Source organism: Aegilops tauschii, chromosome 1, assembly GCF_002575655.3.
Source record: "Aegilops tauschii subsp. strangulata cultivar AL8/78 chromosome 1, Aet v6.0, whole genome shotgun sequence".
Taxonomy (NCBI): domain Eukaryota; kingdom Viridiplantae; phylum Streptophyta; class Magnoliopsida; order Poales; family Poaceae; genus Aegilops; species Aegilops tauschii.
In genome coordinates this window covers 394,857,982-394,930,070 of record NC_053035.3, presented here as the reverse complement: position 1 = coordinate 394,930,070, position 72,089 = coordinate 394,857,982, and the positions used below count along the sequence as shown (strand labels likewise).

Below are 72,089 nucleotides of genomic sequence, written 5' to 3'. Positions count from 1 at the left end.
GGGTTTATACTGGTTCGGCCCCTTACGGTGAAGGTAAAAGCCTACGTCCAGTTTGGGGTGATATTGATTAGGGTTACGATCGCCAGGAGTTAAACAGCTACCCCCGGCTCTCGATGAGATTGTTGTCGCCCTTAAACCGCTGCCGGGTCGTCCCTTTATATAGGGAGGCTAACGCCCAGCAGCCCTTAGAGTCCCGGCCGACTCATAAGAGTGTCCGGCTCGGACTCTAAACTATACATGCCTTACGCTACAAGTTTACTATAACAATGATTGTAACTACGGGCCTTAAGCCATATCCGGGTCTCAGCCCATCTTTGGCCCATCGTCTTGAAACTTGGCTCCGGGCTTCTGATAACAACCGTACGAGTAACCCGGCCCCTCCTGGCGGGTGACTCTAAGGTCTATATTCTCAACACTGACCATAAGCCAAAAAGGACCAGAAGATATGATGGCAAGCATGTAAACATAGCAAGTTTCGTTATCAGGTTTCAGACTTAGCAGAAAACAGAGCATGGCAGAAACAATAATATGTAGGCCTCTTTGTGAGGTTGATGCACTTACTACAGAGCAATGCATGACAAACCAAGCATACCTACAGCAAGATGGCATGTTTATGAAGCTAACAGTGGCAAGAACAATTGCATAGCATGTATGGATCAACTACAATAAGCTTGGCAAAAATGCATATCATGTTAAGAATCTGCCAGAAATATTTTATAGCAAAAGTAGAGCAAGATTGAGTCATGCTATGACACTCCATAATTGCAAACAATTGCAGGAATGGATCAATTACAACTATAGCTACAAAACATCCTTACTGAATATCTCCAAAATATGCATGGATCTCTCTGTAACATCAAGTTTACATGGCAACAAAATTACAGCAGACAAGGACTTAGAGAAATCACTAAGTCCCTGAAATCGGAAATATTACGGGACCTACTTTGCATGCTTGTGCTAGTCACCACAGGGATCACAAAAATACATGGACTACACCACTGGAAAGATGGCATGGCATACTTCTCATGCTCAAAAGATGCACAGATTAAATGATACAAAAATAACAAATCTTCAAGTTCTGATAAGAACCAGAGAATAACAGCAACTAGCCCTCTTCCAATGAAGATTTGGGCATCAAGATGACCTCTAATGAACATGGTGCAATTGAACAAAATGAAGAGCATCACGAGACGAACAATTTGACATATTACACGCGCGAATCGGAGCTACATGCAAGAAGTTATCGCATCGGGAACGGAGGCACATGCTGATAAAATCTTAAGACTTAGAGGAAAAAAAGGGGCGAGAAAGAGTCAACGCTCACGTACAGATCCGATCGGATCGAGGCTACAGGAGCTCGAGCTCAGCCTCGCCGATGGCTCCGCTGGGCTGCTCGCCGGCGGAAGGAAGGAGGGCGGCGTGAGGCCGGAGGAGGAGAGGACGCCGCGGGGGAGCGGCGGCGCCGGCGGGGCGCGGCGGCGGGGCCGGCCGGCGGCGGGCGGCGCGGGCCGGTGGCGGCGGCGGGCGAGGAAGCCGCGGGAGGCGAAAAGGCGGCGCGGGGCGCGGCGGCAGGGCCGGCCGGCGGCGGGCGGCGCGGGCCGGTGGTGGCGGCGGGCGAGGAAGCCGCGGGAGGCGAAAAGGCGGCGCGGGGCGGCGGACGGCGCGGGCCTGGAGGGCCGGCCTCGGGGCGAGAACGGCGACGTGGCGCGCTCCGGTTGGCCGGGCGGCGCGGCGGACGTTGTCCGGCCGGAGCGGACGCGTCCGGCGCGGCGCGGAGGGAGAGGGTTAGGGTTTCGTCTGCAGTTTCGTTTTTCGGGATGCCCACATATAAATAGGTAGAGGGAGCTAGGAGACTCCAAATGAGGTGCGGTTTTCGCCCACACGATCATGATCGAACGACCTAGAGCATGGAAGAGAGTTTGGTGGATTTTGGGCTGGTTTTAGAGGGGTTTTTGCTGGACACTCAAATGGACATTGCGGATGCCCGGTTAACCGTTGGAGTACCAAACGACCTCCGAATGGAACGAAACTTGACCGGTGGTTTCCGGGTGGTATAAGAAGACCACTTGACAAGCCTCGGTCCATTCCGAGAAAGTTTGACACACGCACACGAAAGAAAACAAGAGGGGTGCACCGGAGGAGATAGGAGCGCCGGATTGGAAAACGGACAACGGGGAAAATGCTCGGATGCATGAGACGAACACGTATGCAAATGCAATGCACATGATGACATGATATGAAAATGCATGACATGACAAATACAAAACGAAAGAAAAAACCCGACAACGGAGGGAAAATCATAACACATAGCCGGAAATGGCAAGAGTCGGAGTTACAATTATGGCAAGTTACATGCGGGGTGTTACAGAGAACCAAGCAACACAACGTAAACAGCACCTGCACACAAATAACAACACCTCACAACCCGACGTGTTAAAGGGGTGTCAATCCCTTCCGAGGTACGGCGCCTCAAGATAGGCAAGCGGAGTGAGATAAATTGTAATAGATTGATAGATCGAACGCCAAATAAAATAAATAGAAATAAAACGCAGCAAGGTATTTTTGGTTTAATAGATCTAAAAATAAATGCAAGAGAAAAATAGATCGCAAAGGCAAATATATGAGAAATAAGACCCGTGGGCCGTATGTTTCACTAGTGGCTTCTCTCGAGAAAAATAGCAAACGGTGGGTAAACAAATTACTATTGGGAAATTGATAGAACTTCAAATAATCATGATGATATCCAGGCAATGCCTATTACATAGGCATCACGTCCAAGATTAGTAGACCGACTCCTGCCTGCATCTACTACTATTACTCCACACATCGACCGCTATGTAGCATGCATCTAGTGTATTAAGTTCATGGAAAAACGGAGTAATGCAATAAGAACGATGACATGATGTAGACAAGATCTATCTATGTAGAGATAGACCCCATCATTTTATCCTTAGTAGCAACGATACATACGTGTCGTTTCCCTTTCTGTCACTGGGATCAAGCACCGTAAGATTGAACTTACTACCGGGCACCTCTTCCCATTGCAAGACAAATAGATCAAATTGGCCAAACAAAACCCAAATATCGAAGAAGAAATACGAGGCTATAAGCAATCATGCATATAAGAGATCAAAGAAACTCAAATAACTTTCATGGATATAAAAAGATATAACTGATCATAAACTCAAAGTTCATCAGATCCCAACAAACACACCGCAAAAAGAGTTACATCATATGGATCTCCAAGAGACCATTGTATTGAGAATAAAAAGAGAGAGAGAGAGGAAGCCATCTAGCTACTAACTACGGACCCGTAGGTCTACAAAGAACTACTCACGCATCATCGGAGAGGCACCAATGGAGGTGGTGAACCCCATCCGAGATGGTGTCTAGATTGGATCTTGTGGTTCTGGACTCTGCGGCGGCTGGATGAATATTTCGTCGACTCCCCTAGGGTTCTGGGTTTTTTGGGGTATTTATAGAGCAAAGAGGTGGTCCGGGGGGCACCTGAGGTGGGCACAACCCACTAGGGCGCGCCTGGGCCTCCTGGCGCGCCCTAGTGGGTTGTCCCCTCCTCGGGACTACCCCCAGGTGCAACCAGGGCCTAATATCTTCCTTCTGGTCCATAAAAAATCTCCGTGAAGTTTTGTTGCATTTGGACCCCGTCTGATATTGATTTCCTGCAATGTAAAAAACATGAACTGGCACTTGGCACTATGTCAATAGGTTAGTACCAAAAAATGATATAAAATGACTATAAAGTGATTATAAAACATCCAAGATTGATAATAAAACAGCATGGAACAATCAAAAATTAAAGATACGTTGGAGACGTATCAGCATCCCCAAGCTTAACTCCTGCTCGTCCTCGAGTAGGTGTGTGATACAAACAGATTTTTTGATGTGGAGTGTTGTTTATCATGTCATATCATATTCTTTTCTTTATAGCATGGACATCTGGACTTTCATGTGATTCAAAGCAATAGTCTAGTTTTGACATAATAATTTAGATACTCAAGCATATCAACAAGCAACCATGTCTTTCAAAATATCAACGCTAAAATAAGTTATCCCTAGCCCATCATGCTCAAACATTGACCCATTCATGAAACACACTCGCATACTAGCTACACCCAGTACTTAAGTACGATCATATTGCCTCTTAGTTGGTGCTTTTGTAAGAGAAGATGGAGACTCAAATTCAAAAATAAAAATTGCATAAAGTAAAAGAAAGGCCCTTCGCAGAGGGGAAGTAGGGATTTGTAGAGGTGCGAGAGCTCAAAGCGAAAAATTAGAGATAAAAACATTTTGGGAGGTGTATCCATCCCATCAACGAAACCGACTTAGAGTTCCGAACACTTTCCATGCTAGATATGCCATAGGTGGTTCCCAAACAGAAAATAAAGTTTATTCCTTTTTCCACCATTCTTTCACTTTCCATGGCTAGCCATATCCACGGTTGCCCTCCATACCAACACTTTCAAAAGAATTTGTTATTTGACAACATAAAGTAAATTCAATTTTGCATTTCGGGACTGGGCATCCCTAAAACCTTTGCCTTACTCTCGTGCAATGACAAGTGAATAAACACTCATCGTGAGAATAATACATCTAGCATGTAAAATATTAGCCACCCGTCACCGTTCCGCGATCGAAACGAACACACAAAAGAGAAGTTTATTTTGAAAATTAGAGATAGCACATGCAAAATAGCTTAGAACGGCAAAAGAATACCTCATATAGGTAGATATAGTGGACTCATGTGGCAAAATTGGTTTAAATGATTTTAGATGCACAAGTAGAGATCATACTTGGTGCAAAATGAAGGCTAGCAAAAGATTGAGAAGCGACCAACCAAGAAACGAATAATCTCATAAGCAAGCATTAAGCATAATTAACACCGAATAATGCACCACAAGTAGGATATAATTTCATTGCATGACTATTGACTTTCGTACTTGCATATGGAATCACAAACTTTAACACAATATTCTTACTAAAGCATAATTACTCATCAACACAACTCACATATCACATCATCATATCTCAAAACTATTACTAAGAATCAAGTTTATTTTGTCCAATGATCTTCATGAAATTTTTTACTTATCCTTCTTGGATATCTATCACTTTGGGACTAATTTTCATGTGTTGCTTTTCATAAGGTCAAACAAATATAAGTGAAGATCATGAGCATAAACAAATTATTTCTCTCAAAATAATTTAAGTGAAGCAAGAGAGAATTTCTTCAAAATTTTACTAACTCTCAAATAAATCTAAGTGAAGCAAGAGAGCATTTCTTCAAAAATACTAAGCACACCGTGCTCAAAAAGATATAAGTGAAGCGCTAGAGCAAGTCCTAGCCCATAAAAGATTTAAGTGAAGCACAGAGAGCAATTCTAACAAGTCATGACATAATTTTGGATCTCTCAAATAAGTGTGTCCAGCAAGGATTCATGACTTAAAACACAAAATAAAACAAGCAAAGACTCATATCATACAAGACGCTCCAAGCAAAACACATATCATGTGACGAATAAAAATATAGCTTCGAGTAAAATACCGATGGTCGTTAGAAGAAAGAGGGGATGCCACTCGGGGGCATCCCCAAGCTTAGTTGGTTGCTCATTCTTGGGTAATAGCTTGGGATGTCGGGGCATCCCCAAGCATAGGCTCTTCTATCCTTCTTTCATCCATCGTAAGATAACCCAAAACTTGAAAACTTCAATCACACAAAACTCAACAAAACCTTCGTGAGATCCGTTAGTATAAGAAAGCAAACCACTACTATAAGTACTGTATCAAACCAATTCATATTTTGTTTTTGTATTATATCTACTGTATTCCAACTTTTCTATGGCAAAGAATCATCAAAGAAAACCATAGAGCCATCAAAATAAGCACACAACACAAAGAAAACAGAATCTGTCAAAACAGAACAGTCTGTAGCAATCTGATACTTTCGAATACTTCTGTAACTCTAAAAATTCAGCCAAATTAGGAAGACCTGGGTAATTTGTATATTAATCTTCTGCAAAGCGAATCAGGGAAAAAGCACTTTTCTGTGATTTATGAAAATTATTTTCATGAGTGCATAAGTTTCTGTTTTTCAGCAAGATCAAACAACTATCACCCAAAGGAAATCCTAAAGGCTTTACTTGGCACAAACACTAATTAAAACACAAAAAACACAATCATACCAGTAGCATAATTGTGTAAACACACAAGAACAGAAAGCAAAAAGAAAAAGTAAATTTTATTCATTGGGTTGCCTCCCAACAAGCGCTATAGTTTTACGCCCTTAGCTAGGCATAAAGCAAAGATCTAAGTTTTGTCATCTTTCTTATTCTAAATTTTCTTAGAGGTGTTTCCATCATGGGGTTTTATAAACAAAACATAAAACATATTATCCATGGAAACTTTAGCAAGCCTTAGTTGGTTTTCATCATAACCCCTTCGATTTCCCGCAACAATCCAAGAGTAATGTTGATTAACATTATTGAAAACTTGTTGGATTATATCTAGAATGGGGACTTCCTTTTTAAGATTATCATCAAAAAAATTATTATCCCCGAGCAAAAGCCTTAAAGCATAGTCACTATTGTAAAGAATTTCATCTATCACAGGCTTTTCATGATTCATGCCATAAAAATCAAAGATTTCCCTAGCATCCCGTATTATGTAGTCAAACTCATTCGTAAGAACGAGAGTGGCCAACTTTTTAGCCCTAGAATTCTTTATTTTTGGAAGCTAAAAAAACAATCTTTGCAAAGTAGGATGAGTACGAATAAATTTACTTTCAAGTTTCAGAACTAGTGCTGAAATAGCATCTGCATAAGATCTAGTAGTTTTAAGTACAGGAGCACCATCAAGACTTAGATTTCCAACACAATTGAAGAATTCTTGGATACGTTCTTTTCCCATAATGTTCCCTTGCCCCAAGATAAAAGTTTTAGCATCCAGATTGCCCGTACGTCCTATCATAGGAGTTAGGCCATCATCTGTTGGTGCCATACCGAAATCACTCATGATTGCAAGCAAAGAATAGATCTGACGAGAAAACAGCGAACGGAAAAAGAGAGGCGAATAAAACGGTAAATTTTTGTGAAGTGGGGGGAGGAAAACAAGAGGCAAATGGCAAATAATTGAAATTGTGAGGAGATGAGATTTGTGATTAGGAACCTGGTATATGTTGAAGATCCTCCCCGGCAACGGCGCCAGAAATTCCTTTTGATGTCTCCCTAGCTATGGCGCGAGAAAGCTCCTGTCTGCTAGGACTACGTCGGTATTTCCCAAAGAGGAAGGGATGGTGCAGCACAGCGACGGTATGTATTTCCCTCAGTGATGAAACAAAGGTTATCGAACCAGTAGGAGAACCAAGCAACACAATGTAAACAACACATGCACACAAATAACAACACCTCGCAACCCGACGTGTTAAAGGGGTGTCAATCCCTTCCGGGGTACGGCGCCTCAAGATAGGCAAGCGGACGTGAGATAAAATTGTAGTAGATTGATAGATCGAACGCCAAATAAAATAAATAGAAATAAAACGCAGCAAGGTATTTTTGGTTTAATAGATCTAAAAATAAATGCAAGAGAAAAATAGATCGCAAAGGCAAATATATGAGAAATAAGACCCGGAGGCCATAGGTTTCACTAGTGGCTTCTCTCGAGAAAAATAGCAAACTTTGGGTAAACAAATTACTGTTGGGCAATTGATAGAACTTCAAATAATCATGACGATATCCAGGCAATGATTATTACATAGGCATCACGTCCAAGATTAGTAGACCGACTCCTGTCTGCATCTACTACTATTACTCCACACATCGACCGTTATCCAGCATGCATCTAGTGTATTAAGTTCATGGAAAAACAGAGTAATGCAATAAGAACGATGACATGAATCACATGATGTAGACAAGATCTATCTATGTAGACATAGACCCCATCGTTTTATCCTTAGTAGCAACGATACATACGTGTCGTTTCCCTTTCTGTCACTGGGATCAAGAACCATAAATCGAACCCACTACCGGGCACCTCTTCCCATTGCAAGACAAATAGATCAAGTTGGCCAAAAAAAACCCAAATATCGGAGAAGAAATACAAGGCTATAAGCAATCATGCATATAAGAGATCAAATAAACTCAAATAACTTTCATGGATATAAAAAGATATAACTGATCATAAACTCAAAGTTCATCAGATCCCAACAAACACACCGCAAAAAGAGTTACATCATATGGATCTCCAAGAGACCATTGTATTGAGAATCAAAAGAGAGAGAGGAAGCCATCTAGCTACTAACTACGGACCCGTAGGTCTACAAAGAACTACTCACGCATCATCGGAGAGGCACCAATGGAGGTGGTGAACCCCATCCGAGATGGTGTCTAGATTGGATCTGGTGGTTCTGGACTCTGCGGCGGCTGGATGAATATTTCGTTGACTCCCCTAGGGTTCTGGGGTTTTTGGGGGTATTTATAGAGCTAAGAGGCGGTCCGGGGAGCACCCGAGGTGGGCACAACCCACCAGGGCGCGTTTGGGCCTCCTGGCGCACCCTGGTGGGTTGTCCCCTCCTCGGGACTCCCCCCAGGTGCAACCAGGGCCCAATATCTTCCTTCCGGTGCATAAAAAATCTGCGTGAAGTTTCTTTGCATTTGAACTCCGTCTGATATTGATTTCGTGTGATGTAAAAAACATGCAAAAAACAGCAACTGGCACTTGGCACTATGTCAATAGGTTAGTACCAAAAAATGATATAAAACGATTATAAAATGATTATGAAACATCCAAGATTGATAATAAAACAGCATGGAACAATCAAAAATTAAAGATACATTGGAGACGTATCAACGGCCCACGGTTGTTTGTACGAAACCGGGCTCGGAAAGAGTCCATGTACGTCTGTGGAGTAGCTAGGTTTTAATGCACCTATGGTGTTGAAGAAGAAGGAGAAAAATGATCAAAGAAAAAGGGCAAGGTCATATAGGTTCAAACCGTACTATAGGCCTATCCATATTGTGCTTCCGTTGATGCCCAAGGTATTTTGAGTGCGTAATTATGCACACGCGGTACAAATGCCACGAATGTGTGTGGCAATCGACGGAGGCGGAACTGCTAGTCTAGCTCTGGAGTTGCCGAGCTGTCATCGTGCAGAGTGGACCAGACTCGTTTAACACTGTCCGGTGGCTTGATGGCCGATAAGGTGTGCGGCTCGATAAGGCCGCTTTGTATCTCGACTGCGAGGGCCGCGGTGTGTTCCTCTGTACGGAGGGAATGCTCCATGTTTCCATTAACTGTAATAACGCCGCGGGGTCCGGGCATTTTGAGCTTTAAGTAAGCATAATGCGGGACCGCATTGAAGCGGGCGAAGGCGGTTCGTCCGAGTAGTGCGTGATAACCATTGCGGAAGGGGACGATGTCGAAGATCAAGTCTTCGCTTCGGAAGTTGCCCGGCGAACCGAATACCACTTCCAATGTTATTGAGCCCGTGCAGCGGGCCTCTACACCAGGTATTACTCCTTTAAATGTGGTTTTAGTGGGCTTGATTCTTGACGGATCAATACCCATTTTGCGGACAGTGTCCTGATAAAGCAGGTTAAGACTGCTGCCGCCGTCCATAAGGACTCGCGTCAGATGGAATCCGTCGATGATTGGATCAAGGACCAAGGCTGCCGAACCTCCATGATGGATACTGGTCGAGTGATCCTTTCGATCGAAAGTGATCGAACAGGCCGACCAGGGGTTGAATTTTGGGCGACCGGCTCTATGGCGTAGACGTCCCTTAGCGCACGCTTGCGCTCCCTCTTGGGATATGTGTAACATATATCATATTCATTGTTTTCACCTTGGGGGGGTGGGGATTTCTTCTGTCCCCTGTGTTCGGTGGGCGAGGCTCTCATCGTCCTCTCTTGGCGGCCCGTTTCCCTTACGTTCGGTGTTTAACTTACCGTCCTGTTTAAAGACCCAACAGTTTCTGTTGGAATGATTGGCAGGCTTGTCAGGGGTGCCATGAATCTGGCAAGGCCGATCAAGTATTTTGTCCAAGCTAGATGGACCATCTTTGTTTCCTTTAAATGGCTTCTTCCACTGTCCGGATTTGGAGCCGCTGAATCCGGCGTTGACCGTCGTGTCTTCGGTATCGTTATTGTTGTTTCGGCGCTTATGTTTGTTGCGTCGTGGCCTACCGTTGCCGTCTCTGGCTTCGGAGGTGTCTGGGTCGCTGGTACTGTTGCTTCTACGAGCTAACCAGCTATCTTCCCCTGCGCAAAAGCGGGTCATGAGTGCGGAAAGGCTGCCATGGACTTCGGCTTTTCTTGGCCGAGGTGTCTAGCGAGCCACTCGTCCCGGACGCTGTGTTTAAAGGCCACGATGGCTTCGGCGTCCGGACAATCGACAATTTGGTTCTTTTCAATTAAGAACCTGGTCCAGAGTTTCCAGGCTGACTCTCCGGGTTGCTGGACTATGTGGCTGAGGTCATCGGCATCTGGGGGCCGAACATAGGTACCTTGGAAGTTGCCTCTAAAGGCATCTTCCAAATCTTCCCAGCTACCAATAGAGTTTTCTGGAAGGCTATTTAACCAGTGCCGTGCTGGTCCCTTGAGTTTTAGGGGGAGGTACTTGATAGCGTGGAGATCGTCACCGCGAGCCATCTGGATGTGGAGAAGAAAATCTTTGATCCACACTGTGGGATCTGTCGTTCCGTTGTATGATTCAGTGTTCATGGGTTTAAACCCTTCTGGGAACTAGTGCTCCATTACTTCATAGGTGAAGCATAAGGGGTGTGCGGCGCCTCTATGTCGGGTGACGTCACGACGGAGTTCGGATGACGTCCGTATACGGTTTTCGGCCCGGGTGAGGTTGTGCTTATCGCGCCAGGCCTGATGGCCGTCTTCTCGCATTGGGGCACGCCCCCTCGATCCATAAATTGATCTGGTCTGACCGGCTCTATTGTCCAGGTCCTGTCATAGGTCATAGGTGTATCCTGGAGCCGCTGTCTCTCTGCCTCTGCGGCGAGGTGGTGCGGGTTGGTGTTTGGCCTGAGTGGCCGCTCTGTCTCGTCCGCACGGTGGCTGATCTGGCTCATCAGCGCGGTCGTGTTTTGACGGTATTGGCTCAAGGGCCTCGTCGTCAAATTGTGGCAGTAGCCGACGCTTTGGATAACTCCTTGCTGGGCGTTAAAGGCCATACTCGGCAGCTAGGACCTGGGTCCATCTGTCGTTGAGTGTATCCTGTTCGACTTGGAGCTTTGCTACTTCTTTTTCAAGCTTCTCGCAGTGGCGATTAGCTGGCGCTTAAAGCACTCCTGCTCGAGTGGTTCCTCTGGCACGATGAAGTCTTCGTCGCCGAGGCTCACATCATCCTCGGAGAGTGGTAGATAGTTACTATCTTCCGAGTCATCGTTCCCGACCGGATCGTCAGGGTTAACTTGCCCCTCCTCCTGATCATCATGTTCAGATGTTGGCTCGACGGGGCTTCAGGGTCTTCGGCGTTCTCCGGAGTGTTATTGTCTCCGGTGTCGGTATTACTGTCTTTGTCGCGGCGCCGCTGACGCCCACGCTTCGGTGGTACATCAGTAGTACTGTCCTCAATCGGATCTTTCCTGCCTTCACCATCATCCTCTTTGGGTGTATCCACCATATACATGTCGTATGTGGAAGTGGCCGTCCAACATGCAGTAAACGGCGGGTCTTGGCCTTCTTTGTCTCCGGCATCATCGTCCACACCGTCGATGTCTTCGGAGGCGTAATCCAACATGTCGGTTAAGTCTTCGACAGTGGCTATGAAGTGGGTGATGGGTGGGACGTAAAATTCCCCGCTCTCAGCCCCTATTCCGGGCTGGGCGTAGTTCGGAAGTGATTCCTCTGTGATGGCGAGGGATCGCATTAAGTCCAGAGCCTCGCTTAGAGGTGAGGATTGGACGGAGAAACAAGGGTCTTTGGCGCCAGGCGGGGCAGAAGCCTCCTGGCCATGCTCACCTGTCGTAGACCTCGAGAGTTCGGGATTAGCGTTCGAGGACGAGTCCGGCTTTCCAACAATAAGGGGAATACGGTTTGACTCCGGGCTCGCTGATGACACAGTCTCCTCTGGGTCTCTGGTGGTGAGGTCTATAATTGCAGAGAGTCCGGTGGGCTCCAAGTTCCCTTCTTCGAACCCAGTGGTTTCCTCCGGATCTAAGGCCAGAGCGGTGGTCGAGGCTGCGAACCCTTCGAAGATCAAGTCTCCTCGGATATCAGCGACATAATTCAGGTTTCCAAAACTGATTTGATGACCAGGGGCGTAGCTGTCGATTTGTTCGAGGTGGCCAATCGAGTTGGCACACAGCATGAAGCCGCCGAACACAAAAACTTGGCCGGGGAGGAAGGTTTCCTCGGAAACAGCGTCGTTGGTGATGTTTAAACGAGCCATCGAACCTTCTGCTGACGACACAGCGGAACTCTCAATGAAAGCACCAATGTCGGTGTCAAAACCGGCGGATCTCGAGAGGGGGCCCCGAACTGTGCGTCTGAGGATCGAAGGTAACAGGAGACGGGGGACACGATGTTTACACAGGCTCGGGCCCTCTTAATGGAGGTAATACACTAATACCCTACTTCCTGCTTGATTGACTTTGATGAGTATAGGGGTTACAAGAGTTGTTGGGGATATAGACCTTAGAGTCACCCGCCAGGAGGGGCCGGGTTACTCGTATGGTCGTTGCCAGAAGCCCGGAGCCAAGCTCGAAGATGATGGGCCAGAGATGGGCTAAGACCCGGATATGGCTTAAAGCCCGTAGTTACAATCATTATTATGGAAGAACTTGTAGTGTAAGGCAAGTATAGTTGAGAGTCCGAGCCGGACACTCTTATGAGCCGGCCGGGACTCTAAGGGCTGCTGGGCGTCAGCCTCCCTATATAAAGGGACGACCCGGCAGCAGTTTGGGGACAACAACAATCTCGTCGAGAGCCGGGCATAGCAGTTTAGCTCCCTGGTGATCGTAACCCTAATCAATACCACCCCAACTGGACGTAGGCTTTTACCTTCACCGTAAGGGGCCGAACCAGTATAAACCCTCGTGTTCCTTGTCCCACATAACCCCTTCAAGCTTCCTAGTTGCGATGGCTCCACGACTAAGTCCTACCTCGAGGACATCTGCCGTGACAATTCCACGACAGATGGCGCCCACCGTGGGGCCAGCGCATGGTGGATTTGAGTTCTTGAAGGGCGGCTTCGAAGGGCTCAAGGGATACGCTGTGGGCCGGATGACCAAGAGTCGTCGCGGCAAGCTCTACATCGACGATGCAAACTGGGGCCCCGACGCCGGCTCAATTGAGTACGGGTACCGGGTCCCCTTCGGCGGAATCCATGTCTTCATTGGCAAGATTGGTGAACCGGGACCTGAGCCGGATCTCCGCGCCGATCTCATCAAAACGGCTCAGCGCGCACGACCCGCCCGAGCCCGTCCTGCCTTAAAGCACGCTTTTGTGGGATGCATCCATGGAGGGCCCTCTAATCCAGCTGGGTCCGGTGATGAGACGGCCGCCGGCTCTGACGGCGAGTCGGCCACCGATGAGTCAAACTCGTTGTACCAACTTCAAGATAGCAGGCTCATGGGTTGTTCCGATGGCGACAGCATTCCGGACCTTTTTGAGCCACCAAGTCAGGTTGGAGTTTTTATGGCTGGTGCGCAGCCTGTTCAGAACCCCGCTGCTGAAGCGGGAAACCCGGTGCCTTCTCTGGCTCAGGTGCTAATGGATCTCACGGACAAGATGACGGCCCTGTTAACCGCCACGGTTGACCCGGCGGATCAAGCTCGGCATGATGCGGAGGTGGCACAACTAAAATTGGATCTAGTTAAAGCTAAAGAGGATCTTGCAGCGGAAGGGATCAGGCTGGCTGCGGAGCGGGCGGCTCTCGATGCCTAGACTCAGCTGATTCAGGCGCAGTCCTTCCAACTCACGATGGATCAGAACGCGGCCAATGAGGTCATGAGAAGGAGGCATCAAAAGGCCCAGTCTCGACTCCCACCGGTTTACGATCCACGCAACCTCTTCAACACGCCAGGTGCAGGGTCTAGTAACCCGCCAGGGGTCATAGCGCCCGGGTCTGGACCCCTTATTCAGCCACGAGTGATGGGGCCTCCCCAGGTGCCCCCTGCCCCGCCTCAGTATGTGCCAATACCCCCGAGTCATTATAATAACCCGCTGGAGAACATGGTCGCTGCGGCAGCACGGCTGGTGGCTCTCCCAGTTGACGGCGACTCTCCGACGGCTATTGAAACCCGCCGGGTCAGGGAACTCCTTCAGACAGCACTGGCGCAGCAAGAGGCATACTCCTACAGCCGGGACAGGATCCACTCGACCCCTAGTCCAGGCCAGAGCCCGAGTTACAGCCGGCACATGGTCTTAGCAACCGGCTCAAGTAACGTCCGACGCCATGACCCGCCCCCTGGCCATGGCCCGGCTTATAACGGAGCCTTTTACGCAGCAGACCAGGACAAAGCGCGCCAGGAGGCGGAGCAAGTGCCTCAATTGCCGGCTTACCAGACCCCCCCCCGGCTTATCCGACGACTTTCGTTGATGTGGGTATCCCTACCAGGACCGGGGGTGTCCCTTGTTTGGTGCCAGCTATCCGTAATGAACGTCTACCTAAGGACTTCAAGGGCCCTAGGAAGGTGCCTAACTACACAGCTGACTTACAACCCGCAGCCTGGATCGAGAGTTATGAGATGGCTATGGAGCTGCTGGAGGTCACTGAGGCGGCCATGGCCAAGTATTTCACCATGATGTTAGATGGAACTGCCCGCACTTGGTTGAAAGGGCTACCACCGAATTCCATTGGGTCTTGGGCTGAGCTGAAAGCCCGGTTCATCCAAAACTTCAAAGATACCTGTAGGCAGTCTATGTCAATTGTGGATTTGACTAACTGTAAGCAGCAGGAGGGTGAGTCCACGACACATTGGGTTCGCCGGGTTAAGGAAATCATACATTCATCAGACAAAATGGATGCCGGCTCAGCAGTTTTAATGCTGGAGCAGAATTGTCGTTTTGTGCCCCTGAAGATGAAACTCGGGCGGCTTAAGCGCGACTGCACTGATATGGGTACGCTAATGGCAGCTCTTGTCAAGTACGCCGATTCTGATGGTACCAAGGATCCCCCTTCAGATGATGAAAGGACAGGGAAGGGAAAGAAGAACGGCAACGGCAAGGGTCCTCAGTTTAACCCGGGGAACCAAGGAGGAGGCAAGCGCAAGGCAGATGGCAGCCTAGAGTTTGTGGCCAATGCCAGCGCGCAAGGCAATAACCAGCGACGCAAGGGGAGACCCCCTCCCCGCGGCGGCGGGTCAGGTCCAACGCTGGAGCAGCTGTTGAATGAACCTTGTCCAAGGCATGGCTCTAGAGAGAAGCCAGCGACTCATCTATGGAAGGATTGTGCAATTATGAAGGCCTTTAAAAAGTACAATGACCCGGCCGGCGGCTCAGACGCCGGCGGCTTTCACGGCCCGGGGGGCGGCTCAAATTCTGGTCATCAGAGTGGTCAAGGGGGCTTTAATCAACAGTCTGGCCAGGGTCAGCAACAGCAGCAGGGGGGTTATCAGACCAATCCAAAGCAGCTTAGCGGTGGACAGTATCATGTGTTTACCACTAGTTTGTGCAAGCGAGATCAGAAGCTTCACAAGAGGGCTGTGAATGCGGTAGAGCCGGCGGTCCCACGCTACTTGCGGTGGTCTGAGCAGCCTATAGTGTGGAGTAGGGAGGATCACCCTCCCCGGGTGGATAACCCGGGCCACTTGGCCTTAGTGGTGGCTCCTCAAGTGGGAGGATATAAGTTCACAAAGGTGCTCATGGATGGAGGCAGCAGCATCAACATCCTCTATTATGAGACCTTTCGCCGTATGGGTCTGGTTGATAAGAACCTCAGCCAGTCAAACACCATCTTCCATGGTGTAGTACCTGGTAAGTCGGCTTATCCAGTTGGCAAGATCGAATTGGAAGTGGCCTTTGGTGATGAGAACAACTACAGGGTGGAGAAATTGACCTTTGAGGTGGTCAAGATAAGAAGTCCATACCATGCTATATTTGGACGGCCGGCTTACGCCAAGTTCATGGCGCGGCCGTGTTATGTGTACTTACAGCTCAAAATGCCGGGTCACAATGGGACTATTACGGTTCACGGCAGCCGGAAAGTGGCTCTGGAGTGTGAGGAAGGCGACGCGGCTTATGCAGAATCTGTGTGTGCTACACAGGAGTTGAAGTTTTACAAAGACAATGTTGACCCAACAGATATGACCTCTCTGAAAAAGCCAACCACAGAACAAGAGCCGGCAATGAAATTTAAGTCAGCTGATGAGACTAAACTTGTTGATTTTGTTCCAGGTGACTCATCTCAGCAGTTTAGCATCAGTGCAAATCTGGATCTAAAATAGGAAAGCGCGCTCATCGAGTTCATCCGTGAGAATAGGGACATCTTCGCGTGGAAACCTTCTGACATGCCAGGTGTACCTAGAGAACTCGCTGAGCATACTCTCAATGTTGATCCGAAATTTAAGCCGGTCAGACAGTTCCTCCGGCGGTTTAATGAGGAAAGGCGGAAAGCTATTGGTGAGGAAGTAGCCCGGCTCTTGGCGGCCGGGTTTATTGTTGAAGTTTTTCATCCAGAGTGGTTGGCTAACCCGGTGCTCGTGCTCAAGAAGAATGGCACCTGGCGGATGTGTGTGGACTACACGGACTTGAATAAGGCGTGTCCGGCTGATCCTTTTGCCCTCCCCCGTATTGATCAAATCATTGATGCTACGGCAGGTTGTGCACGTTTAAGTTTCTTGGATGCTTATTCCGGTTATCATCAGATTAAGATGGCAGTTAAGGACCAGGAGAAGACGGCGTTCATCACTCCCTTTGGAGCCTTCTGCTATGTGTCTATGGCCTTTGGACTCAAGTGTGCACAGGCGACTTACCAGTGTTGTGTACAGAACTGTCTTCATAAATAGATCGGGCGCAATGTTCACGCTTACGTGGACGATATTGTGGTTAAGTCCATCAAAGAGGAAACTCTGATAGATGATTTGAGGGAAACCTTTGATAATCTCCGGGTCTATAAGATGATGCTTAACCCGGCCAAGTGTGTTTTTGGTGTTCCTGCAGGCAAACTCTTGGCTTCTTGGTTTCTGACAGAGGCATTGAGGCTAACCCGGAGAAGATCAAGGCCATCACCTCCCTGGCTAAGCCGGCGTGTATAAATGACGTTCAGCGTTTGGCGGGTCGCATTGCTGCTTTAAGCCGGTTCATAAGCCGTTTGGGTGAGAAGGCCATGCCCTTATATCAGTTGATGAAGAAAACTGATAACTTCGTCTGGAATGATGCAGCCAATACCGCCTTTGAGGATTTGAAGAAGCAGCTGGCAGAGCCCCCAGTTCTTGCTGCTCCGGTTGATAAAGAGCCCTTACTGCTGTATGTGGCGGCAAACGCACGAGCCGTCAGTGTGGCTATTGTGGTGGAGCGCAAGGAGGAGGGTAAGGAGCATCCGGTTCAGCGGCCGGTTTATTATGTCAGCGAAGTGCTCATTGAGTCCAAGCAGCGGTACCCGCATTGGCAGAAGCTTGTGTATGGTGTGTTCATGGCGAGCCGGAAACTTAAGCATTACTTTCAGGGTCATCCCATCACTGTGGTCAGCTCTGCCCCCCCTTGGTGATATCATCCAAAACAGAGAGGCCACCGGGAGAATTGCTAAGTGGGCTATAGAACTTGGTCCTCATGGTCTCAAATATGTGCCACGCACTGCGGTTAAAACTCAGGCCTTGGTGGATTTCATCAATGATTGGACAGAGTCACAAGTACCCGAGCAAAAGCCGGATAACACATATTGGACCATTCACTTTGATGGGTCCAGGCAGTTGGAGGGCTCGGGGGCTGGCGTTGTGTTGGCTTCCCCTAAGGGTGACAAGTTCCATGATGTGCTACAGTTGATGTTCCCTTGCACTAACAATGCGGCTGAGTACGAGGCCTTGCTCCACGGTCTTCGGATGGCTAAGGAGATGAGCTTGAGCCGGGTAAGGTGCTTTGGTGACTCAGACTTGGTGTCTCAACAAGTATCAGGCAAGTGGGACTCTAAGGACCCTCTAATGGCGGCTTATCGCCGCGAGGTTGATGCTATTGCTGGGCACTTTCAGGGCTACCAAGTAGAGCACATTGATCGCAGGAAGAACGAGGCGGCTGATGCTCTAAGCCGGCTAGGCTCTCAGCGAAAGCCGGTGCCGCCTAACACTTTCCTGGACGTCTTGTACAACCCTTCGGTTAAGTTGCCTACAGAGGAAGACTTGGCTGTCCCTAACCCGGAGGCACGACTGGTGGCGGCTCTTCATGTCATACCAGACTGGACAATGCCATATCTGGCTTATATGACCCGGGGCGAGTTGCCTGAGGATGAAACTTTGGCCAGGCAAATAACCCGGCGGGCTAAGTCAATGATCGTTATCGATGGCGAATTGCATCATCGCAGTGTCACGGGAGCATTTCAGCGTTGTGTCTCCCCTGAGGAGGGTCAAGAAATCTTGCGTGAGATTCATGAAGGGGATTGTGGCCATCATGCCGGCTCAAAATCCCTTGTGGCCAAGGCTTTCCGTCATGGTTTTTATTGGCTGACGGCTCATGCTGATGCCGAGGACTTGGTCAGCAAATGTGATGGTTGCCAAAGGTTTTCACGACGGGCTCACATGCCGGCTCAGGAACTGAGGATGATCCCAATCACTTGGCCCTTTGCGGTCTGGGGGCTTGATATGGTTGGGCCTTTTAAAAGGTCCAAGGATAAGAAGACCCACCTCTTGGTGGCAGTGGACAAATTCACAAAGTGGGTGGAAGCTGAGCCAGTTAGCAAGTGCGATGCAGCCACGGCGGTTCAATTTATAAAAAAGGTGATTTTCCGCTTTGGCTTTCCGCACAGCATTATAACTGACAATGGCACCAATCTTTCCAAAGGCGCCATGGAAGAGTTTTGTCAAAGAGAGCATATCCGACTTGATGTTTCCTAAGTGGCTCATCCTCAATCCAATGGTCAAGCTGAGAGAGCTAATCAGGAGATTCTGAAGGGCATCAAGCCCCGGCTTTTGGTCCCTTTGCAACGGACGCCGGGTTGTTGGGTGGAGGAGTTGCCCTCCGTGTTATGGAGTATCAACACTACTCCTAACAGGTCTACAGGCTTCACGCCTTTCTTCATGGTTTATGGAGCAGAAGCAGTCCTCCCCAGTGACATCCGTCACGACTCACCTTGTGTGGCGGCTTATGTTGAGACGGATAATGAACAGGCGCGCCAGGATGCTCTTGACTTGTTGGACGAACAGCGTGATGTGGCAGCAGCCCGTTCAGCGATTTACCAACAAGACCTGCGCCGTTATCATAGCCGCCGGGTCAAATCCCGGGTCTTCCAGGAAGGCGATCTTGTGCTCCGGCTCATCCAGGATCAAACAGATGCACACAAGTTATCCCCACCTTGGGAAGGGCCCTTTGTGGTCAGCAAGAACTTGCACAACGGGTCATATTACCTCATTGACATTCGGGAACACAAAGATTCACGTAAGTCGGAGGAAGAGACCCGTCGGCCGTGGAACATAGCTCAGCTTCGGCCTTACTACACTTGAGCCACCGGCTCTCGTGGTGTACATATTTCTCTCAGCCATGTATATATTATGATAAGCAATAAAGCAGGGCCTCTGTCCTTTTTTCTCCCCTAAATATGCACGTGTTGTTTACATGATGACTTAAAGGAGGATCCGGCTTATGATCGTATTCGAATCTAGCCGTAAGCGGTAAAGTCACTTGGGGGCTTCCTGTTCAAACATGGGTCGAATTCGAACCAAAGAGAACATAGCTGTCGATACCCATTTGATTGGCAAAGTGCCGAGCTCATTGGGAGGTTATCTTTGGTCATATTTGAATCATGGTTTACCCCCTCTGAGAACCGACGTGGATCGTATTCGAATCAGCGTCGTTAAACAATTCTAAAAGTCACTTGGGGGCTTCCTGTTCAAACATGGGTCGTATTCGAACCAAAGAGAACATAGCTGTCGGTACCCTCTTGATTGGCATCGCCACACCCACTGGGGGCTATATGATCGTATCCGAATCTTGGCTTAACCCTTTGGGCCGGATCTCTGGTCGTATTCGAACCGGAAGCCCCTAAAGTTTCTTTGCTTTATCACAAGTTTACTCTGATTATGTCAAGGTGTGTACAGCCGGGTCTCACTTTACCGGCTTAACTTTGGTTTACAGTGTTCGTTGAACGCCATGGGTGTCATTACGACAGGTAAATCGGAGTTAAGATACCAACCTTGTTACCCGGGTTATCTAAACCGGAAGTATGCTTACAGGCCGCTAAGTGTGTTATTACGGTTGTGTTAAGGATATAATTGAGGGCCGGTCTTTTTTGATTCATATTCCGGGTTATCTATCCAAAACAACTGACTCTCAGGGCGGTAAGCCGCCTCGAGACTTGTGATCTGCCTTTCTATGCAGGATACTTAAAGGCATCTCTTTAAGATTGAGAAAAACAAAGGGATGATTATGACCCGGAGAACATCAAAGAGACAATTTCAAAGGACTTTCGCATTCAATACGTGCACGATGGCACGGCAGAGATGGACTGTTGCACCTACTCTATTACAAAAACTCTTCAAGTCTAAAGGGTGGAACATTGTTTGATAAACCGCCAGCCAAATTATGATGCCCGCTGAATTGAAGTCCCCGGCTCATTCCTATCTTCTCCTCCGGCTGATCCCAAGACCTCGAAGGTTGATAACTTCCAGTTGATGCCGCTGAGAGCTTCGAATTGGGCTTCTTCGTCAATTAACCCGGCCGGGTCAATCTCCGGGGCGAAGGTGTTGCTGACGAGCCGGCGGGATCAGGCTGAGGGCTTCATAGCGAGGGGTTGGAATCCTATGATTCTCCGCGTCATAACTCGGCTGGTACTTAGTCAGATCTGTGTCGTTCCCGATGAGGGTAGCCACCGGGCGTATAGCCTTCACACACGCCGCGAAGTCCTTCTGATCGAAAGCTGAGCCGTCTTCCTTCAGGCTTGGATAGCCAAGGGCGATGTCTGCCGGGTCTAACTCCGGCAGGAATGTCTTGGCCCGGCTCAGCGCGGCAATCGCTCCGGCTCTCGCGGAGGCCCATCGCAGCTCTTGGATCCGCTGAGGCAGAACGGCGAGCCGGCGCAGGACTTCGGCCAGATGAGTCGGCACCTCGTTGGATAGGGCCACCACAGCTAAGGCACGCTGTGACCCGGTGTAGAGCTGCTCCACCAGGGTATACACGGCCTTTAGCTTGGTGACCACGCTCTGGTTGAGGTTGGCACTTCTGGGACCTGTTTAACAGAATCAAGTAAGTCGGCGACAGGGATGAATCATGAGATATAAACATTCTAACATTGATGAAAGCCGGTGAGGCGACTTACCGAAGATGGCGGCCACCATTTGGGAAACCTGGCGCTTTAGGCCGGAGAGCTCGGCGGTCTTCTCAGAGAGAGTCTTCTCCGCCTGTTCTGCCCGGGTCACCAGTGCGGCCTTCTCTTCAGCCCAGGCCTTCCGTTCAGCATCAAATTCTGTCTTCAGCTTCTCTTGAGCGGCGATGCTGGAGACAAACTTGGCGTTTGCCTTCCGGGTCTCCATCTCCTGCGTCTTCAGCCGGCTCTTGAGATCCGCAAGGTCCGACTCTAGCTTCTTGCCAACAGCCTGAATAAATTTCCGGGTTATTAACAATCATTATATAAGTCCCAAGCGCTTTCCAAGCAAAGACACTTGGCACTTGGGGGCTAATGCATATTGAGCGTATCTATCTACATCCTGCCGGCTCAGTTGAGTAAGCCGGAACCTAAGTCTACAACATATTCAAGCATAAGTCGTCGACTTTGGGGATAGCATGGCAAAGGTAACTATGCAGTAAGTACGAAGACAGCAGAAAGATACCTCAGATTTTTGTTGGATCTGGTTTAGCATGGCGACCTCCGCGTCCCGGCTCTTGTGCACCTGGCTGATGTAGCCAGAGACGAGCTCTCCAATGCTCAAGTTGGTGTAGTCGGAGAGGTCCAGGTTCACCCGGTGGGGCTGCAGCAACTCTCCCTTAGCGGAGCACTTGGCCAGCACGGTCGGTCTTCCCGGCTCAACGAACTCCGTCCGAGTAATTACCACATCCGGGTCGTCTGCTGGTGGAGCTGAGCCGGAGGTTTCCGGGTTAACTGAAGCTTCAGGTGCCTTGGTAGTTGGGGCGGTGGCTTCAGGTGCCGTGTCCATTGGAGTGGCGGCTTCGGGGGCGGAGGCAGCTGGCGGCTCTTGAGCCGTCACCTCCGGTTTAGGTAAGTCCGGCACTCCGGCTGACCTGGTCTTCTTCGCTCTTTTGGTGAGCTTTGCTTAGGCGCTGAAAGGACAGAAACATTCAGCACAAAGAGAGTAAGCACAGACAAGTATAATGTGAGATGGTTGTCATTACCCGGGCGCGGTCTTGAAAGTCGGAAGACTCGACTGCATAGAGTCGCCCGAAGAAGGGGAGGTCTCCTGGTAATTAGAGTCAGAAGAATTGAGTGGCTGACGGATAACACCCGCCAACGGGTGAAAAGGGTACAAGTGAGAAAAAACCTCAGTTCGACGCTTCCTTGTTGCGTCGGGTAACCCGGCGGAGAGGTTGGTGTCCTTGTTAGTCCGGGTGTGACGCCGGCTTTCATGAACCTGTCACTTCAAAATAAATTGAGGGTCTTGGTAAGCTAAAGGATGTGAAAAGCTTACTTTCCGGGTTACCCTTCGGACTTTCAGCTGTGGCAAGGGCTCCGAGTCGGAGGAAAGTGACATTACCTCTTCAATCACCGGGTTACTGGCGCCGGTGTCATCCTGTCAATGAGCAAGTGTTGATAAGGAAAACAGCAACAAATGACAAGTACAGCGAGAATTTAAAGGCTTGGGGGTTACCTCTGACTCGGAGCTGTCGCTTAATTGCATCAGCTCCGAAGCAGTAGGCCTGCTTCCTTTTTTGCGAGGGGCGGCTTTCTTGGCGGCTTTCTTCGCCTTCCTGGCCTTCTTGGCCGCCTCATGGTCATATTTGACCCGCCAGAACTTATCATCAGCCTGAAAAATACAATAATGAATTCTCAAAACGGTTCAGATGCAGGTTATATACAGAAGGAGATAAAACATTAAAGTCAGCGGCTTACCGCTGGGGCTGGGTTGGTCTTGCGGAAGGGGGCTAACCCGGTCCTTCCGCAGTCTGCCAGGCTCTCGTTTAAAAGAGCCTTGGTCATCTCCTCTGCAACATCTTCTGGAAGATCATTGTGGCTGTGCCTCTGAGGGTCATCCTTTCGTCCGGTGTACTCACACATTAAGCCGGGGCGGCGGCTCAATGGGATCACCCGCCATGAGATCCAGACCCGGACCAGGTCGATTCCGTTCAGACCATTACCCAGGAGAGCTTTGATTTTGTTGATCGTGGGGAGCAGAGGCTGGCGCTCCGCTTGAGTCAGCTTGTCCGACAGTGGGTGAGTCGGCTCCAGACGTGTTGGGCGAAAGCCGGGCAGCGGGCTTTCGTCAGCCGGGGATGTATCTTGGCAGTAGAACCAAGTCATGTTCCAGTCCTTGGGGTGGCTCGGCGGCTCTGCATAAGGGAAAAGACAGTCCCTACGCCGCTGGATGGAAATGCCACCTAACTCCAGACTTGGCCCGTTGGCGCACTCATTCTGGCGGTTTAAGTAAAACAGCTCTCTGAAGAGCAGCAGGCTAGGCTCTTCTCCAAGGTACACTTCGCAAAAGACTTGGAAATTGCAGATGTTGGATACGGAGTTGGGTCTTATGTCTTGGGGCCGCAAGTCGAAGAAATTGAGCACGTCCCTAAAAAACTTTGAGCCGGGCGGTGCAAAGCCCCGGCTCATGTGATCTGCAAAAATCACTACCTCCCCATCCTTTGGCTGTGGCCTTTCTTCTGACGGGTCAGGGGCACGGTAGGACATGATGTCTTTCTTAGGCAGATATCCTGACTTAACAAAATCAGCTAGGGTCTCGTTGGTCACGTTGGACCTCATCCAGTTGCAAGTGATGGGAGCCTTGGGAGGCATGGTGAAAGTTGGCAGTCTATGACAAAAAGATATCCGGGTTAATTATAAGCCGGAGATCTACAGTTCCAAACTACGGTGGCGGCTTATGAAGGGGACTAATGATATATACTCAGGTACAGTGGGTTACTTAAGCCGCAGGGGCATTCAGAATAAGTTGATTATCTACGGCCTTATCACAGTTAAGCCGGAGGAATCTACGAAGCATGGTTTTCTTTAAACCGGAGGATTCTACAGCGCGTGGTTTCTTAAAACCGGAATTATAAGCCGCCAAGATTCAATGGTTGCAGTTTTTACTAAGTGTGGTAAAACAGGTTTCACATACTGCAGTAACTTTTTTGGATCAAAATGGTTGGTCCAAAGAAAATTTTCTAGACCTAAAATACGGGCACAGGGGATGTTCTTGAGCTCGAACGACGCATTCATGGAGTAGAAAGAAATCTACGGGCATTTGAAATGAGTCCTAAACAACTGCCGCACTAGTTCTATACAAGGCTAAAGATCAAACAAAGGCAGTGACTAGGAGAACTACTGGAACTTGCGGGCAATGGTGACGAACACGAAGAACGTGGAGGAACCCTACTGCAGATCTACTTTACGGGGTGGTGAGAATTTACCGGAGCTGAAGAGGTGCGGGATTCGCCGCCGTTTATCTGGTCCGAGTCAGGGTGATGCAGCGGCCAAGGTTGACGAAGACCGGAGGCGAGACGACGGCGGCGGAATGCGAGCTTAGTGAGAAAGGCAGCGGCGCGAGGAGGAAGAAGGGAGCGTGAGAAGAGCCCGTCGGGCCGGCCTATTTATAAGGCAAGGTCATAAGTGGGCGCGAGATTCAAGGAGACCACGGCGTGGTTATCTCCCCCCCATGACGCCTCGATTTTCGGAATGGCAGTAAAAGCAAAGATCCGTTGCGGATCTGGTGGAGTAAAAAACGGGCTTAATGGAAGATGACGTCACGGCGGATTATCCGGAGTCCAGAGGATGACGTCACGCCGGGTTATGGCCGTCACATGAATGGTAAGCCGGAGATTTTTTCTGTCGGCAGAGTTGAAGATTGACATGAGCCGGCTCAAATCAATCTGGGGCCTAATGTTGGGGATATAGACCTTAGAGTCACCCGCCAGGAGGGGCCGGGTTACTCGTATGGTCGTTGCCAGAAGCCCGGAGCCAAGCTCGAAGATGATGGGCCAGAGATGGGCTAAGACCCGGATATGGCTTAAAGCCCGTAGTTACAATCATTATTATGGAAGAACTTGTAGTGTAAGGCAAGTATAGTTGAGAGTCCGAGCCGGACACTCTTATGAGCCGGCCGGGACTCTAAGGGCTGCTGGGCGTCATCCTCCCTATATAAAGGGACGACCCGGCAGCAGTTTGGGGACAACAACAATCTCGTCGAGAGCCGGGCATAGCAGTTTAGCTCCCTGGTGATCGTAACCCTAATCAATACCACCCCAACTGGACGTAGGCTTTTACCTTCACCGTAAGGGGCCGAACCAGTATAAACCCTCGTGTTCCTTGTCCCACATAACCCCTTCAAGCTTCCTAGTTGCGATGGCTCCACGACTAAGTCCTAGCTCGAGGACATCTGCCGTGACAATTCCACGACAAGAGTTGATCTACCTCGAGATCGTAATAGCTAAACCCTAGATGTCTAGCATGTATGATTGTGATCTTAGCCTCTACGGACTAAACCCTCCGGTTTATATAGACACCGGAGGGGCCTAGGGTTGTACAGAGTCGGTTTACAGAGAAAGGAAACTACATATCCGAACGCCAAGCTTACCATCCACGCAAAGGAGAGTCCCATCCGGACACGGGGGAAGGCCTTCTATCTTGTATCTTCACGGCCCATCAGTCCAGCCCATGTCACATAGCCCGTACGCCCGGGGACCCCATAATCCAGGACTCCCTCACCGGCCACGCGCGCTGCCATGGCCATCGACCTCAACGCCACACACGTGGCTGGTGGATCGTCCATCGGGGGCCAGAGGAAATGACCGCGGGAGATCCCCGCCGGCATGCATCCCGACGCTCGCAACCCGTTCGACACAATGCGGCCATAGACGACGATACAACCAACCATTTCATCATAGAGAACATCATCTTCGAAGGCGGTGTGGGTGGCACAGCCCTCGATGTTGACAAGACCCAAAGCCAAGACGGCCGAGGCCCATTCATGGCCGGCCACGAGGGCACGGCTGACACCTTTGCTCAAGTTCATGGAGGCACGACCGGCCCCTTCACGCAATACCAAGATGGCATGGCAACACTTTTTCACGGGCCTTTTTTTTAAGTTTAATTTTTTTCTGCGTGGACGAGAATTGGGTCGGATAAAACACACGGTCCGACACAGGCAGATGACGAGTGGGTAGCCGATCCAAATGAACAAAATGCGGATAAAACATGTGTCTGTTTAGGTCGGCGCGTTGGAGTTGCTCTAAGGGCAACTCCAACACACGACCCTAAACGGACGTCCATTTTGTCTGGATTTTGTCCGTTTGGGGTTGACAATGGGGCCGTGTCCGCCTGAATTTGGGTTTGCGTCGGCCGGGCGCCCAACACGCGGACGCATCTTCCGCCCCATCTCGTTCGCCGGAGGCCAAGTACAACAAAATAAAGCATAGAAAAAATAGTTTAAATCAAACATAACAACATGTTCGAAATAGTCTTTTATTACAATCCAATTAAAATTTTAAAAATATCAAATAGTCTTACAAAACCACTCAAAGTTTGTGCACAGGAAAAGTGATTAAACCGATAAATCTACCGATTGCCAATGTGATCCCACATGTGCTCAACCAAGTCATCTTTGCATCTGCGTATGAGTGTTTCGATCACACAACTCACGATGAAATTGGAAAAACTATTCAAAGGTTGCAGGAGGTGGGTGCTCAAGCTCAACATTCTCACCCTGGAAATCAAACCCTTGGTCGTAGATACTGCCATCACACTCATCCTCAATGATCATGTCATGCATGGTCACACAAGCAGTCATCACCTTCCAAAGCTTCTGAGTGCTCCATGTCAATGCATGGTTTCAAACAATACCCGATCGAGACTAAAGCACACCAAATGCACGCTCCACATCTTTCCTAGGACTCTCCTGCATTTAGGCAAACCTCTGTCTCTTCTCTCCTTGCGGATGGGGTATGGTCTTCACAAGAGTGGACCACTAGGGATAGATACCATCAGTTAGATAATATCCCTTGTTGTAGTGGTGACCATTGATCTCAAAGTTGACCTCCGGGCAGTGGCCTTCTGGAAGCCTTGCAAACACTGGAGACTGCTGAAGAACGCTAATATCATTGTGAGAACCAGCCATGCCGAAGAAAGAATGTCGTATCCATAGATCTTGTGAAGCCACAGCTTCAAGTATGACAGTGGCACCTTTCACATGTCCCTTGTACTGCCCCTGCCAAGCAAATGTATAGTTCTTCCACTTCCAATGCATACAATCGATACTACCAAGCATGCCCGGAAAGCCCCTCTCGGCATTATCGTTAACAACCTCTCTGTATCAGCGGCATTTGGTTCTCTTAGGTATTCAGGACCGAACACTGCCACCACGGCCTTGCAGAAACTATACATTGAGAGGAGACATGTGGACTCACTCATACGCACATACACATGTACAAGATCACCGGGAATTCCATATGCAAGCATGCGAATAGCCGCAATGCATTTCTGGTAAGAAGAGAAGCCGAGTTTGCCAAGGGTGTCCTCTTTGCATTCAAAGTATGGGTCATATGCAACCACTCCTTCCCAAATACGATTGAAGACATGCCTCCTCATTCGAAAGCGGCGACGAATTTGATGTGGTTTGTAGAGTGCGGTTCTCTCAAAGTAAGCGGAATAGAGGAGGTGGTGCCCTTTCTCCCTATTGCAGTCCAAGGCCGGGGCATGGCCGGGGATTGATCCCCTGAACCGAGGCCGCATCCTACTGATGTGGTCATGAACGACCAATGCTGCCACCACTATGTCCTCATCGTCCGAGGATGAATCATCCGATGAACAAATGAAGTTGTGAAAGAAGTACTCATCTCCGCTATCCATGGTACCTTGCGAGCAAAGCATCGAACACCTTGCGGGCGTGGTGGAGACGCGACTGGAAAGGGCACGTCGAGGCCGTTGGTTCGCACCAAGGTGGACGATCGCGGGCGGAGGGCGGAGCGACTACTAGGGAGGAAGAAAAGGGGCTGCTCCACCGACGGGCAAAGCAAGGTGGATGACGGGCATGGCGGCGGCGATGGCGAGGGGCTGAGTGTGGAGCGACGAAAAGGGAGGAAGAAATGGGGTTGTGTCTCTGACGGGCGGGCCAGGGAAGGACAAGGGCGTGCGTCCCGCCCGTCCGCGCGCTATCCGTTTAGCCGTAAACGCGGCCCAAACTTGGGCCGAAAATGGGTCGAAAGCGGACCGAAAACGGACATTTATCCGTTTGCTTCCGCGCGTTGGCCGCGATTTGTGTATGTTTACCTCCAAACGAACGCGATCGGGGTCATGCGTTGAAGTTGGCCTAACGACCATGCCACGCTAGCTCCTCTATCTCAACGAAGTGAACGAACCCATGGGAAAGCAACGAAGAAAAGTCACTCCCAGCACACGCTTGCTAATATCTGGCGTCGTCACCAAACCACCCGCCTACATACGTGCGCGGGCCTGCGGCGACGAAGGGCCGTTCGACACGCGAGCAGGCGCGCTGTTGCCCGACAGCGACGCCTTGTCGATCGCTCGCCCGGGCCACAGTCTCCACCACCCCCAGGATCGAACCGACGACGCCGATCGCCCCCGCCCGCCACGAAAGATCCCATCCCTTACATGCGCGGCGCCCAGTCGTCCGGTCGGATCGGACGCATATCTCCCCAGCCGACTTCGCCCGCCCGGATCGCTTTTCGTCCGCTACTTAGCTTACCACAGTACTACTACTACGTGCTGCTTCCTAGCTAATCGGAGAGCAGCGCGTGTGTGCTGGTGCGGGCCGGTCACGCACGCACGTACCCACCGAGAGAGAGAGAGGAGAAGCCAGCCGCGACGTTAAAAAGATCGCCCGGGAGGAACGTTTCCCGCGGGACACCATGAAGCTGCCGCGGTGGGACGTGGGCGCCGCCGCCGGGGCCGAGAGCGCGCACGCCGACGCGCAGCAGCTCACGCCGCCCGCCACGCCCGGCGCGGACGATCGGGCGGCGACCGGCTCCCGCAGGCGGCCGGCCGGGGGCGGCGGCGAGGGTGACGGGGGCGCGTTCGTGTGCCGGACGTGCAGCCGGCGGTTCCCGACATTCCAGGCGCTGGGCGGGCACCGGACGGGCCACACCCGGCTGCAGGCGCGCCAGCAGCGGCCGGTTACTCGCAAGCCTCGGCCGCACCACGAGTGCGCCGTCTGCGGGCTCGAGTTCTCCATGGGCCAGGCGCTCGGCGGCCACATGCGCCGCCACAAGCAGGTTGAGCCACAGGCGCACGTGGAGGAGGCGCTGGGCGCAGTGCACATGCGCCGGCACAAGGAGGCCGGCACGCAGGTGCCTGTGGAGGAGGAGGTGGCGCTGGGCGGGCACAAGCAGGCCGGCGCACAGCCGCCTCAGGCGCGTGCGGAGGAGGAGGAGGCGCCAGGCGGGCACATGCGCTGGCACGAGCAGGCCGAGGCACAGGCGCCGCGCGTGCAGGATGAGCACCACCAGCAGGAGGAGGAGGCGCTGGACTTGAACTGCCCGCCGCCGCTGGAGGATCATCGTGGCGGCGACGACCGAGGAGACTGTTCCGCCGCATCGTCCGACCCTCCTCTGCTCAACCTCCTCGTGTAGCCGCCGGGCTGGTGATTCTGAGTTCGTGTCTGTCTGGATCGATCTTATTACCATTCATCGTGGAAGAAAGTCCATGTGGCGATAAATAAACAAGGTACTTTTACGTAGTTATTACGTGCTTTTCATGTTCCATGGCTATTGCCATTTGGCACGTCTAGAATCTAGTCAGTTTCATGTCATAGAATCCGGACATGTACGCTGCTTTTAATCATGCACGCATACGTGAGTGGGTCGCAAGAGCACGTCGTCCGAGGAGCGCGAGGCGGATCCGGTGCCGACAACGAGCATCAAGCGATCTCCTCCGTCCATTCTCCACTCCAACATGTAACGTCCGCCGCTAACTACCATGTTTGTCCCAAATGACTTCTTTGCAAGAATGAAGATAAATAAATAATATTCACTCCGTTCCAAAATATATGATGTTTTGGTATTTGATATTGACTATGTACCGTGGTTGCTTTTCGTAAAAAGAAAAATCATGTAACATCCGCAGCTAATTACAGTACCATGTTTCTCCCAAACTACTTCTTTGTAAGACTGACAAGCTCCATACGCGGAGCATTCGTTGTCCTCTTGGCAGCATCGTGATTGTTTGAATCCCTACACCTAGTAGGCCTGTAAAGAAGCAAAGCAGCCGACTGATTCCATGGCTGGTCGAAGCTCTGGCACACGTGACGACGTGAACTTCTCCACGTAGTAGAATCTGGAAATTCATAGCGGAAGAGCATCTTTCTTCCAAGAAAACCGTTAAGATGGCAATGTCCCCTTTGTCCCCAACTTGCAAAACGATCTTATATTATGAGACGAAGGGAGTAGTTAAAAAGATATGATAAAACTAGGGACAACCAACACAAGGCGTAATCCAGGGATCAGCCCCCCTCACCCCCCCCCCCCCCTTCCCGCGCCACCTTCCTGGCGACTCGGGGGGAACCCTAGTAGCGCCGCCGGCAGCACCCCAGATCCGCCTCCTTCGCGTCGCCACCGCCGGAGGGGGCGCCGGAGAAGTCCGGGCGTGCCCAAGGAGGGTGGCAGCGGGGCGTTCCTGCATCCTGCGGCGTCTTCAGGTGGGGCAGGCCTCTCGTCGGTGCGGGGTGGTTCCGCGGCGGAGCTCCTCTGCGTGCGGCGGCGCCACCCCTCTCCAGCCGGCTCTCAAGTCCCCACCTGCATCCTCTCCCTAGCTACAAGCACGAGCTCGGCGGATCTGGCCATGGGGGCCGTGGCGGAGGGATTCTGCGGGTGTGACGCGCTGGCCGTGCGTGGCGGTGTGGGGGGCGCCCTCTTCTTCGTCCTCGGATGCGGTGTTTTGGCTCCTAGGTGCATATGCACCCATTGTCTAAATACATATTTTAAAAAGTTGAAAAATTCGGAACAAAAATCCTGCGGGTATATCAGGACATTATATGTGTGTGCACAAAGTTTCGGTGAAAAACAACGTTTTTTGTGGCTTGTGTAAAAAAGATAAAAAAATGCCTCGTCAATAGTTATAATGAAGCATCAGAAATTGTCTTTTTTACACAAGCCACAAAAAACCTCGTTTTTCACCGAAAACTTTGTGCACGCACATAGAATGTCCGGACATACACGCGGGTTTTTTGTTCGGAATTTTTCAACTTTTCAAAATGTGTATTTAGACAATGGGTGCATATGCACCTAGGAGCCATAGCCAATTAGAGCACACGGGCCGGCCGTGGCCATGCGCGGCGCGTCACCCGCTGATGAGTGCTTCGTCGGTGGTGCTGCAGGTGGCCCCTTTTTCGATCCACGCGGGACTGCAGCCATTCTGCTTGGTGGTGGCGTGGATTTTCTCGTCTTCGACGCGGCGGCCTGCACATGGTGGATCTCGCCTTTGCTGTTACGATCCCCCGACTGGCTTTGGAACCTGTGTTTTCCAGGGTCCAGCTTGCCGGCGTCCTCCCGTAGCGGCTTTGGCCTGGTGCTCCTGAAGCTGCGCTCTTTCCCGCTTCATGGGTTCACCGGTGTTTTGGCGGCTCCGGCTTCGTCGATCCAGGTCTGCGTTCTCCGGATCCTGGCTCGTCGACTTGCCAGATTCCATTGCATCCCGTGTGTTGGTTCCTCTACGTCTTGTCGTCGCCTCTCCAACCTCTACCGCCACCCCTGCCTTGCCCCTCCCCCGCCAGGTCCAATGCTCGTGCTTCCGTGGCATAGCTCCCCATCCGGCGATGGCGCCCCAAGCTTACCCATCCTTGAATCTAGTTCCGACGGCTTTGGGATTGTTCGGACATTGGCCGGGGCGAAATCCCTGCTTGATGCTGGCAGCGGCGACACCTGCGGGTGTCGTACCCTTCTTGAAAGCGCTGCTACGGCCTATTCTCCGAGCCCCTCTTCGAGCGCTGGGGGAAACCCCATATCCAGTTCCTCGAATCGGATGACGGCGGCGCCTCGGCGTCGTTTCCCTTCATGATGGCGTCGTCTTGCTGCTCGTGCCGTGTCTGCTGCTCGATTCCGAGTGTTGGGGCATTGTCTTGGTTAGGGTTGTTTCTGTTGGGCTGGGTAGTTTAGCGCTGTGTTGTAGCTTCAGTCTAGGCTGAGCATCCCATGTCACTCTGCTTCGGCACCATGTTTACGCGATCTTTGGTTGTGCATTGTGATGTCCCCCCATTGTATTCTCATTTCAACTTCTTCTATCAATGAAACATACACAAGCTTTGCGTATCCGTGAAAAAAAGGTGTAATCCACAGATGAGCTCAGGCTCATCTACTCCTGCATGAACAATAAATTTGAAAGAATAGACAAAAAAACAAGCCTTCAAAATGCCTATATTTTCTTTGATATCTAAGGGGCCTTATTTTTTTTGTCTAGAGCTACTCAAATATCATTTGTCCCAAAACATTTGCATCCTTCTAGCACACTCGAGCATCTTCAATGCCAAAGGAAATAAGTTTTTTTGAATTATTTTGAATTTACTGCTCATATCAGGTGCATGTGAGCCCAGGCACCAAACCTCCCTCCAACACAACGGAAATATTGTCAACCGACACCAATCATATTTTCCAAAGGGTTCAGTCGATCTATTCTAACCATGAAACCAAACTCAGCGCAATAGAGGTGACATCATAAAACCTTTTTTGTCTAGCATCCTTTCTTAAACCAAGAAAGTCGACAGAATTTCCAAGTACTTAACCAAAAGCAGCAAGACACAGGTACTTTATACAGGTTTTTGAATACATAGGGTCTGATAGCATGAAGTATCCATATCCTACCACTTACATTTAAACTAAATGAAGAGAAATTCTTCCCATGACAGAGGAAGGTCTGACTGGCTAAGGAAAGGTCAAATACCAACACTCATAGCATGGTACCATAAGTAAATTATTATATAATAACGCATGATAAATAGAGTAGTCAATATAGACACCATATCCGTTTTTAAAATAATAATAATATAGACACCATATATAGTTACATGACAATGAACAAGTGTCCGTACATGTTACTCCGTATCTGAGAAGATAATATATCATGATAATTTAGTACTTGGTATGTAGTAAATTTCTTCTTTTGCGAATGTGGTATGTACTAAATTAACATGGTTTCCGCAAAAAGAGAAACTCCTTGTGGGTGGATGGCTGGCAAAACTAGAAGTTTTCCTTGTGGAACTCAAATTGTGTGCTTGTTTTTCTCAAGAGATCCTTTGCAAGATAGCGCAATTCATTTGTCAGTGTCGGCATGCCGCAGTAGAACACTCCTGTGATATCCAAGAAACACAGAGTTAGTGTCAATTCAGAAAAGCAATGCTATCTATGCACAAAAGTGTTGTTGGTTGATTGATCATGTTGTTCTTAGCAGTGGATTGAGATGAGAAGCTTATGCCTTGATTGGTATGTCATAGTTAGGTAAGAGAGATTATCCACGAATAGTATATATGTGCATGAGGAAATTTCACAAATACACAATATTCAGGGCCGAGGTAACAAAAAACTACAACTCTAAGGGATTTTAATAAAAACCACAACTCTAGGACTAACCAGTAACAAAAAACACAGATTGCTTTGATTAGTCACTTAATGAGAAATATGACGTGCGGGTCTCATGTGTGACTAGCGAGACAGTTCGGCTTGATCTAGAAAAATTATAATACTTAAAGTTCCTTTAAGAAAAATCAAAATTTACAAAAAAATCCAAAAAAGTAAAAAAAAAAACAAGAAAAATTGTAGTACAGTCCATCTTTGTTGATCAATCTGGGAAAATTTCAGCCTATTTTACTTTGCCTTATTAAAGTTTGGACAATTTTTGTATGAACGTGAATGAGTTAACTTACAAAAACTGTCCAAACTTAAAATGGCTAAGTAAAATAGGCTGAAAATTTCCCAGATTGATCAACAAAGATGGACTGAATTACTACGTTTTTTCAGTTCTTTTTTGAAAATTTTGATTTTTTAACTTTGAAAGGGCCCACATGTTATATTTCTCATTAGTCCTAGAGTTGTGGTTTTTGTTAAAATACCCCAGAGTTGTAGTTTTTTGTTACCTCAACCTCAAATGTTGTATATTTGTGTAATTTTCTCTATGTGCATATACCCGAGCTCAACTAAGTATGCGTGTATTGATCATTTCTATCCAGACTGTGGTTGTAACTCCAAGATGCAGCTTCTCGAGCATGCTAATTGTGCTACCCACAGAAAGTGTGTGGTGCTAGAAATTGTCGTGACTGATTTTATATGTATTCCTCTGTAAAGTAATATACGACCATTTAGATCACCACTTACGTGATCTAAAAGATCTTATATTAATTACGGGGGAGTACTTCTTTACGAAGCCCCAAATGTTGTGTATTTGAGCAATTTCCCTGGATGACCCTGCATGTCAGTAGGCCAGCATCGTATTCGTGAGCATGGCCCCACTTGTCTGCAACCGTTAGATGTTAATCGGACAAACCCATAATCGTACGTGCAGTAGTTTCGTATTGCAAAACAGAAGTAGTAGTACGTAGTTAGTTTCTGTACGGTACTGACCGACGCGTTTTCCTTGGTTCTCCTGAGCGATGCGCTCGTAGGCTTCACGCCAGTCCGCTCGCCCGAAGGTGGTCTTGACTCGACTGCCGGAGATGATGTCGATGCCGTGTTTGGCATAGTACAGGGACTGGAGAATGGCGAGGGGCGCCGACCGGGCGTCGCCCTCCTTGTGGACGCTGGTGCAGTGGGTGTGGAGCTTGATGATGCCATCCCTGTCCGTCTCGGCCACCTCGTCCATGATCCCACGGAACCACTCGAAGGAGCCCTGCTCCCGGGTGGTCCAGTAGAAGTAGGCGCGGCGAGTCTTGAACGACGTCGACGCGCTTGCGTCGCCGGGGTTGCCAGACTCGATGTCCCCGGGGAGCCGCTTCGTGTTGTAGATGATGTCCTTGATGATCGAGATCATGGGCGTAGCGCCGATGCCGAGTCCCACCAGAAGCACAACCTCGTACCGCTTGTAATCCTCCGCGGGTGCACCATACGGCCCATCGATCAGTATCTTGGGGAATCTGCAGCACGAGCACATTTTGCTTATCACAATTTACTTCCAGTGATTAAGATGGTATTTTACTTTTCAAGATAGATTCACATGACCAAAGACAGCAATTGCGTGAGGGAAACATATGGGTAGCAGATGGATTTTATTAACGCACTAGAAGAACGCCCGTGCGTTGCAACGGGGCCACATTAACTTTAAGAGTTCAATATTAATATTTTCATACATATCAAGTGACATTGACGACCTTTTTTACTATCAAATCCTCACACACACACTCTCTCTCCCTCCCTCTTCCTCATTCTCTCTCCCCCTCTCCCTCTCTCTCTAACACACACACATATCCATCTTATTGGATACGGGACCATAATCCATCTATTTCACACACGCACGCGCTAGTGCATAATAATATGGATTATGTGTATTATATTTGCCACCACAACTGAGGAAATTAATTTCATGTAAATCGGGCAGCCACAGCTCCAAGAATACGCGGAGGAGGTGGCCCGGGTCGGCGTCGGCGCCCTCCGGCACGGGCCACAGGCCCGCTTCCAAGTGCGTCTGCGCGCCGGCCACCCACGCCGGGTCCTTCAAGTGTCGCTTCCACCGCACCAACTCCCAGGGCCACGGCCAGGGAAGCCGCCCTTCTTCGCCCCCTTCACCGACCGCGGCCAATGCGGTGCCGCGGCACCCGGCCTCGCCGTCCTCGTCCTCCGGCACCGTCGCGACCCAGTGACGCAGCCCAAGCATCGGCCTCGAGAATCAAGAACGCTCGACAACGGAGAGGGAAGGGAAGATCATATACATGTCATAAGAAAGGGAGTTTATTTACTGCTCCCTCGATGTATTTTTTCCTTTGTTTGGAGATTGATTACCATCCGTGAGTTAAGGTAAGGTTCATATGATTGAGCGATTTTTCTGAAAATCAATTATTTGTTTTCTAATTAATGTGATTGAGTGATTTAAGGTAAGGTTAATTAATTTAGATTTGATCTTTAAAGATTGTTCGTGATTGATTCTACATTACTAAATAACTTGCGCCAGTATGAAAACTTCTGATCTGTTCAGATTTCTTTCGTTGTGTGAGAGGGTGACGCGAAAATAAACCAATGAAGTGAGGGAGGGGACGAAAAAAAACCAGCGAAGGTGGGAGGAGGTACCAAAAAAACCATGAGAGGTGGGACGAAAAAAACCTGGAAGCGAGACTACCAACTGCTCCATTAGGAGTAGAGATAGTTGCAGTAGGAAGGGAAAATATTCTTTCCGGTCCATAGAATTATTCTTATTGTACACATAAACATCTGCCACCCCCGCCTCCAACGTAGCCAGCCGCCACCTCCCCAAACCTAGGGTTCTTTGCCTCCCACCGGCGCCGGCGCCGGTCCGTCCCGTCTCCGGTGGCCTTAGGGTCATGGAGGCGGAGTGGATCTCGGCCCTTGCCGGTGGGAGGGCTCCGTTTTCATATCTTTTTCGAACTTTATTAGGGTTTGTGTCTTGCTCAGGAAGGCGAGACGACGGCGGCTTCCTGAAGATGGAATAAAGGTCTCCCCGTCTAGTCCCGGTTCCGGTGATGTGTGTAGCAACATCGGTGGGCGTGTGGAGGTGTGTCTCCGGCGGATCTGTCTTTGATGGATTTGCTTGGATCTGTTCGTCGTTCGTCTTCGTTCGTGTGTCTTCAGGTTGGATCCTTTTGATTTACACTCTTCATCCGCGGCGGTTGCTGTTCTGGTGCATTGGTTCTATGGGACCTTAGCACGACGACTTTCCGACTGTCTACTACAACAAGGTTTGTCCGGGTCCGGTGAGGGAGGGGCGATGACAGCGGCGCGCCTTCGGCTCGCTTCAGTGTTTGTAGTCGTTGCTAGGTGGTCTACGGATCTGGATATAATTTTTATTATTTCTAGAGTTTGTTGTACTAATATGATTAAAGATGAATAGATTGAAAATTTTCCGAATTTTTTATTCTTATTGTATCTTATATATGGCCGTTCACCCTCCTGACAAGACCCGGGAATCCTCTGACCGAGCTTTTAAAAACTCGTCCTTGGAATCCAAAGTCCAAACTCAGCCCAAAATAAATAAGCAATGACAGTTTCATGTATAAAAATATCAATTTAACTATTTAGCCTGCTATTTTCACTAAAACCCTAGTTTCGAGCTATTTCGTACTTTCGGGCTTGGCGTTTGGACCTAAAACTGTAGCCTAAGCTTGGCCCCTAAGAAGCAACAACCGGGAGATGCCACGGGACATGCCATCACCACTATAGTAGTCCAGCCCACCCATCGGTCAAACAATGGTCAAACTAATTATTCTAGAATATTAGTGTTACTAAATAATTATTTCAGTTATTTTGAATTTTGGTCAAATCTGGTCAAACTGTGGTCAAACTGTGGTCAAACAATGGTCAAACAACTTTTGCATATGAACTCGGATGAAAAAGTTTTCTATATGAAAAATCATCTACTCAAAAAGTTACATCCGAATTTAACTGGGGGAACCCCGTTAAACATTTTCAAAATCCTCAAAAACCTAACAGAAAAAAAGTTACGGGGCTTTTAAGATCTAGAGTGGAAAAAATCGAAAAAATTTCAAACTTACTAGTGGCGCACCATTTGCTAGGTGCGCCACTAGTAACACAAAAAATATAGTTTCAATTTTTTTTGGAAAAAATGTGGTCAAATCTGGTCAAACTGTGGTCAAACAATGGTCAAACTAATTATTCTAGAATATTAGTGTTACTAAATAATTATTTCAGTTATTTTGAATTTTGGTCAAATCTGGTCAAACTGTGGTCAAACAATGGTCAAACAACTTTTGCATACGAACTCGGATGAAAAAGTTTTTTATATGAAAAATCATCTACTCGAAAAGTTACATCCGAATTTAACGGGGGAAACCCCGTTAAATATTTTCAAAATCCTCAAAAACCTAACAAAAAAAAGTTACGGGGCTTTTAAGATCTAGAGTGGAAAAAATCGAAAAATTTCAAACTTACTAGTGGCACACCATTTGCTAGGTGCGCCACTAGTAACAGAAAAAAATATAGTTTCAATTTTTTTTGGAAAAAATGTGGTCAAATCTGGTCAAACTATGGTCAAACAATGGTCAAACTAATTATTCTAGAATATTAGTGTTACTAAATAATTATTTCAGTTATTTTGAATTTTGGTCAAATATGGTCAAACTAATTATTCAAGAAATATTAGTGTTACTAAATAATTATTGTTTTTTAAAACAATAGTTTCAAACTCAAACAGTGAAATGTGTCACTTCATGCTCAAGCAAAATTCCTGAGGGTTAATAGGATTGACATCTTACTATTGTCAGGAAAACAACAAGTGCAGACTTGGAAACGAGGGAGAATAGAACCCGGAAGTTAAGCGTGCTCAGGTTGGGGAGTGGGAGGATGGGTGACCGTTTGGGAAGTTAGATGATCTAGAATGATGAGGGGTGATTAGAGATTAGAGGATAAATTGAGCAATGATGAGGGGTGGTGATTAGAGATTAGAAGTTAAAATAATTCAGAAATTTGAAAATCAAATTTTTTTTCAAAAAAAATCATAAAATTTCCTTTAGTCCCGGTTGGTGTTACCAACCGGGACTAAAGGTGGAGCTCCGCGTGGCCGCGGCCTTTAGTCCCGGTTCGTGTAAGAACCGGGACTAAAGGGGAGAGGCATTAGTAACGACCCTTTAGTCTCGGTTCAAAAACCGGGACTAAAGGGCCTTACCAACCGGGCCAAAAGCCCCTTTTTCTACTAGTGATGGCATCTAGTTAAAAATAAAGCATCCCTACCGGTGAAACTCTAAGCCTGTTTGGTGAACATTCCGGAAGGGGAATGGGAGTTTGCACAATGGTATTTATGGAGGGATTAGGCATGAGAAGTAGATTTTTACTTCCATTTCCTTGTTTGGTATATGGTGGGAATTGATGTGGGATAAAACTCAGCTCACGAATTAACTGGGTATCCATGGGAAGAAATCGGTGGGAATTGGCTTCCTCAACTCCCATTCTCCTTCCCACTTAAACTCCCATTTTCTCTAATCAAGCAGTGGACTTTTAATCTCCTCACCCCTTAACTTCCATTCTCCATCTCTAATTCCCCCGAACCAAACACATTGTAAAGAGGAGGAATATATCCGAGGATAATCTATGTGTGATATGCAATGCATCAGTATGGCATCACGCTTTACTCGATTGCCATATGTCTAAGTGTGTGTGGGCACTTATGAAGGAGGAGCTTGTGGAGCATATAAAACTTTGCAAATCTCCTCGTAACCTTGTGGGTGATATGGTTGGAGAGACGGAAGGTGAAGCATGAACAAATCTTTCAGAGTCCACTGTCCACAAGGCTGTTCGTTCTGAGATACTTGAAGGATCTCGAGCTTACCCTGGAGAAGAAGATGGCTTATTTTGCTGTTTAGAGGCCGAGAGAACCAAGGTGGATTAAATCCCTAGATGGAGGGCCAAAGATAAATGTTGATGTAGTTGTTTCTCAACATAGTGAGAGAGGTTGTTGCGCGACAATTTGCATGGATGGCCAAGGAAGATACATGGGAGCATCGACGACCTTTTTTCAAGGTCTTGTTGATCCGGAGATTCTAGAAGATCATGCTCGCTTTGAAGCCCTTCTCTTGCTACAGATCTATACATCCAAAGGGTGAGGGTAGCTAAAGATTGCATCACAAAGGTATGTCCGATCGAATCGATTTCGAACTCATGACCCGAGAAGAGAAAATGGGACCGAATTTCACGGGAAAAAGTCAACTTTTGCTCATACGTACATACCTTGGGTCGGACTTGGCGTCCTCACGGTCATACTCTACCTGGCGAATCTCGTTCTTCCCCTCTGTGTTCGGGCAAACCTACAATTTGTACACACACGTTTAGGCATAGATATGATTTTGGAGCTTTTGGGGTTGACGATGATGAGATCGATGTCACTAATCACAACAATACCTTAAGGAAGGCGTCCCTGAGGTCTTCGGTCCAGTCACCAAGCGCCTTGATGTGGATGCTGACGCAGTCGTCCTCCGGCGCCGATGTGATGGAGAACGGGTGCCTGAACAAGCGTTCAGTTCACCCATTAGACAAATCGCTATTTCATTGAGGGGTTGTTTTGTTTGAGAATAAAATTGTCACATATGAGATCTAGAAAAAAAGATGATCAACTTAAGTGAATGTTTGGTTCAATGTATCCTTGCGTACTCGCGAAAAAAAGTAAGTGTTTGGTTCAAGTTATACCTTAGTCCAGACTAGAGGCTAAGGCGCGCTTCACCGCGCCACTCTTCATTTGTGGGATTAACTCTTTTATATCTAGAATATTCTTACAATAAGTAGTTTTGCTTTGATTTTCTCTCTGTTGGCTTGTGTCTTAATTATGTTCTGACAGTGTTTTTTTATATATATCATATTGGGTTGCTGTTTGAGATATTATTTGTTCCGAGAGGAGAGTGAAGTTGTTTGGTGTGTGGTTGTGATGTCTTTACATGTTTCGGTCTCGGGGTCAGCCGGTGGTGGTTGTTTGAGCCTCTCGGGAGCTCGTATTCCATGCTAAACCCGTGAAATTGTTGTTTCACATGGGCCAGCGCACGAAGGTCTCGCTTGTTCAGCTCGGCTCTCCGCATCTCTCGCTCGTTTAGCTATTTTTAGCTCGCCACACTACTAGCTCAAAAAACCAGTTATCTTTTTTTTAAGGTAGAATTAAAAGATGTTCAAGGGTTTTTAAAATATTGTAAATTTTAAAAAATCACGAGTTTTAGAAAACATTCATGAATTTAAAATTTATTCATGGATTTGAAAAATGTTCACAAATTAAATATAATTTTGGATTTATGAAATGTTCACAAACATAAAAAATGATCACAAAATTCAAGAATATCCGTGAATTTAATCAATATTAATGAATCTGAAAAGGTGAATTTTTAAAAATGTTTATGTTTTGATGTTCACATATTTTAATAAGCGTCATGAATTAAGACGTGGGAAAAGTAAAAATTAAAAGGAGAAGGATTAATAAAATTAAACATCACACATCCTCACATGCGAGGCCCTCAGCACCTCACAACCCCTGGAGCAACATGACACTTCGAATCGAGAGAGCTTAGAGCATCTACAATCATAATTCCTTAAATTGGCTTCCCCGGCCAGTGCCTAGTCACGTCTGTTTTGAACTCTCACTTTCCTTGCAAAACAACCACTCCTCGTATTATCCTGATATATTGTTCAGTCAAATGCATATGATTGGTGGAGAGGAAGAGAGAGAGAGAAAAGAAAGAAAGAGTAAAGAAAGAGAAAAGATGGTCCGCGGTGGGCCAAATCCTACGTGGCATCCTCCAGGACACGTCCGGACATCCCCATATCTTTCCCATGTATGACTTGGATATGGGGATTTGTGGACTGTCCGGAGACGTCCGGACAAAGTTAGAATTACGGTTGGGTGGTTTTTTTTAGCCTCTCTCTTGTCCGAACAGTGACCGGGCTGTCCAATGGGACGTCTGAGGGTTCTGGAGTAAATAGCATAAAACTACTACTTTAAAGGCTAGGGTTTCAAAAAACTACCGAATTTTAATTTTTCTCTGATAACTACCAAGTGGGTGGTTGGATGTTTCAAAAAACTCAAATCACCGAGTCTTTAGTAGTTGATCACGATTATGACAGTTGAGGCCCACACTTTTGTTTGACCGTTTGCTTACAAGGGGGGCCCACCTGTGAATTTTCAATCAGGTCCCTAAAGGTTTTTGCAAAAAGCAATCGGGTCTCCAGAGGAGACGCGCCCGCAGCAGCCTGCTCGATCCCGAGCTGCCTGCACCGGCCGACGAGCCGCGCGTGCAGTGCCTCGCCTGCCGCCATGCCTCGCCTGCCGGATCTACACCATGCCTCGCCTGCCGCCGGCACCACGCGGTGACTCGCCTGCCGCCGCGCCGTGTCTCGCCTGCGGCCTCCGCTATCCCCTGCCGCGAGCTCCTCAAGCTCGACGCGGTCGTCGTCGGCTTGGGAGGGGAGGCGGCGGCCTGCACACAAGCCCACCATGGCGCGCGGCGACGACCACGGGCGAAGCCCCATGGCGCGCGGTGACCGCAGGCGGAACCCCATGGCCGGCGGCGCGCGGTGGCGACCACCCATGGTGGCATGCAGCGGCGACCACGGGCGAAGCCCCATGGAGGCGCAACAGCGACCACGGGCACAACCCTTTGGAGGCATGGCGGCGACGGTCCAAGGACCCGATTGCTTTTTTTAAATGATTCCAAGGACCCGATTGCTTTTTAAAAATATTTGTAGGGGCTAATCCGTAAAAAATCTGTGGATGAGGCGCTGACATGTGGCCTCCACAAGTCAGTTAACAGTCAAACAACCGGTCAACCAAACGGTGAGTTTAGTGACGGGCCCGACCTGTCATAAACATGTTTAATTTTTTAACAAAGAGGATTTGGGATTTTTTGAAACAACCAACCCCTGACTTGGTAGTTATTAGCGAAAAAATAATTTCGGTAGTTTCTTGAAACCCTAACCTATAAAGTAGTAGTTTTATGATATTTACTCAGGGTTCTGCTTGTAGATGCTCTTAGTATCTCTATAGATAGATGTTTTTCTTTTTGCCACACTAACAATATCTTTGATTTGTGCCAAAGATTTGCCATGGCAAAAAAGTTGGCAAGCCAAAAAATTGATTGAGGTTTCGCTTGCCAATGAATTGGCCAACATTCGCAATCATCCAAACAAAGACCAATACTTCGGCCATGACCAAAAAGTTGGCAGGGTAGACATTGGTGGCAATCCAACACACCGTAAGATCCCAATGCCATCTACACTTACAAAGGGTAGCTAGTTTCTCTTAGTTCTGCGAACTTGTGACTTTAATATTATTAAACTACGTTATACTTCCTCCGTCTTAAAATTCTTGTCTTAGGTTTGTCTAGATACGGATGTATCAACAAGAATTTTGGGACGGATGAAGTATAAGTTTAATAAAATTATATAAAAAAGTGTGATATTGTTAGTCCTAAAACCAAACATCCCCTAAGGGCATCTTCAATGGGCGGCGCTTATTCAGGCGCTTGAGCGAAGGAGAAAATGGGATCTTAAGCGTAGCGTCCCCGTCTGTCCAACGCTAGTAGAGGTCTATAGACGCTTAGTGATTAAAAAAATAAACGCAAAAGAGCTGGAGCGTTCGGCGCCAGACCTGGCATCGGCGCCAGGCCAAATCCTGGTCACGGGCGGGAACCAGGCAAAATAGCCAGGAAATCAACCCTGGCGCCCGAGCTAAGCGGCCGCGTTGTACATGCCCTAAGTGAGCCGGCCAGCCGGAGATGTTTGTAAGTTTGTTGCAGCTTACCACTCAAATTTTGAGACGTCTGGGCATTTGATGAAGATGTATTGTCCGCCCTTGAACCTGAACCCCTCAGGCTTGGACATGTGCAGGGACAGCAGGCTTGCGGGGTGCGGGTGCACCGCCACCTTGATCTTCTCCACCAACCGCACCCTCGATCGGAGTGTTCGCGTCAGTCGTTCGCACGCGTACACGACAATTGGCACTGTCAGGTACATACACGTCTGCACGCACCACAAATAGTTCCAATCAATACTCAATTGTCAGTCAGCCATGGCCAAACCCAGAGATTTATCCTTTTGAGTGGAAGCAATTTTTTTTGGCTTGGACAATTCTCGCACAAATTCAAAGAATTAACTATTTTTCTAAAGATATATGGAGATTTTATGTATTGAAAATTTTACAAGAGCTCCCCATTCCACAAGATTGATGTGTTAACGTACCGTCTTCTTTTGCCACTTCTTGATGAGGTAGAGGAAGTGCCCGTGGACGATGAGCAGCGCGTAGACGATGACGAACAGATGGTGTGTGTACAAGAAGGCATTGTACCCAGTGAAGCGATTGAACGAGGCGTTGATGAGCATAGTGAGGCGGTTGTGCGAGGCACTCACGGACCGGGTGAGGCGTCCGAGCAGCCCGGGAAGGCTATTTGGATTCTTGGACTCAACGAGGCTCTTAGACTTCTTTGTCTTGGGGCGTCGGAGCTCTCTTTTGCGGAACCGCCCCGTGGCGAGTGTAAAGGTGATGGCCATAAGCACCAACATCACTAGCCCGGTCCACCCTTCTGTGCCCTTCAAGAACCACCAATAGTTGGGCGGCTTCACGTCGCCGAAGAATGGCTTCATGGGCTCATACTCATCATCGGTGGCGTGCACCAGCCTCGGGAAGTCGCACGTCAGGTGAGAGATGATATGAAGCCCGGCACCGACAGAGATCCCCACAGCGATCATCTTGTGGAAGTTGAGGTTGTCGTTAGATGGCACAAACCGTCCGAGCGTGGTGCGGCTCCGAAGCCACGTGATGGTGTTGCGGCACACGGGAAGGAGAGTGAGCGCCATGTTGAACTTGAGTGTCTCGGCGCCACCCTTGGCCACACACACGCAATAGCCCATCACCTTGAACACAGCGCGGTGGCGGTACTGCATGAACTTCCAAGCGAATAGCCCCGCGCAGATGGATAGCCACAGGAGCATCACCCAACAGCGGCGCCAATTGTCCTTCAGGAAGTATCGGGCGCGGCGGTACAACTGCTTGTGCCAATTGGGTTCCGCCAATTTACCGCCCTTGGTCATCGTCTCGCTTAACGGCTTCAGTAATAGCATCTCTAAGCTGTGCAGCTGCAAATTAATTCTCACCATTAATTCTTTGCATCAGTAACATTGTTGGTCACAGGGGCGAATCTAGTGGGTGCCAGTGTAGGGTGCAGTCTACTTTATACTAATATACACTAGACACTAATTTCCGAACAACACAATGCTATTTGAAGAGTCTTGCTAGGATTATGATGATACTTAATCAAATTACACTACTACCTTCTTTCCATTTTATACGGCTTATCTTAAAATTTTTGTTTTTCTATTTTATAAGTTTTATTTTTATTGCTCCCCATCACATGTTCAAATTTTAAGGTACGTTAAATCACTCTATGCGAGGGTTAAGAGAAACTCATCGATGCATATAAATATTTTTTTGGTTATTCACGCATGCATGTATTGCAATTAATACATTAGTAAACACATTTTTAGTAAAAGTAATCGCATTAATTGAGTACTTTTGTAAAGTACAAAAATTATTTCACCACTCATCATCTATTTTAGTTAGTGAGATTTTTGAATTGAACGCTATAAACCAGATGAGAGGTAGTAGTATTTAGCACTCTAATAGAACAATTCTAGGTCTGCCACTGGTTGGTCGCATCAGAGTTAATTACCTCGAGGTAGCCACGGCCGTGGAGGTCCAACTCCTCCATGATGAGCTTGACATACTCCTCGGACTGTTGTGCGGTTATTGTTAGATGGTTCGCGGACGCGCTCAATGTGATGATCTGCAGACCAGATCAGAATAGCCCTCATTGATGTTCAAATGTCCAGTGACAGTCTTTTTGAGCGAGAATCATTCATCGTTGAAAATCAGAGAACACACACCCCCTCCATTCCTGTTGTTGGATAATGGAGACGCCTAAATGAACCAGTGAAAGAGTAGTTGGAATTCACCTGTTTGACCTCCACATCGCTGATCCTCCCGTCAGCGTTCTTGTCCACCCTGTTGGTTAGTCAAGACATTCATTTATGTACTTCACCTTTGACATTGACCGACAAAATACATGAGATACACGACACAAAATGGTTTTGTTAATAAATGATTTACCCGACGCATCAATCAAGGACTAATGTTTACCTTGCTATATAATAAAAGAGCCCATCTCCGGTACATTCCCCATTAGACGTATAAAAGGCAATATGGACTTTCTAAAAGTCAAACTTTGTAAAATTTAACCAAATGTGTAGAGAAAACTATTTATATATGCAACACTGAAATATAAGGTTTCGCCAGGGGGATCCGCTCTCCCCCTTGTTCTTTGTCATTGATATTGACCCTCTACAGAAGATCCTCCAATTGGCCACGAGCAAGGGGGCGCCATGGTGTGGACCTCTCTATATGCGGATGATGCGGCGGTGTTCATGGTACCGATCAAAAATGACATTGGCAATCTTTCCGGCATCCTCAAATACTTCGGCCAAGTCACGGGCTTGTGCACTAGCGTCCATAAGAGATCGGTAGTTCCCATCCGGTGCAACCACATTAATATGGATCGCATTCTCTGAAGCTGGCCGGCCGCGAAGACATCCTTCCCTATGCGATATTTAGGTCTCCCGTTTTCGGTTTGGAAACTTGAAAAGGTGGACTTCCAATTTTTGAAAGACAAGGTGGCCATGAAGCTCGTCCCTTGGGAGGGCCAAAACATCACTACCATCGGCCGCACGAGTCTTGTCAAGTCAGTGCTTACCTCCCAAGTGGTGTTTTTTATTACACCTTCAATTGTTCTGCCAAGCACGCTTCGCAACACTAACAAGCTTGGGAGGGCCTTTCTTTGGTCCGGGTCAGGCAAGACAACCAGAGCAAAATGAAAGTAATGTGGAACAACGTGTGCCACCCCTTGTTCTATGAGGGTCTTGGAGTCGTCAACACCAACAAATTCGCGCAGGAACTTAGATTACGATGGCCTTGGTATGAATGGAAAGAGCCGAGCAAAGTTTGGGTGGGCATGTGCAACCCTTGTGATGAGAGAGACCTTGACTTCTTCTATTCATCCACCATCATCATCGTTGGGAACGTCGCCAAGACCCCCTTTTGGGACTCCCTTTGGGACTTTGGGATCAAGCCAAAGGATATAGCTCCGCATATTTTCGAGGCGTCGACAAGGAAAACACAGAAAGTTCGGGAAGCTCTCAAAGACAATGCTTGGATTCAAAAATCAAGCTGACACGTGTCCGTCATATATATAATTTTTTATTGTTCCATACAAATATTATACAACTTTTACATACTTTTGGCAACATTTTATATTATTTTTTAGGAATAACATATTGATCCAGTGCCCAGTGCCAGTTCCTGTTTTTTGCATGTTTTTTGTTTCGCAGAATATCCATATCAAACGAAGTCCAAATGCAATAAAATTTTACGGAGAATTATTTTGAAATATATGTGATTTTTGGGAGGTGAAATCAATGCAAAAGGAGGCCCACAGCCCCCACGAGACACCAGGGCGCGCCCCAGGGCCTAGGCGCGGGGTGGTGGGTTGTGCTCACCTCGTAAGGCGGTTGGAGCTCTAATTCGGGCGCAATAAAGCTTATATCTGGAAAAAAACCGTGTTAAAATCTCAGCGCAATCGGAGTTACGGATCTCCGGATATTTAAGAAACGGTTTTTGGCCAGATCTGGGAGCGCGAAACAGAAGAGAACAGAGAGGGAGATCCAATCTCAGAGGGGCTCCTGCCCCTCCGCCACCATGGAGGCCATGGACCAGATAGGGAACTCTCCTCCCATCTAGGGGGAGGCCAATGAAGAAGAAGAAGGAGGGGGGCTCTCTCCCCCTCTCTCCTGTTGGCGCCGGAATGCCGTCGGGGCAATCATCATGTGACGGCGATCTACTCCAACAACTACGTCATCTTCACTAACATCTTCATCACCTTCCCCCATCTATCTATAGCAGCCCACTCTCCCGCACCCGCTGTACCCTCTACTTGAACATGGTGCTTTATGCTTCATATTATTATCCAATGATATGTTGCCATCATATGATGTCTGAGTAGATTTTTGTTGTCCTACCGGTAATTGGTGAATTGCTACGATTGATTTAATTTGCTTGTGGTTATGTTGCTGTCCTTTGGTGGCCATCATATGAGCGCGCGTGTGGATCACGCCATGGGGTTAATTGTATGTTGATAGGACTATGCATTGGAGGTCAAGGTGAAGGAAATATGCCCTAGAGGCAATAATAAAGTTATTATTTATTTCCTTATATCACGTTTATTATTCATGCTAGAATTGTATTAACCGGAAACATGATACATGTGTGAATACATAGACAAACAGAGTGTCACTAGTATGCCTCTACTTGACTAGCTCGTTGATCAAAGATGGTTATGTTTCCTAGCCATAGACATGAGTTGTCATTTGATTAACATGATCATATCATTAGGAGAATGATGTGATTGACTTGACCCATTCCGTTAGCTTAGCACTCGATCGTTTAGTATGTTGCTATTGCTTTCTTCATGACTTATACATGTTCCTATGACTATGAGATTATGCCACTCCCATTTACCGGAGGAACACTTTGTGTGCTACCAAACGTCACAACGTAACTGGGTGATTATAAAGGTGCTCTACAGGTGTCTCCGAAGGTACTTGTTGGGTTGGCGTATTTCGAGATTAGGATTTGTCACTCCGATTGTCGGAGAGGTATCTCTGGGCCCTCTCGGTAATGCACATCACTTAAGCCTTGCAAGCATTGCAACTAATGAGTTTGTTGCGAGATGATGTATTACAGAACGAGTAAAGAGACTTGCCGGTAACGAGATTGAACTAGGTATTAAGATACCGACGATCGAATCTCGGGCAAGTAACATACCGATGACAAAGGGAACAACGTATGTTGTTATGCGGTTTGACCGATAAAGATCTTTGTAGAATATGTGGGAGCCAATATGGGCATCCAGGTCCCGCTATTGGTTATTGACCGGAGACGTGTCTCGGTCATGTCTACATAGTTCTCGAACCCGTAGGGTCCGCACGCTTAACGTTACGATGACAGTTATATATGAGTTTATATGTTTTGATGTACCGAAGGTTGTTCGGAGTCCCGGATGTGATCACTGACATGACGAGGAGTCTCGAAATGGTCGAGACATAAAGATTGATATATTGGACGACTATATTCGGACACTGGAAGTGTTCCGGGTGATTTCGGAGAAAACCGGAGTGCCGGAGGGTTACCGGAACCCCCCCGGGAGAAGTAATGGGCCTTATGGGCCTTAGTGGAGAGAGAGAGGGGCAGCCAGGAGGGGCCGCGCGCCCCCTCCCCCTCTGGTCCGAATTGGACTAGGAGAGGGGGGGGGGGCGCCCCTATTTCCTTCTCCCTCTCCCCCTTCCTTTCCCCCTCCTAGTAGGAGTAGGAAAGAGGGGAGTCCTACTCCTACTAGGAGGAGGACTCCTCCTCCTGGCGCGCCAACAAGGGCCGGCCGGCCTCCCCCTTGCTCCTTTATATACGGGGGCAGGGGGGCACCTCATAGACACAACAATTGATCTATTGATCTCTTAGCCGTGTGCGGTGCCCCCCTCCACCATATTACACCTCGATAATATCGTAGCGGTGCTTAGGCGAAGCCCTGCGTCGGTAGAACATCATCATCGTCACCACGCCGTCGTGCTGACGGAACTCTCCCTCAACACTCGGCTGGATCGGAGTTCGAGGGACGTCATCGAGCTGAACGTGTGCTGAACTCGGAGGTGCCGTACGTTCGGTACTTGATCGGTCGGATCGTGAAGACGTACGACTACATCAACCGCGTTGTGTTAACGCTTCCGCTTTCGGTCTACGAGGGTACGTGGACAACACTCTCCCCTCTCGTTGCTATGCATCACCATGATCTTGCGTGTGCGTAGGAATTTTTTTGAAATTACTACGTTCCCCAACAGTGGTATCAGAGCCTGGTTTTATGCGTTGATGTTATGCACGAGTAGAACACAAGTGAGTTGTGGGCGATATAAGTCACACTGCTTACCAGCATGGCATACTTTGGTTCAGCGGTATTGTGAGATGAAGCGGCCCGGACCAACATTACGCGTACGCTTACGCGAGACCGGTTTCACCGTTGTGAGTACTCGTTGCTTAAAGGTGACTGGCGGGTGTCTGTCTCTCTCACTTTAGTTGAACCGAGTGTGGCTACGCCCGGTCCTTGCGAAGGTTAAAATAGCACCAACTTGACAAACTATCGTTGTGGTTTTGATGCGTAGGTAAGAACGGTTCTTGCTAAAGCCCGTAGCAGCCACGTAAAACTTGCAACAACAAAGTAGAGGACGTCTAACTTGTTTTTGCAGGGCATGTTGTGATGTGATATGGTCAAGACATGATGCTGAATTTTATTGTATGAAATGATCATGTTTTGTAACCGAGTTATCGGCAACTGGCAGGAGCCATATGGTTGTCGCTTTATATTATGCAATGCAATCGCCATGTAATTGTTTTACTTTATCACTAAGCGGTAGCGATAGTCGTAGAAGCAATAGTTGGCGAGACAACAACGATGCTACGATGGAGATCAAGGTGTCGCGCCGGTGACGATGGTGATCATGACGGTGCTTCGAAGATGGAGATCACAAGCAAAAGATGATGATGGCCATATCATATCACTTATATTGATTGCATGTGATGTTTATCTTTTATGCATCTTATCTTGCTTTGATTGACGGTAGCATTATAAGATGATCCCTCACTAAATTATCAAAGTATAAGTGTTCTCCCTGAGTATGCACCGTTGCCAAAGTTCTTCGTGCTGAGACACCACGTGATGATCGGGTGTGATAGGCTCTATGTTCAAATACAACGGGTGCAAAACAGTTGCACACACGGAATACTCAGGTTAAGCTTGACGAGCCTAGCATATAACAGATATGGCCTCGGAACACGGAGACCGAAAGGTCGAGCGTGAATCATATAGTAGATATGATCAACATAGTGATGTTCACCATTGAAACTACTCCATCTCACGTGATGATCGGACATGGTTTAGTTGATATGGATCATGTGATCACTTAGAGGATTAGAGGGATGTCTATCTAAGTGGGAGTTCTTAAGTAATATGATTAATTGAACTTAAATTTATCATGAACTTAGTCCTGATAGTATTTTTGCAAATTATGTTGTAGATCAATAGCTCGCGTTGTTGCTTCCCTGTGTTTATTTTGATATGTTCCTAGAGAAAATTATGTTGAAAGATGTTAGTAGCAAAGAGGCGGATTGGATCCGTGATCTGAGGATTATCCTCATTGCTGCACAGAAGAATTATGTCCTTGATGCACCGCTAGGTGACAGACCTATTGCAGGAGCAGATGCATACGTTATGAACGTTTGGCTAGCTCAATATGATGACTACTTGATAGTTTAGTGCACCATGCTTAACGGCTTAGAATCGGGACTTCAAAGACGTTTTGAACGTCATGGACCATATGAGATGTTCCAGGAGTTGAAGTTAATATTTCAAGCAAATACCCGAGTTGAGAGATATGAAGTCTCCAACAAGTTCTATAGCTAAAAGATGGAGGAGAATAGCTCAAGCAGTGAGCATGTGCTCAGATTGTCTGGGTACTACAATCGCTTGAATCAAGTGGGAGTTAATCTTCCAGATAAAATAGTGATTAACAGAATTCTCTAGTCACCATCACCAAAGTTAGTAGAACTTCGTGATGAACTATAGTATGTAAGGGATGACGAAAGTAATTCCCGAGCTCTTCGCGATGCTGAAATCGACGAAGGTAGAAATCAAGAAAGAGCATCAAGTGTTGATGGTTAACAAGACCACTAGTTTCAAGAAAAGGGCAAAGGGATAGAAGGGGAACTTCAAAAAGAACGGCAAGCAAGTTGCTACTCAAGTGAAGAAGCCCAAGTCTGTACCTAAGCCTGAGACTAAGTGCTTCTACTGCAAAGGGACTGGTCACTGGAAGCGGAACTGCCCCAAGTATTTGGTGGATAAGAAGGATGGCAAAGTGAACAAAGGTATATTGGATATACATGTTATTGATGTGTACTTACTAGTGTTTATAGCAACCCCTCAGTATTTGATACTGGTTCAGTTGCTAAAGAGTAGTAACTCAAAATGGGAGTTGCATGAACATAAACTAGTTAAGGATGAAGTGACGATGTGTATTGGAAGTGGTTCCAAGATTGATATGATCATCATCGCACACTCCCTATACTTTCGGGATTAGTGTTGAACCTAAATAAGTGTTATTTGGTGTTTGCGTTGAGCATGAATATGATTTGATCATGTTTGTTGCAATACGGTTATTCATTTAAATTAGAGAATAATTGTTGTTCTGTTTACATGAATAAAACCTTCTATGGTCATACACCCAATAAAATGGTTTGTTGGATCTCGATCGTAGTGATACACATATTCATAATAATGAAGCCAAAAGATGCAAAGTTAATAATGATAGTGCAACTTATTTATGGCACTGCCGTTTAGGTCATATTGGTGTAAAGCGCATGAAGAAACTCCATACTGATGGGATTTTGGAATCACTTGATGCTTGCGAACCGTGCCTCATGGGCAAGATGACTAATACGCCGTTCTCCGGAACTATGGAGAGAGCAACAGATTTGTTGGAAATCATACATACAGATGTATGTGGTCCGATGAATATTGAGGCTCGTAGCTGGTATCATTAATTTCTGACCTTCACAGATGATTTGAGCAGATATGGGTATATCTACTTAATGAAACAGAAGTCTGAAAATTTGAAAAGTTCATATAATTTCAGAGTGAAGTGGAAAATCATCGTAACAAGAAAATAAAGTTTCTACGATCTGATCGTGGAGAAGAGTATTTGAGTTACGAGTTTGGCCTTCAGTAAAAACAATGTGAAATAGTTTCACTACTCACGCCACCTGGAACACCACGGTGTAATGGTGTGTCCGAACATCGTAACCGTACTTTATTAGATATGGTGCAATATATGATGTCTCTTACCGATCTACCACTATCGCTTTGAGGTTATGCATTAGAGACAGCTACATTCACGTTAAATAGGGTACCATCTAAATCCGTTGAGACGACATCTTATGAACTGTGGTTTGGCAAGAAACCAAAGTTGTCGTTTCTTAAAGTTTGGGGTTGCGATGCTTATGTGAAAAAGTTTCATCCTGATAAGCTCAAACCCAAATCGGAGAAAGGTGTCTTCATAGGATACCCAAAGGAGACAGTTGGGTACACCTTCTATCACAGATCCGAAGGCAAGACATTCGTTGCTAAGTATGGATCCTTTCTAGAGAAGGAGTTTGTCTCGAAAGAAGTGAGTGGGAGGAAAGTAGAACTTGATGAGGTAACTGTACCTGCTCCCTTATTGGAAAGTAGTTCATCACAGAAACTGGTTTCTGCGACGCCTACACCAATTAGTGAGGAAGTTAATGATGATGATCATGAAACTTCAGATCAAGTTATTACTGAACCTCGTAGGTCAACCAAAGTAAGATCCGCACCAGAGTGGTACGGTAATCCTGTTCTAGAGGTTATGTTACTAGACCATGACGAACCTACAAACTATGAAGAAGCGATGGTGAGCCCAGATTCCGCAAAATGGCTTGAAGCCATGAAATCTGAGATGAGATCCATGTATGAGAACAAAGTATGGACTTTGATTGACTTGCCCAATGATCGGCGAGCCATTGAGATTAAACGGATCTTCAAGAGGAAGACGGACACTGATAGTAGTGTTACTATCTACAAAGCTAGAATTGTCGCAAAAGGTTTTCGACAAGTTTAAGGTGTTGACTACGATGAGAGTTTCTCACTCGTATCTATGCTTAAGTCTGTCCGAATCATGTTAGCAATTGCCGCATTTTATGAAATCTAGCAAATGGATAAACAAAACTGCATTCCTTAATGGATTTATTAAAGAAGAGTTGTATATGATGCAACCAGAAGGTTTTGTTAATCCTAAAGGTGCTAACAAAATATGCAAGCTCCAGCGATCCATCTATGGACTGGTGCAAGTATCTCGGAGTTGGAATATACGCTTTGATAAGTTGATCAAAGGATATAGTTTTATATAGACTTGCGGTGAAGCCTGTATTTACAAGAAAGTGAGTGGGAGCACTACAACATTTCTGATAAGTATATGTGAATGACATATTGTTGATCGGAAATAATGTAGAATTATTCTGCAAAGCATAAAGGAGTGTTTGAAAGGAGTTTTTCAAAGAAAGACCTCAGTGAAGCTGCTTACATATTGAGCATCAAGATCTATAGAGATAGATCAAGACGCTTGATAAGTTTTTTCAATGAGTACATACCTTAACAAGATTTTGAAGTAATTCAAAATGGAACAGACAAAGAAAGAGTTTCTTGCCTGTGTTATAAGGTGTGAAATTGAGTAAGACTCAAAGCCCGACCACGACAGAAGATAGAAAAAGAATGAAAGTCATTCCCTATGCCTCGGCCATAGGATTCTATAAAGTATGCCATGCTGTGTACCAGATCTATTGTATACCCTACACTGATTTTGGCAAGGGAGTACAATAGTGATCTAGGAGTAGATCACTGGACAGCGGTCAAAATTATCCTTACTGGAATAAGGATATGTTTCTCGATTATGGAAGTGACAAAAGGTTCGTCGTAAAGGGTTACGTCGATACAAGTTTTTGACACTAATCTAGATGACTCTAAGTCTCGGTCTAGATACATATTGAAAGTGGGAGCAATTAGCTAGAGTAGCTCCGTGCAGAGCATTGTAGACATAGAAATTTGCAAAATACTTACGGATCTGAATGTGACAGACCCGTTGACTAAAATTATCTCACAAGCAAAACATAATCACACCTTAGTACTCTTTGGGTGTTAATCACATAGCGATGTGAACTAGATTATTGACTCTAGTAAAACCCTTTGGGTGTTGGTCACATGACGATGTGAACTATGGGTGTTAATCACATGGTGATGTGAACTATTGATGTTAAATCACATGGCGATGTGAACTAGATTATTGACTCTAGTGCAAGTGGGAGATTGAAGGAAATATGCCCTAGAGGCAATAATAAAGTTATTATTTATTTCCTTATATCATGATAAATGTTTATTATTCATGCTAGAATTGTATTAACCGGAAACATGATACATGTGTGAATACATAGACAAACAGAGTGTCACTAGTATGCCTCTACTTGACTAGCTCGTTGATCAAAGATGGTTATGTTTCCTAGCCATAGACATGAGTTGTAATTTGATTAACGGGATCATATCATTAGGAGAATGATGTGATTGACTTGACCCATTCCGTTAGCTTAGCACTCGATCGTTTAGTATGTTGCTATTGCTTTCTTCATGACTTATACATGTTCCTATGACTATGAGATTATGCAACTCCCGTTTACCGGAGGAACACTTTGTGTGCTACCAAACGTCACAACGTAACTGGGTGATTATAAAGGTGCTCTACAGGTGTCTCCGAAGGTACTTGTTGGGTTGGCGTATTTCGAGATTAGGATTTGTCACTCCGATTGTCAGAGAGGTATCTCCGGGCCCTCTCGGTAATGCACATCACTTAAGCCTTGCAAGCATTGCAACTAATGAGTTTGTTGCGAGATGATGTATTACCGAACGAGTAAAGAGAATTGCCGGTAACGAGATTGAACTAGGTATTAAGATACCGACGATCGAATCTCGGGCAAGTAACATACCGATGACAAAGGGAACAACGTATGTTGTTATGCGGTTTGACCGATAAAGATCTTCGTAGAATATGTGGGAGCCAATATGGGCATCCAGGTCCCGCTATTGGTTATTGACCGGAGACGTGTCTCGGTCATGTCTACATAGTTCTCAAACCCGTAGGGTCCGCACGCTTAACGTTACGATGACAGTTATATTATGAGTTTATATGTTTTGATGTACCGAAGGTTGTTCGGAGTCCCGGATGTGATCACGGACATGACGAGGAGTCTCGAAATGGTCGAGACATAAAGATTGATATATTGGACGACTATATTCGGACACTGGAAGTGTTCCTGGTGATTTCGGAGAAAACCGGAGTGCCGGAGGGTTACCGGAACACCCCCGGGAGAAGTAATGGGCCTTATGGGCCTTAGTGGAGAGAGAGAGGGGCAGCCAGGAGGGGCCGCGCGCCCCCTCCCCCTCTGGTCCGAATTGGACTAGGAGAGGGGGGGCGGCGCCCCCTTTCCTTCTCCCTCTCCCCCTTCCTTTCCCCCTCCTAGTAGGAGTAGGAAAGAGGGGAGTCCTACTCCTACTAGGAGGAGGACTCCTCCTCCTGGCGCGCCAACAAGGGCCGGCCGGCCTCCCCCTTGCTCCTTTATATACGGGGGGCAGGGGGGCACCTCATAGACACAACAATTGATCTATTGATCTCTTAGCCGTGTGCGGTGCCCCCCTCCACCATATTACACCTCGATAATATTGTAGCGGTGCTTAGGCGAAGCCCTGCGTCGGTAGAACATCATCATCGTCACCACGCCGTCGTGCTGACGAAACTCTCCCTCAACACTCGGCTAGATCGGAGTTCGAGGGACGTCATCGAGCTGAACGTGTGCTGAACTCGGAGGTGCCGTACGTTCGGTACTTGATCGGTCGGATCGTGAAGACGTACGACTACATCAACCGCGTTGTGTTAACGCTTCCGCTTTCGGTCTACAAGGGTACGTGGACAACACTCTCCCCTCTCGTTGTTATGCATCACCATGATCTTGCGTGTGCGTAGGAATTTTTTTGAAATTACTACGTTCCCCAACACAAGGGTGGGAGAAGCTTCTTCCTAAACATAGAAATAGATGCATATGGGATTGAAGGGGGACAAATATATATCTTAATGCTATGGTTGAGTTTTACCTTAATGAACGTTAGTAGTTGCGGATGCTTGCTAATAGCTTCAATCATAAGTGCATAGAATTTCATGTAAGGGACGACATGCTAGCAGTGGCCTCTCCCACATAAAAACTTGCTATCGGTCTAGTAACGTAGTCAATTGCTAAGGGACAATTCCACAAATTCTACCACACTAATCCACACTCGTTATACTAATTTAACTGTTTCTTTATCTAAGCAGCACCTACTTTTTATTTTTACATTCTTTATTATCTTGCAAACTTATCCCTTCATACCTACAAAGTACTTCTAGTTTTATTCTTGTTCTAGGTAAAGCATACATTAAGTGTGCATAGAGTTGTATCAATGGTCGATAGAACTTGAGGGAATATTTGTTCTACCTTTAGATTCTCATTGGGTTCGACACACTTATTTATCAAAAAGGGCTACAAACAATCCCCTATACTTGTGGGTTATCACAAGCTCAACAACGCTTTCTCGTGGAACCACTAACATGAGTTTGTGGTGCTTTGGTCCCTAATACATGGCGTTCAGTTGGATGAGCTCGTGGAGGATGATATCTCTTGAAAGGACACACGCTAGTTGCCATTACTCGGCGGCGTCCGCTTACAATGCCCAATTCTTGGGAGTCACTTTCACTTTCTCACCTATGGAGCATGCGGTTTGGAAGGCTCCCACAAGGAAAAATTCTTCGCATGGTTGGCAATCCAAGATAGGATTTGGGACGTCGACCGCTTGGCCAAGCGGGGATGGCCAAATTGCGGTCTATGTCCTCTATGTAGGCGGGAACAAGAATCCGAGCCACATCTTTTCTAAAAATGCCCTTTCACCCTTCGCCTTTGGAACCTTGTCAAGGCTTGGCTGCAACTTGGACACATTGACACCTCTTTGTGGCACCTATAAGATTTCGTGAAGGATTGGTGGATCAACTCTTCGGGCGATAACATACCTAACCGGAAAGCTATGGCTTTCCTCACCATGCTTAATTGTGTGTTGGATGATTTGGAACGAGCGTAATACCTGCGTATTCCAACAAAAAAGCGCTCCTCCACCTATCCTTTATGCTTAATTCAAGATGAGGCCAAGCTTTGGGCCAAAGCGGGAGCAAAGAAGTTAGGGAGTTTCATTTTGGGAGAGTTACAATTTGGGTTGTAAGGGTGTTTTCGTAACACAAACTCTTCTCCTCCTTAATTAATAGATGAGCCAAAGCTTATGCCTCCGTTTCAAAAAAAACTAAAAAAATATGAAACTGCATGTTATGAGGAATTTAAGGACATGTGTTTGGCATTCTAGATGTAAATATTTTTCTCCATAAACTTGGTCAAACTTGGTAAGGTTTGACTTTTAGAAAAACTATGTGAACTACTTTATGGAAAGGAGGGAGTAATAAATAATGTACACTACTTGATATCATGCATGACAATAAATAAAATTATCTAAATTCATAACATATACACTATGCACCCGAAAGAGGTAAATAGACCGGTAGTCATAGAACTTGCACGCGATAATCTGTATAGTGCACAAACTTGCAAAATATATGTTTCTGGCCATCAAACTTGCACGGGCATTTATATACGGTCACATTTCCCATACGTGGGTGTATTCGTGGCCTACATGGCATGCTAGCGTGGCCAGGGCCTGCTGTCAGCCGCTGTCTCATGATAGATTTACAGAAAAGCCCTTAGGTTTCTTATTTACGTATTAAACCCCTAAAATAAAAAGAAAAACATGAATGGTGGGGTTTCAAAGCCGCAACCTGCCCCTAGTAGGGCCGGGTGGACAACCACACCAGACCGTGAGACCGATGATCATTCTTGTTATGATAGCACGACTAATTCCTTTATTATATAAATACAGACTGAAAAATAAATTTTAAAAGAAATGTAACCCGAAAAAAGGGAGCACTATGGCTCGATCGTGTGACCTCGTGGTAAACGTTAACTAAGATTACCACCATGCTACAACAACACAACATGTCCAAAAGGGATAACATCTTTCATGTTGTTAGTCCTTCTTGTTCTACGTAAGAAACCAACTTATACTCTTGTGTTTGTGACATTTAAATGTGTTACAAAAAAAGGTACATAACATTTCAAAAAAAAAATTAAACATTGTAAAACATATTTCATAAGCAGTATTCCCTCCGTCCCAAAATAAGTGATTCAACTTTATACTAACTTATATCAGCAACCTAAACTTGAAAGTAAAGTGCGAAGGATGAACTAAGAGTTCTCTTAACTAGACCTTTGTAGACAACCCGGCCCAGAGACATGTGCATACAGGTCGGGCTCGGGCTCCGGCTCCATTTTCTTGCTTGAAGCCCAGCCCAAAAGCCCAAAATAATCATAAATGTATATTTTACTTAAAATATAGGTATATGCTATTACGTTAATACCCCGGATATTATTTATTTAATTGGAAAGTATAACTGTTCATGTGTTTCAGGCCGGGGCAGGCCCGGGCTTGTGATTTTTGCTTTGGGCTTTGACAAGCCCGGCCTAAACCAGGCCCGGCCCGGTGAATGATCAGGTTTACTCTTAACTAATGCGGAGGGCGATTCAAAAAAAAAAAACTAATGCGGTGGGGCGTAGTTTATAATTAGCGTACATGTCGAAGAAGAGCTGCAGGCGGCTCTTGAAGCTGGGGTCTGAAATTTGATCCCAGAACTCACGCAGCTCCGCCTTGTCGATGCTGTCCCCGGAGATGCCCCGCCGCCTTGCCAGCGTGTCGAACAGCTCGCCGGCGAACGCGACCTCTTTCGTACCTGCAAAATTATTGTTTGATCACAGTGATGCACAACTAATGAGGCACGAGCGAATTGTGTTTTCGACTGAGACAAGGCGGACCGAGGCGACGTGTTTTACGTACCGATGCATTCGCCGAACATGGACCGGGGGAGGAGGTCATTCTGGGAGTTACTGTCGAAGAACCCGGCGGCGCGGGTCCATCCGTCGGAGACGTCTGTCTCGCTGATGAACTTGAGACCCTCGAGCGCCTGCGCGGGGGCGGACGACATGGACCTGTCGAGGCGGCTCGGGCCGCCCCCGCACGGCGCAGGCACGGGCTCGGCGAACCGCGCGGTCTTCCGCGCCGCGGAACGACTCCCCGGAGGCACGGCTCTCTCGTGCGCGCCGCCGCTGGCCTCCACGATCTCCGCCACTCCGGGGCCGCCCCCGGTGTCGTCAGCGCCCACCCGGCTAGGCATGTCCGGCCGCCGGTTCTAGCTCGTCCCCAAGAAGTCAGCCAGCGGACGGAAGCACGCACCCGGCCTCCAAGAAACCGCAGCTAATGCGGAGGCAGAATTCAGCCAGCGCACGCGCGCCGGAAATTCGCCGCCGGGGGTTTGGTTTCCGCTCGGGCGGCAGCAGCAGCCGAAGCAGTAGTTGGAAGAGGGATTGGATGCGGAGATTTCTTGGATGCGTGTGATGAGACCGGAAGGGACGGGTGGGAGATGGCTATTTATAGGGAACGGGTGCTTGACCTGCTAGCCATGGTGCAGCTTAGTGGCACGGTGTGAACTGTTGGTTGGAACTGGATGCTGACCCGTCGTTGTGGTCTGTTGCTTGTTGCTTCACGATTACAACGGAATGTTCCGACTGGCTTGAATAAAGTACATGATCCAAGTGGCATAATCCGTGTTTTAGTTCACATACTTCATCCGTTCCAAATTACTTGACTCATATTTATCTAAACATAAATGTATCTAAATACTAAACAACTATAGATACATTCGTATTTAGACAAATTCAAGTCAACTAATTTGGTACGGAGAGAATATGTATTTTATATCCACACCCATGAGTTATGTTGAAACCGCAGCTCTAGGAATACCAAGGTACAGTAAAAAAAAACTCAATTTATAACGTTGGTTAAGACCGCATCCTATATTGGACTTGGGTAGTACCAACTGCAGGCCGGTTAAGCTATCATATTATTTCAATCTGCAACACAACAACCATCAATTCGATGCGTGGAAGTGTACTGCTTCGCAAGTTTGTTGAGCATCGGCATCAAGAGCGGTCGAGTCAACTGCACTTCTGTCAAAACAAGCATCTTTTATGATCTTATCTGATAAGTAACTAAGCTATTTTAATCCATCATCATGCCTGTTCATACGACTGCAAGATTTGAATACCGGACGTCGTGTTCCCCGCGTGAAACTGCACCTTGCTATCTCAAGATTAAATTTTTAGTTGATGACGCCATTTCATCAGTCTTGTTCCTTTAGTCCTTGCTGTGAAACAAGTCTTGTTGCGTCTTAGAAAATCATGTTCATTAGGAGGAGGAAGCTACGTGATGCTTTCGGAAATAAAAGAAAGGTGGTACGCGGTTTACATGCTCTACAGGGCACGCGGATCTCATTGCCATTTGATTGGGAAACCTTCTGTTACAGCTGAGTTTTTCTTTTTTGGGGGTTGTTATAGCTGAGTTGATTAGTCCCAATTTGGTGGTGCCTCATGTCTGGTTCGTTCTTATTGACACCGAAGGAAATTTGTGTGCATATGGTTGCAAAATTTCATATATTAAAAAGAGATGTTTTATGTGCGTGACACCCTTTAATTAATATGGACTGTCCATTTTCAAAACCTGTCACAAATGTTTCGTGGTGCCAACCCTTGCATACTTCTTCGCAGATCCCCGTCAAAATCTAAGCTGCGATGTCTCCCTTGCGGGTGGCTGAGAGTTTGGCATGGTCTTCATGTGGCTTCGCAAGACCACTTCGGTGTGCGTTGAGTCGGCGGTCATTTTTGGTGAAGTCGGAGTCGTTTGCTGGGAAGAAGGGACGGGATGATGCTTGCTTGAGGAGAAGTGATGATGATGACGCCAACGTGCTGCATCGGCGAGGCCTTCTCCACAGTGGTGTTTGTGGGGTATCTTATGTGTTTGTGACGATTTTTGCCCGATTTTCCGTTAATTAACTGCATAACTCTCTTCTTAATCTGTAGATGGTGCAATTCTTTTGCCACCATTTTAGAAGAAAAAAACAATGACGAAGATTGACAAATTGCTGTCTGAGGTGATTATTGTATCTTGTCTTTTGAGAGAGAACATGAGAGCTTTACTCAATGTTTTAAGTTTACGGGGTTGCAGCATTGAGCCTTTGATCATGGGCTTCAAGAGCCATACATGTCTCTCAAAGAAACGAAATCCAAATACTCACTCATGGTGCCTTATTATTAATCCAAATGCTCACTCATGGTGCCTTATCATTAATCTAGGCACTAAACGGGAAAATGATGCCCTTTAATAATTTATTCGTCCAGTGGTCAGTTTAGTTTGTTCACAATGGTGCAGAACTGCAGATGATGTTAATTAGCAAAAAAGAAAACTGTAGATGATGTTAGATGAAGATGAATAGATCGGAAATTTTCTCGCAAAAAAAAGGATGGTGGGCACAGTAAGGCAAGCCACAACATTATTAACACGGGTTCCGCAAAAGGAGGAACCTTGTCTTTTTTTTTGCGGGGAAAAAAGAAGGAGAAAGCTCTTCTGGCAGGATGGCTTGCAAAACTAGAAATTCACGCTGTGGAACTCGAATTGTGTGCTTGATTTTCTTGAAAATTTCTTTGCGAGGCCGCGCAGCTTGTTCGTGAGCACCGGCTCGCCACAATAGAACACTCCTGTGATATCTGAGAAAGACAGAGTTAGTGTTAGTTCAGAAAAGTAATGCTATGCATGCACTAAAAATGTTGCTGACCGATCGATTCTGCTGTTCTTATTGAGTGGAATGAGGCGAGAAGATTATCATGCCTTGACTGATATGACTCAATTAGGTAAGGGAAAATAATCTAGGAGTCCTATATATGTGCATATATATAACTGAGCTCAACTAATTTGTGGAGAACCTTGACGCTTCTATCTACACTTGACAGCTCAAATTTCAGAGGTGGTCGTAACCACCGGCAAGTACTCCATCCGTTTCAAAATAAATGACTCAACTTTGTACTCCCTCCGTAAATTAATATAAAAGCGTTTAGATCATTATTTTAGTGATCTAAATGCTCTTATATTAGTTTACAGAGAGTACTAACTTTAGTATAAATTAATACAAAATTGAGTCATCTATTTTGAAACGGAAGAAGCAGTAAACAAATTTTCTGCAGTGGTTGAGGATTCAAAGGCGCAAGTTCTCGTCTTCTTGAGCATGCTAGTCATGCTATCCAAACAAAGCGTGTGGTGCTAAAAGTTGCTATGGCTGAATATGTATAGCAGTAGTATTGCAAAATGGAAGGTAGTTTCGGTAATGGTATGGTACTGACCGACGCGTTTTTGCTTGTTCTCGTCGGCGATGCGTTGATAGACTTGGTGTTAGGCCTGACCAACTCGGGCAACCTGGTGATGGGGCCCAGCCTCAGACGGACCCGTGCACCTGCAAGGACGGGCCCGCTGAAGACAGCAAGGCGTGAACCAAGGAGAATGACGAGGCGCTGGACGGGGATTGGCTGGAATCCGACAGCGTGGCCTGGGCGTTTCTTATATGCTAGTGGGTGCGTGTGTGAGGGTTATGCATTGTAATATGACTTGATGGAGCTGATCTCCTGAACCTACCCCTCCTCCTAATCCAGATCCCCTTCTTCCTCCTCTGCGCTCTCCCTTCCTTACCCTCCTGATTCTTCCTGAGATCTGTACGTTACATCTGGTATCAGAGGTCCAGCGATCCTTCGACCTGGAGACCGCCTACCCCAAGCCCCGCTATCAGACGAAGCAAGCGAGACAAGCAACGGCGATGGAGGAGCAGATCGCAGCCCTGGCCAAGGCGGTCAACGACAGGCGCATCGCCAACGAGGCGAGGCTGAATGCGATCCAGACCTCCCTGGAGCTCTGTCGTCTTGCCGTCACCCACATCCAGAAGCAGGTGGACGACTTGCGCGCGCAGGTGGGGCACATCGCCCTTCACCCCGTGCTGGCAGTGCCCCCGGATCCGATCCCGGAGGGCGACGCGGTGGTGCGGCCGGAGGCAACTTCGAACCACGACGCCCCCGAGCACCACGGGCCAAGAGGCCACGGCGAGATCAACGACACCGGGGGGCCGGCATATGGCGTGGTCACCACCCATGTGCCACCTCCAGTCAAGGGTACGTCCCTGACTGATTTCCAATCTGCAGCTCTCAAACCTACACCATCGCATCTAGTCGAATTCGATCAGCGCACCTTGCACGCCACTCCCTTAGTTGGTCGCTTCCAAAGCTGGATTTCCCATCCTTCGATGGGGAGAATCCATAGTTCTGGAAGATTCGTTGTGACAAATACTTCTCGGTGCATGGGGTTCCGCCTGAAGTATGGGTGAGAGTGGCCACTCTGCATTTTTCCGGCAATGCAGCAAGGTGGCTGCAATTGCACGAAGCACAGAGTGTTTCAATGTCATGGGAAGAGCTATGTGCGGCGTTGAGTGGGAAATTTGGCAGGGAGCAATATCAATTCCATTTGCGACAGTTTCGCACGCTCCGTCAGACTAGCACAGTCCTTCAGTATATGTTGCAGTTTGAGGAACTTATGCATCAGTTACTCGCGCATAACCCCCTCCTCCTAATCCAGATCCCCTTCTTCCTCCTCTGTGCTCTCCCTTCCTTACCCTCCCGATTCTCCCTGAGATCTGGTACGTTACATCTGGTCGTACAATTCTTAGAAGGATTGCGACATGAAATTCGTGCTAGTGTCGTTTTACATCAACCAAAGGACCTGGACTCTGCGTTTTCCTTGGCTTCTATGCAGGAAGAGCTGTTGGAAGCGCTCCCTCGGCGCGAGTACAGGTGGCAGGGCGTCGCCGCCCCGAGTGGCAGCAAGACCAATTGTAGCGCTGGGAGCACCACCAGCTCGCGCTGCAGAGAATCGATGGGGAATCGAGGCGGCGAATCCTCCTGATCGCGCCCGGGCTGGAGATGATCGCGTGGCCGCGCTCCGGAACTATGGACGCGCCCGCGGCCTCTGTTTCAAGTGCAGAGAGCGCTGGGGGCAAGGGCATCAATGTGCCGCCACGGTGCAACTTCACGTGGTCGAGGAGTTGCTTGACCTACTGCAAGCCGATGATCACTTCCAAGCACAACCCGCAGAAGATTCAGATGACGAGGTCCTGATGTCAATTTCAAAGCTAGCCACAACCGGGCAGACTACACCTCATACCGTTTGATTGGTGGGCAGAATCCAGGACAAAGAAGTGCTGATTCTCGTTGACTCGGGCAGTTCACACAGCTTCATTAGCGATGCCGCGGCAGCTGCAATGCCCTCTCAAGTATAGCAAACGCCCAATTCGACAGTAAAAATAGTAGATGGGGGGCTGCTCACTTGCAACAGTATGGTTCCAAAATGCTCGTGGCAAACACAAGGGCAAACCTTCACAACTGATCTCCGGGTGTTGAACCTCGGCTGCTACGATATGGTGGTAGGCATGGACTGGCTCCAAAGTTGTGGACCAATGTGGGTGGATTGGGAACAAAAATTGCTGCAATTCCAACATGATGGACAGTGGGTGGAACTGGTGGGGGTGCAACCGCGGATGGGCGCTGTTCCGCAGATCTCAGCACTCCAATTACAAGAACTGGAAGGCCAACATGCGGTTGCCCACATGGTGCTCCTTTATGGCATTTCGACCACTACGGACAGTGATTCAAATGATTCAGAGCACCCTGCAGTGCAAGCATTATTGGAGGAATTCGAGATGGTAATTGCGGAACCCACTACACTGCCACATCATAGAGCATGGGATCACAGAATACAGCTTCTGGAAGGCACTAAACTGGTCAATATTAGGCCGTATCGCTATACACCGGAGCAAAAGAATGAGATTGAAAAACAAGTGGCAGAGATGTTGAGGCAAGGACTAATAGTACCAAGCACCAGCCCCTTTTCTTCCCCCGTGCTGTTGGTCAAGAAGAAAGATCAGACGGCGTTTCTGTGTGGATTTCCGGCACTTGAATGCCATCACAGTTAAGAACAGTTTGTTGGGGATCATAGCAGAATTTTTAAAATTTTCCTACGCTCACCAAGATCCATCTATGGAGTATACTAGCAACGAGGGGAAAGGAGTGCATCTACATACCCTTGTAGATCGCGAGAGGAAGCGTTCCAATGAACGTGGATGACGGAGTCGTACTCGCCGTGATTCAAATCACCGATGACCGAGTGCCGAACGGACGGCACCTCCGCGTTCAACACACGTACGGTGCAGCGACGTCTCCTCCTTCTTGATCCAGCAAGGGGGAAGGAGAGGTTGATGGAGATCCAGCAGCACGACGGCGTGGTGGTGGATGTAGCGGGATCTCGGCAGGGCTTCGCCGAGCGTCTACGAGAGGGAGAGGTGTAGCAGGGGAGGAGGGAGGCGCCCAAGGCTGTAATCCTACTGCCCTCCCTCCCCCCTTTATATAGGCCCCCTGGGAGGGGGGGGCGCCGGCCAGAACCCATCTGGATGGGGGGGGGGCGGCGGCCAGGGGGGTAACTTACCCCCCAAGTCAAGTGGGGCGCCCCCCACCCTAGGGTTTCCAACCCTAGGCGCAGGGGGAGGCCCATGGGGGGCGCCCCAGCCCACTATGGGCTGGTTCCCTTCCCACTTCAGCCCATGGGGCCCTCCGGGACAGGTGGCCCCACCCGGTGGACCCCCGGGACCCTTCCGGTGGTCCCGGTACAATACCGATAACCCCCGAAACTTTCCCGGTGGCCGAAACTGGACTTCCTATATATAATTCTTCACCTCCGGACCATTCCGGAACTCCTCGTGACGTCCGGGATCTCATCCGGGACTCCGAACAACTTTCGGGTTTCCGCATACTCATATCTCTACAACCCTAGCGTCACCGAACCTTAAGTGTGTAGACCCTACGGGTTCGGGAGACATGCAGACATGACCGAGACGCCTCTCCGGTCAATAACCAACAGCGGGATCTGGATACCCATGTTGGATCCTAGATGTTCCACGATGATCTCATCGGATGAACCACGATGTCGAGGATTCAATCAATCCCGTATTCAATTCCCTTTGTCAATCGGTATGTTACTTGCCTGAGATTCGATCGTCGGTATCCCAATACCTTGTTCAATCTCGTTACCGGCAAGTCTCTTTACTCGTACCGCAATGCATGATCCCGTGACTAACGCCTTAGTCACATTGAGCTCATTATGATGATGCATTACCGAGTGGGCCCAGAGATACCTCTCCGTCACACGGAGTGACAAATCCCAGTCTCGATCCGTGCCAACCCAACAGACACTTTCAGAGTTACCCGTAGTGTACCTTTATAGTCACCCAGTTACGTTGTGACGTTTGGTGCACCCAAAGCACTCCTACGGTATCCGGGAGTTGCACGATCTCATGGTCTAAGGAAAAGATACTTGACATTGGAAAAGCTCTAGCAAACGAAACTACACGATCTTTTATGCTATGCTTAGGATTGGGTCTTGTCCATCACATCATTCTCCTAATGATGTGATCCCGTTATCAATGACATCCAATGTCCATAGTCAGGAAACCATGACTATCTGTTGATCAACGAGCTAGTCAACTAGAGGCTTACTAGGGACACGTTGTGGTCTATGTATTCACACATGTATTACGATTTCCGGATAATACAATTATAGCATGAACAATAGACAATTATCATGAACAAAGAAATATAATAATAACCATTTATTATTGCCTCTAGGGCATATTTCCAACAGTCTCCCACTTGCACTAGAGTCAATAATCTAGTTACATTGTGATGAATCGAACACCCATTGCATCCTGGTGTTGATCATGTTTTTCTCTAGGGAGAGGTTTAGTCAACGGATCTGCTACATTCAGGTCCGTATGTACTTTACAAATATCTATGTCTCCATTTTGAACACTTTCACGAATGGAGTTGAAGCGACGCTTGATATGCCTGGTCTTCCTGTGAAACCTGGGCTCCTTCGCAAGGGCAATAGCTCCAGTGTTGTCACAGAAGAGAGTCATCGGGCCCGACGCATTGGGAATCACCCCTAGGTCGGTAATGAACTCCTTCATCCAGACTGCTTCCTGTGCTGCCTCCGAGGCTGCCATGTACTCCGCTTCACATGTAGATCCCGCCACGACGCTTTGCTTGCAACTGCACCAGCTTACTGCTCCTCCATTCAAAATATACACGTATCCGGTTTGTGACTTCGAGTCATCCAGATCTGTGTCGAAGCTAGCGTCGACGTAACCCTTTACGACGAGCTCTTCGTCACCTCCATAAACGAGAAACATATCCTTAGTCCTCTTCAGGTACTTCAGGATATTCTTGACCGCTGTCCAGTGTTCCATGCCGGGATTACTTTGGTACCTCCTACCAAACTTACGGCAAGGTTTACATCAGGTCTGGTACACAGCATGGCATACATAATAGACCCTATGGCCGAGGCATAGGGGATGACACACATCTTTTCTCTATCTTCTGCCGTGGTCGGGCATTGAGCCGTGCTCAACTGCACACCTTGCAATACAGGCAAGAACCCCTTCTTGGACTGATCCATATTGAACTTCTTCAATATCTTGTCAAGGTATGTACTCTGTGAAAGAGCAATGAGGCGTCTTGATCTATCTCTATAGATCTTGATGCCTAATATATAAGCAGCTTCTCCAAGGTCCTTCATTTAAAAACACTTATTCAAATAGGCCTTTATACTTTCCAAGAATTCTATATCATTTCCCATCAATAGTATGTCATCCACATATAATATGAGAAATGCTACAGAGCTCCCACTCACTTTCTTGTAAACACAGGCTTCTCCATAAGTCTGTGTAAACCCAAACGCTTTGATCATCTCATCAAAGCGAATGTTCCAACTCCGAGATGCTTGCACCAGCCCATAGATTGAGCGCTGGAGCTTGCATACTTTGTTAGCATTCTTAGGATCGACAAAACCTTCTGGCTGCATCATATACAACTCTTCCTTAAGGAAGCCGTTAAGGAATGCCGTTTTGACGTCCATCTGCCATATCTCAAAATCATAGTATGCGGCAATTGCTAACATGATTCAGACGGACTTCAGCTTCGCTACGGGTGAGAAAGTCTCATCGTAGTCAACCCCTTGAACTTGTCGATAACCCTTAGCGACAAGTCGAGCTTTGTAGATGGTCACATTACCATCCGCGTCCGTCTTCTTCTTAAAGATCCATTTGTTTTCTATGGCTCGCCGCTCATCGGGCAAGTCAGTCAAAGTCCATACTTCGTTTTCATACATGGATCCTATCTCGGATTTCATGGCTTCTAGCCATTTGTCGGAATCCGGGCCCGCCATCGCTTCTTCATAGTTCGAAGGTTCACCGTTGTCTAACAACATGATTTCCAGGACAGGGTTGCCGTACCACTCTGGTGCGGAACGTGTCCTTGTGGACCTACGAAGTTCAGTGGCAACTTGATCCGAAGCTTCATGATCATCATCATTAACTTCTTCCCCAGTCGGTGTAGGCACCACAGGAACATCTTCCCGTGCTGCGCTACTTTTCGGCATGGAAGGGGTGACTATCACCTCATCAAGTTCCACTTTCCTCCCACTCAATTCTTTTGAGAGAAACTCCTTCTCCAGAAAGGACCCGTTTCTTGGCAACGAAGATCTTGCCTTCGGATCTGAGGTAGAAGGTATACCCAATAGTTTCCTTAGGGTATCCTATGAAGACGCATTTTCTGACTTGGGTTCGAGCTTTTCAGGTTGAAGTTTCTCGACATAAGCATCGCATCCCCAAACTTTTAGAAACGACAGCTTAGGTTTCTTCCCAAACCATAATTCATACGGTGTCGTCTCAACGGATTTCGACGGAGCCCTATTTAAAGTGAATGCGGCAGTCTCTAAAGCATAGCCCCAAAATGAGAGCGGTAAATCGGTCAGAGACATCATAGATTGCACCATATCCAATAGAGTGCGATTACGACGTTCGGACACACCATTTCTCTGAGGTGTTCCAGGCGGCGTGAGTTGTGAAACTATTCCACATTTCCTTAAGTGCGTACCAAATTCGTGACTTCAATATTCTCCACCACGATCTGATCGTAAGAATTTTATTTTTCTGTCACGTTGATTCTCAACCTCATTATGAAATTCCTTGAACTTTTCAAAGGTTTCAGACTTGTGTTTCATTAAGTAGACATACCCATATCTACTTAAGTCATCAGTGAGAGTGAGAACATAACGATATCCTCCGCGAGCCTCAACACTCATTGGACCGCACATATCGGTATGTATGATTTCAAATAAGTTGGTTGCTCGCTCCATTGTTCCGGAGAATGGAGTCTTGGTCATCTTACCCATGAGGCATGGTTCGCATGTGTCAAATGATTCGTAATCAAGAGACTCCAAAAGTCCATGGAGCTTCTTCATGCGCTTGACACCAATGTGACCAAGGCGGCAGTGCCACAAGTATGTGGGACTATCGTTATCAACTTTACATTTTTTGGTATTCACACTATGAATATGTGTAACATCACGTTCGAGATTCATCAAAAATAAACCATTGACCAGCGGGGCATGACCATAAAACATATCTCTCATATAAATAGAACAACCATTATTCTCAGATTTAAATGAGTAGCCATCTCGAATTAAACGAGATCCAGATACAATGTTCATGCTCAAAGCTGGCACTAAATAACAATTATTGAGGTTTAAAACTAATCCCGTAGGTAGATGCAGAGGTAGCGTGCCGACGGCGATCACATCGACCTTGGAACCATTCCCGACGCGCATCGTCACCTCATCCTTCGCCAGTCTCCGTTTATTCCGTAGTTCCTGTTTTGAGTTACAAATATGAGCAACCGCACCGGTATCAAATACCCAGGAGCTACTACGAGTACTGGTAAGGTACACATCAATTACATGTATATCACATATCCCTTTGGTGTTTCCGGCTTTCTTGTCCGCTAAGTATTTGGGGCAGTTCCGCTTCCAGTGACCACTTCCCTTGCAATAAAAGCACTCAGTCTCGGGCTTGGGTCCATTCTTCGACTTCTTCCCAGTAACTGGCTTACCGGGCGCGGCAACTCCCTTGCCGTCCTTCTTGAAGTTCTTCTTACCCTTGCCCTTCTTGAACTTAGTGGTTTTATTCACCATCAACACTTGATGTTCTTTTCTGATCTCCACCTCCGCTGATTTCAGCATTGAATATACCTCAGGAATGGTCTTTTCCATCCCTTGCATATTGAAGTTCATCACAAAGCTCTTGTAGCTTGGTGGAAGCGACTGGAGGATTCTGTCAATGACCGCGTCATCCGAGAGATTAACTCCCAGCTGGGATAAGCGGTTGTGTAACCCAGACATTCTGAGTATGTGCTCACTAACAGAACTATTCTCCTCCATTTTACAACTGAAGAACTTGTCGGAGACATCATATCTCTCGACCCGGGCATGAGCTTGGAAAACCATTTTCAGCTCCTCGAACATCTCATATGCTCCATGTTTCTCAAAACGCTTTTGGAGACTCGGTTCTAAGCTGTAAAGCATGCCGCACTGAACGAGGGAGTAATCATCAGCACGCTGCTGCCAAGCGTTCATAACGTCTTGGTTCTCTGGGATTGGTGCTTCACCTAGCGGTGCTTCTAAGACATAATCTTTCTTGGCTGCTATGAGGATGATCCTCAGGTTCCGGACCCAGTCCGTATAGTTGCTGCCATCATCTTTCAGCTTGGTTTTCTCTAGGAACGCGTTGAAATTGAGGACAACGTGGGCCATTTGATCTACAAGACATAGTGTAAAGATTTTAGACTAAGTTCATGATAATTAAGTTCATATAATCAAATTATTTAATGAACTCCCAGTCAGATAGACATCCCTCTAGTCATCTAAGTGAAACATGATCCGAGTTAACTAGGCCGTGTCCGATCATCACGTGAGACGGACTAGTCAAGATCGGTGAACATCTCCATGTTGATCGTATCTTCTATACGACTCATGCTCGACCTTTCGGTCCTCCATGTTCCGAGGCCATGTCTGTACATGCTAGGCTCGTCAAGTCAACCTAAGTGTATTGCGTGTGTTCCGAGGCCATGTCTGTACATGCTAGGCTCGTCAACACCCGTTGTATGCGAACGTTAGAATCTATCACACCCGATCATCACGTGGTGCTTCGAAACAACGAACCTTCGCAACGGTGCACAGTTAGGGGGAACACTTTCTTGAAATTATCATAAGGGATCATCTTACTTACTACCTTCGTTCTAAGCAAATAAGATGCAAAAACATGATAAACATCACATGCAATCAAATAGTGACATGATATGGCCAATATCATTATGCTCCTTTGATCTCCATCTTCGGGGCACCATGATCATCTTCGTCACCGGCATGACACCATGATCTCCATCATTGTGTCTTCATGAAGTCGTCATGCCAA

The 72,089-nt window shown here is 47.4% G+C and overlaps 1 protein-coding gene across 1 annotated transcript; it reads right to left on the bottom strand.

Annotated features, from left to right (window-relative positions):
• Positions 1-32,672: 32,672 nt before the first annotated feature.
• Positions 32,673-60,182, bottom strand: LOC109769596 (respiratory burst oxidase homolog protein B-like). The gene is made up of 10 exons (XM_045227974.2): positions 59,642-60,182; positions 59,381-59,537; positions 45,867-45,915; positions 45,584-45,697; positions 44,097-44,990; positions 43,660-43,877; positions 40,284-40,386; positions 40,113-40,189; positions 34,830-35,338; positions 32,673-33,562 (listed from the first exon to the last, which is right to left on the bottom strand). The coding sequence occupies exons 1-10, from the start codon at positions 59,976-59,978 to the stop codon at positions 33,453-33,455; spliced, it is 2,568 nt and encodes an 855-aa protein (XP_045083909.1). The 5' UTR covers positions 59,979-60,182; the 3' UTR covers positions 32,673-33,452.
• Positions 60,183-72,089: the final 11,907 nt, after the last annotated feature.

What these genes read in the sequence shown, in the direction of transcription:
- LOC109769596 (XM_045227974.2), bottom strand. Translation starts at nt 59,978, where the DNA reads ATGCCTAGCCGGGTGGGCGCTGACGACACCGGGGGCGGCCCCGGAGTG. An exon ending in CATGTTCGGCGAATGCATCG is followed by an intron (nt 59,538 to 59,641) that starts GTACGTAAAACA and finishes ATAATTTTGCAG; the next exon opens with GTACGAAAGAGGTCGCGTTC. An exon ending in GACGCCAAGTCCGACCCAAG is followed by an intron (nt 35,339 to 40,112) that starts GTATGTACGTAT and finishes CTCGTGCTGCAG; the next exon opens with ATTCCCCAAGATACTGATCG.